Source organism: Aulonocara stuartgranti (assembly GCF_965226115.1).
Source record: "Aulonocara stuartgranti genome assembly, chromosome: 5".
NCBI lineage: Eukaryota > Metazoa > Chordata > Actinopteri > Cichliformes > Cichlidae > Aulonocara > Aulonocara stuartgranti.
The window spans coordinates 29,960,274-30,011,212 of record NC_138943.1 but is presented as its reverse complement, the minus strand read 5'-3'; the positions used below and the strand labels follow the sequence as shown (position 1 = coordinate 30,011,212).

General features: G+C 40.6%; 4 protein-coding genes across 10 annotated transcripts; 1 reads left to right on the top strand and 3 right to left on the bottom strand.

Annotated features, from left to right (window-relative positions):
- Positions 1 to 2,415: 2,415 nt before the first annotated feature.
- taf4a (TAF4A RNA polymerase II, TATA box binding protein (TBP)-associated factor) lies at positions 2,416 to 15,949 on the bottom strand. Of its 3 annotated transcripts, none has more exons than XM_082533086.1 (16): positions 15,223 to 15,949; positions 13,978 to 14,892; positions 13,572 to 13,705; positions 13,204 to 13,323; positions 11,984 to 12,073; positions 10,261 to 10,383; positions 9,843 to 9,932; positions 9,502 to 9,714; positions 8,429 to 8,570; positions 8,201 to 8,303; positions 7,769 to 7,938; positions 6,835 to 6,965; positions 6,585 to 6,710; positions 6,339 to 6,395; positions 6,125 to 6,247; positions 2,416 to 3,820 (listed from the first exon to the last, which is right to left on the bottom strand). In XM_082533086.1, the coding sequence occupies exons 2-16, from the start codon at positions 14,753 to 14,755 to the stop codon at positions 3,656 to 3,658; spliced, it is 2,565 nt and encodes an 854-aa protein (XP_082389212.1). In that variant the 5' UTR covers positions 14,756 to 14,892; positions 15,223 to 15,949; the 3' UTR covers positions 2,416 to 3,655. The 3 variants fall into 3 exon arrangements, with proteins under 3 accessions (XP_082389212.1, XP_082389210.1, XP_082389211.1); XM_082533084.1 differs by lacking the exon at positions 15,223 to 15,949 and adding an exon at positions 15,038 to 15,216; XM_082533085.1 differs by lacking the exon at positions 15,223 to 15,949 and adding an exon at positions 15,135 to 15,215.
- Positions 15,950 to 17,394: 1,445 nt separating this feature from the next.
- LOC309706500 (protein LSM14 homolog B-B-like) lies at positions 17,395 to 20,288 on the top strand. Of its 3 annotated transcripts, none has more exons than XM_082533087.1 (8): positions 17,395 to 17,926; positions 18,051 to 18,214; positions 18,325 to 18,454; positions 18,577 to 18,759; positions 18,866 to 18,943; positions 19,209 to 19,346; positions 19,428 to 19,551; positions 19,639 to 20,288. In XM_082533087.1, the coding sequence occupies exons 1-8, from the start codon at positions 17,803 to 17,805 to the stop codon at positions 19,793 to 19,795; spliced, it is 1,098 nt and encodes a 365-aa protein (XP_082389213.1). In that variant the 5' UTR covers positions 17,395 to 17,802; the 3' UTR covers positions 19,796 to 20,288. The 3 variants fall into 3 exon arrangements, with proteins under 3 accessions (XP_082389213.1, XP_082389215.1, XP_082389214.1); XM_082533089.1 differs by having other exon boundaries at positions 19,209 to 19,342; positions 19,639 to 19,791; XM_082533088.1 differs by having other exon boundaries at positions 19,209 to 19,342; positions 19,428 to 19,756.
- Positions 20,213 to 28,114, bottom strand: LOC309706497 (cadherin-like protein 26). 2 transcript variants are annotated; one of them, XM_082533080.1, is made up of 21 exons: positions 28,012 to 28,114; positions 27,475 to 27,597; positions 26,969 to 27,118; positions 26,412 to 26,565; positions 25,509 to 25,672; positions 25,018 to 25,149; positions 23,813 to 23,995; positions 23,344 to 23,660; positions 23,117 to 23,259; positions 22,801 to 23,025; positions 22,478 to 22,699; positions 22,259 to 22,380; positions 22,014 to 22,178; positions 21,835 to 21,921; positions 21,702 to 21,749; positions 21,540 to 21,623; positions 21,188 to 21,391; positions 21,010 to 21,081; positions 20,882 to 20,929; positions 20,715 to 20,801; positions 20,213 to 20,628 (listed from the first exon to the last, which is right to left on the bottom strand). In XM_082533080.1, exons 1-21 carry the CDS (start codon positions 28,030 to 28,032, stop codon positions 20,407 to 20,409), a joined length of 2,973 nt encoding a protein of 990 aa, XP_082389206.1. In that variant the 5' UTR covers positions 28,033 to 28,114; the 3' UTR covers positions 20,213 to 20,406. The 2 variants fall into 2 exon arrangements, with proteins under 2 accessions (XP_082389206.1, XP_082389207.1); XM_082533081.1 differs by having other exon boundaries at positions 22,074 to 22,178.
- Positions 28,115 to 34,110: 5,996 nt separating this feature from the next.
- Positions 34,111 to 41,698, bottom strand: cdh27 (cadherin 27). 2 transcript variants are annotated; one of them, XM_082533082.1, is made up of 17 exons: positions 41,580 to 41,698; positions 41,038 to 41,160; positions 40,500 to 40,649; positions 40,003 to 40,144; positions 39,735 to 39,898; positions 39,269 to 39,400; positions 38,572 to 38,754; positions 38,047 to 38,363; positions 37,820 to 37,962; positions 37,504 to 37,728; positions 37,181 to 37,402; positions 36,962 to 37,083; positions 36,717 to 36,881; positions 36,538 to 36,624; positions 36,405 to 36,452; positions 36,222 to 36,326; positions 34,111 to 36,132 (listed from the first exon to the last, which is right to left on the bottom strand). In XM_082533082.1, the coding sequence occupies exons 1-17, from the start codon at positions 41,598 to 41,600 to the stop codon at positions 35,908 to 35,910; spliced, it is 2,574 nt and encodes an 857-aa protein (XP_082389208.1). In that variant the 5' UTR covers positions 41,601 to 41,698; the 3' UTR covers positions 34,111 to 35,907. The 2 variants fall into 2 exon arrangements, with proteins under 2 accessions (XP_082389208.1, XP_082389209.1); XM_082533083.1 differs by having other exon boundaries at positions 36,777 to 36,881.
- Positions 41,699 to 50,939: the final 9,241 nt, after the last annotated feature.

Sequence of the window (50,939 nt, the reverse complement as noted above, 5' to 3'; positions counted from 1 at the left end):
ATCAGTGTATACAGCAAAGCACTGTAAACTGTCCTGCAAACAGTCTGGCAAGGCACATAAGTGCGTCTTTAGATGCAAGTCACCAACGTATGTACACCCCTTGGTGACTATTCCTCTTCAAATTAGAGATGACTTTGTAAACAGAGAGGCTCTTCCTCTGTGGGCTGACAGTACCTGCTGCCTGGCCTGATCCAGCTCCATTAAAGAGGCCAACAGGCTATTAACCCCTGCGTCAATACCGCACAGGTTCAGCCTCGCCTACAAACCCATTTCAGCAGCGCTCATAAACACTGGCCTTATTATAGTATCTCCGGGCCAAAGCAGGCTGCCCTGCATGACCCCCATAACAAAAGAGTCTTAAAGTCAGCATTAGCTTGGGTGGGCCAAGGGCACAAACACACATGAACTGGTGATGTGAGGAAATGTAAACTAATGAACTGTTGCTGCATGTTACATTGGAAAGTTTCTTTCCTCAAGGGAGGGCAAAAAAAAAAAAATCTCTTTCATTTGAGAATAAAAGTAGTTATGGGCTAGTGGGTTTGTGCATCCTAATGGATGATAAAGTGCGGCGACTGAATCACACTGTGCCACATCAGTTCATTCAAATCACATTTTTATGTCCCTCCTGGGAGGGAGTTTTATTCATAAGCTCAAAGCTTAATCAACATTATGCAAGGAGGCGTTGAAAAGGAAAAAATTGATTAACTGACTTTTACTATTGCATTTGTCTCACAGCATGAATACAGTCGGATTATGAATGGGACTTTGAATTCATTTGGCTGCAAAGTAACGTCAAAGTTAGAAATTTCACATCCCTCTTATTCATGTGGCTATAGGGGTCTTACCTTAAAAAAGAATTTCATAGGCTTCAAATTCTTGTAAGTAATGGGGGCTAGGGGACCTTTTATCAGCCTCTAACCATCATTAAAACTGAGCCCCTCTACAAGCGTAAACAAGCGCAGACTTTTTAGACAGGAGGCTTATCATAAAAGTGCAAGAGGAACACCCTGCTGAGAGGCACTATGAGATCAGTCAAATCCCATCTTGGAATCTGACAAAACTACCCACAGCTACATAACAGTGAAGCATTCAAGAGCATGCGTGCACGCGCGCAAAACTTGTTTTCAATTTATTATGTAATCTCACCCTGGGGTGAAAGAAGGATGACAAGAGTCGGTGTAAGAAATTAATAACAGCCCTCTTTAATAAATGTCATGGAAGGAAACAGTGATGTCACTTCTCTGCTCTTCCCTCAGGCAGGCTCAGGGTGTTTACCCAACACCCTCAGGTGCAGCGACTGAGACGTCGCTAGGCAACCGCGCCATCACTGTTGTTGCTCTGCCTCTGACACTCAAGTGGGAGCTTATGTGGACTTAACTCTGAAAGAGCAGCAGTGTTGAGGAGTGGAAGGGGGATTACATGGAAAAATATTGGATTGGGCTGAGGCACAAGGGGCAAGGCCTTACCTGAATCACCACCGCCACCAGACAGAGGGACTGTCACGCCACACTGGTTCTGTACTCGTGGCCAAAAGCTTGCTTTTTTTTTTTCTTCACGTCTGTGCTTTCTCGCAGCAGCGCCATGCTTTTATATTATTAACAGCAGACTGCATCTCCTTCTGATGCCAAATGTTATGCAAAACACCAAGTGAACGGCAGTCTTAACTGGAGGTCTGTATTGCGGGTGTAAACATATGAACACATGAACTCTAAACTCACCCAAATGTAACCAGGATTTTAAGTATTAAGAGGAACACAGCCTAGCAATGAGAAGAAATGAGCTATTGCCATCTAGTGGCTTCCAGATCAACTTTCATTAGAAAAAAAAAGAAACTATGGTTCATAACCACTGATGGATCCAAATATTATTGTTCCCGTTTGGTCGGCACAGATACGAAAGCTGCTCCTAATCAATGTAACATCAGGCTACTGTCCCAGTGGCAGAATGGCCTAATTACTTCCAGCCTATGGTTTATAGTGAATGTAGCAGCTGATGTGGCAGCTGTTGCCAGTGCACTGTGTGGGCTGATAATGGAGACTGACTCGAACAAGACAGCTCCACAAAGAAGCGGACAGACTGGTAGCAGACTGCGTGCATGATTTCATTTTTGGGTTAAGAGCTGAGTGTTTTGCTCCTGGGAGTTTTGCTTAATAGATGGTTGTATAGCCCCGTGGGGACACGCAGAGTGTGGTACATGTGGCTTTACAGATGTTAGAGGATTAAGTAGAATTATCTGTGAACAGGTAGAGTAAGAAGGAATTAAAGGCATTTAGCTCAGAAATATCACTACCAAACCCTGTGTATAGCCAGTTCCAATAATGCAATGCTGCCCCCTAGTGCCCTACAAAAAAAAGTACATAAGAAAATTATGATTTATGACTCTCAGAAATCACTTTAAAGACGCAACCACATCGATTACTGTAAAATCATTATTTATTCAAACTTTTTAATAGAGAAAATGTGATTTTCTTACTGCTGTATGCATAAATTCTCAATTCTATACAAAACCATGTGTAAAACTAGGTGTACCATTTACAAATATACAGGAAGAAACTCCAGTTTTTGAAGTCATTGATACCAAAATCCTAAGGGGCTGTCCAGTAGCACACCAAAATAAAAGCAGGTAAAGAAATGATTGGAGAACACTGTCAGTCACCATTAGAAGAGTAAAAATGTGTTGGTGGGCAACTACAAAAATAGAGTTTCAGGTAGATGTATGTTTGGTATAGCAATACAGGTTAAAAGCCTTCAGAAATCTACGTTTTAGAAATCAATACATATAGAACTCATTTTAAAAGTAACATTTGCAGATTCAAAACAAGAAAAAGAAAACAAAGAGCACCCCTGGCCTTCACACACTGAAAGCTATACACTAATTTTTAACATGTCCTAAATGCACATTTTGTTTGGAATTTAAGCTACATGAAGCAAATGAGGTGTGACATGAAATTAAATAAATAACTAGACATTAATTTAACCATGAGTTTAGTAAATAAATACAGTGGAGGGAAAAAAAATCAAGTAAAGTTGACAGATATTGAGTGAGCTACGGCTTCATTAGTAACACCGGGGCTTGATTGCTTAGGGATGGCTGTATGGCTTATACATAGGAAGGCAACTCAGTAGGTTACACAGTTTGGAGTTCAAACTAATTCTGCAGAAACCAACACATAAAAATCAATCATCAATAAAATTTCTTGGTGGGTCTAATAAAACAAATGATTTCATTGCTTTCAAGCCTAATATGCATACAAACGTTTAGAAAATAAACTGTACTATGTTACAGTGCATAATTGTACAATATTTCATTTACTCATACAAAAAAAACTTCTTCTTAAAACATATTCTTTTTTTTGCACCATCATGACAAAAGATTAAATAAAAAGGGTCTCGGTCAGTGACTGCTCTGAAAGGAAATAGGCATTATATGAGGAGGGAGGTAGAGAGGCCATCCAATATGGCTACTATTGTATTTCAGGTAATCAGGTGTATCTGATAAACCTTATAATGTGCCAGGTCGCCTTTTCTCCTCCTCTTCACATACAAGAGTCTCTTATGCTCCCTCTCTGTGGTGGGAGCTGTTGGTCTCTCCATACACTTCATTGTCTCCTGCCCGCCCCCTCCTCCTCCTCACCTCTTCTCTTTGACATCAAGCCTATTTGAGAAAGCCCTTGTAGAGGAAATGGGAGCGACTGGTAAATCTCTCATTCTCCAAACAGAAGAGCAGGTCCCTGAGATTGACGCGCGTGATGCGCTGCCGTGTGGGTCTGGAGCCTGATGAAGCAGGCCCACCAGACAGAGAGGGACCTGTTCCCGATCCCTGCAAGATTAAGGGAGAGGGGCATAAGAAAGGGAGCGTGTGACATCTGTTACTGGCGGCAGCAGAGTTTAATGACTGAATGGGTTTGCACGTGTTCACATTTATCTGGATATTTTTTAAGCTTTTCTCAGTTAAATAATAATGTTAACCAATATAATATAAGCAGATTAAACAAAGGAGAGAAGTTTATTGCAAGATTCTGAAATTAACCAGAAGAAATAGACTTTTTTTTAACTTTTTGACTGAAGAAAAAAAAAAAGGTGTAATCGTGTACTGTAAGGCACTGACAATATAAGAGAGATCAAAGTAAACAGACACAAAGTAAAGAAATGATGATAGGATAAACCACTTTCTCAAGGACTGAGATGTTGGCGCTTAGTTACAATTTTAGAACTTTTTCCCTCAATTAGATCAGGCTGGAAGGTTTTAGAGAAAAACCCTGTGTGCAGGAAGCATAAGGAAGCACTAGTCACAGTGTGAGAAACAACAGTGGCTGTTCCATTGTCTTAAATGAATTTATCTAGTGACCTGTTTACATGTGATCTATCAGTTGACATTGTGCATGAGTGTAATGCTCTGGCTGATTTAATGACAGGTCTTATTCTGTTACTTTCTCAGCAGTGCTCAGATAACTGCTAGCAGGTTTTTGTCAGGCTAGAGTGGACTCTCAGTGACAGCCTGTCACCAAATTAACTTTGTCTGGCTCTAGCGATCTCCGGGGAGAAAAATGGACAGTTATTGCCAATGTTAGCCATTTCTTTATGACAAATATATTATGCAGAAAAAAAAAATCAGGAGAAGCAAATCTTCTTAATGCACCCAGTGGAATCTGAACACAAGGTAATACGCTATCCATCTGGCACCAGCTATGACATATCCAACCTTTCTACATAACGTCTGTGCCATTGAGTCGTGCGGTCCTCTGTTCTCTTTTTGTTCAAGCACCGTAGCAAATACTGCCCTCCACAAGGAAGTAAACCAAAGTTCTACATAAACTCAAGATGACACGGTCTGTTATTAAGGAGGCTGTCAGATAAACATCCACGACGACTTTCTGACAGGTATTTATACACACATTAATAAATTTATGCACACATTTATACACACATAGTTTAATTTATAACTATTCATCACATTTACAAGTCTGCCCACTGGCCACTTCATTAAGTACACCTGTTCAACTACTTGCTAACACAACTATTAAATCAGCCAATCATGTGGCAGTAACGCAGTGCGTTAGGAAAGTGGACGTGGTCAAAATGACCTGCTCAGATTCAAACTGAGAATCCGAGTGGGGATGAAATGCGACTGAATTGACTTTGAACTCTGACAGACAGGCTGCTGCTCTGAGTATTTCAGAAACTGATCTTCTGGAATTTTCCAAAACAACCATCTCTGGGGTTTCTACCAGGCAGTCCTCTGGACAAAAATTGTTGCTGCCAGAGAAGAATAGCCACACTGCTTTGAGCTTATAGGAAGGCAACAGTAACTTAAATAAGTACAAGTTACAATCAAGGTATGTAGACAATCATCTCTGAAAGCACAATATACTGAACCTCGATCTAGATGGGCTGCAGCAGCGGAAGCGCACACGGGTGCCACGCCTGTTAGTTAAGAACAGGAAACTGAGGCTACAGTTCACCCAGCCTCACCAAAACTGGACAACAAAAAATTGAAAAGATATCATTCAAATAGTAGGGTCGGAATTTGGTACGAACAACAGGAAAGCATGGATCCATCCAGCTTTCTAGCAACAATTCAGATTGCTGGTGGTGAAATGGAGTGGGGATATTTTCTTGGAACACTTAGGGCCCCAACTGACCATCATTTAAACACCACGTCCTCCCCTTTACAATCACTGTATACTAGGGTCGTGACTGGTGATGGCTCTCTAATCAATCAATGATCTAATTTCCCAACTCATGCAATAAATTAATGTCATTTTTAATATCATTATTCTGAGATTGATAATAAATTAAATCTACCAAGCCACAGTTTGATCTTGCACCCCCAGATATAACCAACGCATGTGCACAGATGCACGCACACACGTCTGGACTTCTGCACAGACACTGGTCTCTTTCCCCCCACACCGGGCATGTTGTCAGGTTGAACGGGAAGATACAGTAGAACTGTACATGTGATTGAACGTGAACTTCACATCCCGGATGTGCTCACAAACCTGCACTAACTATGTGATGCTATCCTGTCATTATGGCCCAAAACCTTTGAGAAATGTTTTCAACACCTTGCTAAATCTGTGCAAATGAAAAAGACAAAAGAGATTTTCTTGTTTTATGTCACCTCGGCTGAAGCAGAAGAGGACGGTGATTCCAGATTCCTCTTCTTCTTCCTGGGGCCAATGGCTGCCAGAGCTGTCAGGTTGGCCTCCCTTTGCCTCATTTGAGCCAACTCCTGCTGTTGCATCTATACAACACAAACACACACATGTAAATTCATCATACACTACATAAATATAGGGAAACAAACTTTGTGGACAGTCGTCTTTTTATTGTACCTCTTTTGCCTTCTGCTTGAGACGCAGCTGTTCTGGATCCTCTTGCCGAGCTCGAGACTGCAGAAACACAAGAAAGATGCAACAAATTAAACAAAGAAAAAAAAAACTAAGAACGCATTGCACGCAGGGAAAAACAACAACAACAAAAAAAACACCTAAGACCACGTGGTGCAAGCACTGAGATCCATTCAACATCAATGTAAGCCTGTAGACAAAATATACTGATATCTGTCAGCGATGCTGTACCTTAGCTGCCTTCAGGAGGATCTCTCTCTCCTGCTCCTCTTTTCGTTGTTTCTCTAACTGGTCCAACTGCTCGAAGAATTTCAGCTGAGTACGAACATCGCTGCTCTGCTCATGGTTGTTATCCTCCTGCCAAGTGAAAGAGGTGTTAAGATTTTATATTAAATAGGCTGTGTTCCAACTCATTTACTGCAAGACATACCTATCATTTGGACATTAAAACCAAATGGAAAAACATTTTGCGGCTACAAACCTTGAAAGTGATGTTTTTCTGCTGGGCTACTTGGGAGACTTTTTCAAGTAGGTTCTGAAGATGCTGTTGAGCAGCGTGCGAGACGTAGTTCACCACCTCAGGACCGAGTTCTGTTACACCATACCTCCTACCTGGAGCAGAAAAACCACAACAGTGTTATGAGGCTCATAAAACAACAAACGTCGTATTGGATTTTGCAGGCATCTGAGTGCTAAACCACGTGACTTTATCTTGTCTTCCATTTTGGATGTTGATAGTTACAGTGTAGGATAAAGTGAATAAGGCCGCAGTAACACCCACAGTGGTGGGTGACCATCTGGTAGCCATCCATTGTGAGGGAAAAAGACGGGATGAAAGTTGTTGCTCGAGGTTGATTGTACCTGGGAAATCTAGTGCTAAAGCCCCTAGAGACCATTCAATGACTCCTGACAATGATTCGCTCAACAGAAAGCGCTTTGAGTGTTCTGGTAGAATAGAAAAGCTCTATATAAGAACCGGACCATTCACCATTTTCCTCACAAGATGGCAAAAACCTTGCAGTTACTTTGGTCACTAGCAGACTTCCACGCAACACTTTCCAGCTACTTTCCGAGCTACAGTATAACTGTGGAAAGTAACTGGAAATGTTGGCTCCAACACAAAGGCAAACCTTTTACTTTGAAGGAGAACATTGTCTAGTCTGCTTGACTAGTACTTAGAAAGTATTTGCAGACAAGTCGGCAAACTTCAGGCATTTTTGGCGTTCTAGTAGCTTATCATAAGAAAGATTTTAGTGCAGCACCCTGCTTGTGACCATTGTCAACCTTCCAGGAAATACTTGCAAACCACTCAGGGAATGCACATTTTTCGTTTGCAAATGGCACTTGTATTACATCCAATGTGGTGGACAGCTCAAAGAATGTCAGCATCACTTGAGAAACCTGTAGTGTCTCACCGATCTCAAGCATTTTCCTCTGCAGTACGGCACAGGAGAGAAACGCTTCGTCCTTACAGGAATGCGTCACCGCTCCCACTGTAATGGAATTGGTGGCGAGGATATTGGCGCTCTCTTCTGACAGGTTCACTCCGGCCATGGAGGCTACGTCATTGATGTCATCATCATCTCTGTCAATAGACAGCAAGTAAAAAAATTCATCATGAAATTCATTCATGAAATATGGCGCACAATACTAAGACTTCAAAACTATCAATTCAATTTTTAATCCCGTTTAGAGCCAGCTAGAGTTTTTGAAGCAATGAAAAGATGCATTGACATTTACTTAAGCCTTTAATTATTACTTAACTATAGTTGCTGGTTTTCATCTTTCATGTAAACCTTTTGTTGATAACAAACAAAACTAGAAGGACTCATTTAAATGTCACTTACTTGAAAGTACCACCCGCCTCTTTGAGCTTGTTTTTTTGAGCTGGGGTCAAGGCTGCAACAAGGACTTGTTTAGAACCAGGCGGCCCCTCTGGCCTCAGGGGAACTAGCAGGGACAAAACAGATTAAGTACATTGACTCACAAAAAAACAAATACTGCGAATCGCCCAATAAAAGGTGCACATGCACAAATACACACATTCAGAAGTGTTGTTAGACTGACATCCTCACCTGGTTGTAGCTCCTTAAGGTGGACCTGCTGCTGTCCCAGCACGATGTGACTAGGGGCCTGATTCCTGAGAGTCATCACGGGGGTTGTCGGAAAGGTTACCTGAGGTCTCAGAAGTGCTCTTTGCTGCTGAGGCTGGAGAACCTGAAAGGGTAAAAGTTGAAAAGTATTATATTGTACGCTGTATTATTGTTATTAAGTAAATAGTGAAACTCCTTCAGAACTTCTTGCCATCTCATTTTTACTTCACACATCTGTTAGATAAAGCCTAATGTAGCAGTGGTGACTGACTGGACTTTTTTAAGACATTTCTTGAAGACGTTTAACCTCTCATCTGAGAAGTTTCTTTAGTTTCATGAGAGGAAAAACGTCTTCAAGAAATGTCTTAAAGAAGTCCAGTCGCTTTTCTTTCCAAGCTTCTTAGGTTACCATGACCTGGATGACTGAGAACCTTCACAGACATATTGAATATTTTGTAGTGTAGAATTTCTGAAACCGTTCTAGATGAGACTTCTACATTACTCTGCTGCTAGTCTGAGTAAACTATGCAGAATTCTCTCAGATTTACTGGGTGGCTTCTCCCACCTTTCTGCCCAGTTCATTCATTGGTGCACTACAACATCAATAACCAAATAGCCATTAAATATGATGTGTGCAAGTCAGCAGTGATCAGATGCTTGGAGACTTTTTTAGCCTTTATCTTCACCATGCTTGGCAATGCTTTGGTCCTTTATTCCTTAAACAACTCTTTTCTTTTGGTGAACACAGTGATACTAAACAGCTAAATGAGGTCTTCTCCCGATTTAAATAGGTGGAATGCCAGATTTTAAGATCGTCTGCTAATTAGCACCTCATCTAATAAGTATCAATATTACTTCAAAGACTTTTTGGAGCAGAATAAGCAAGAATTCAGAAGTCAAGAAAACATCATTTCTGTGTGTAGAGGTTTCAGTTTCAATGCTCTACAGAAAGAACGCAGCATTTATTCAGTGAGGTGTAACGTCAATTAAACATCTTGTAACATCTAACTGGAACAAGAGCTACCTGAGTCAACATCTAAATGAATTTTACTTACCAGTGAGGGCATTTGTCCTGGTTTGTTAATGCCTGGCTGGAGCAGGGGCCTACTGACTGGTGTAGGAAGGCGAGGGGCTGGGCTACCGAGGACCACTGTAGTAGGAGTGGTAGAGGTGGAGGAGACTGAACCTGAGGCTGGCTGGGCGAGCTGACTCTGCTGGATGAAAGCTGCTGAGTCTGGGGTGAGCTGCCTCAAAGCTGGGAGGCTTCTCTAAAAAATGAAGACAGTTGGACAAATATTACCCTTACAATACCCTTATGTACAAACTTAAAGGAAATGCACACACAAAGCCTCGCATTTTAATGGTCACTGTAAAAAGATGCAATAATTATACTTACCTTGAGGAAAGGCACAAGATAAGGTTGGGGTGAGGAGTTGAGCTCTTTGTACAATCTGCTGGTGAACTCTTCAGCTTCCAGTTTGCCCTCCTAATAAAACACAATAACATAATGACAGCTGAATGTGGGTGACTGTACCGTCTGTGCGTCCAATCTAAAACACAATCCAGGAGTTTTTACACAAAAAATACATTCAGAATCACTTCCAAAAGGTCTCTCTTTCTCTTTTTTGAGTTGTATACATAGGTGGTATGTATGTGTTTGATGTGCACCCACATCAAACCCATCCTATCCCCTCCTGCCTGCCTGCTTCTCTTAGAAAATGAATCTCATACTAGTGGGTGTTTCTCTCTATTTAAAAAGCTTATGATGCATTTTGTAATGATATCAGTGTGGAGAGAGCCTCAGGTTTACTCACTAGCAGATCCTTGACCAGCTCCCTAACAGTGGCTGCAGTTTCTGTGGATTGCTTTCCACTGGATGCCAGCTTGATCAGTGTGGAGAGGAAGTTCTTGCATTTTTTCACATTCTCAATTGTCTCCTGCCAAAAAGGAAACAGAAAAACCCAATTAAACCCAATTTAAAAAAAAACAACAACATTCTGTTATACACCACAGTAACTTTAAAAAAAAATTAAAAAATACACTACAATAATGTGCAAGTCGTCTTTTCTTTAGTCCTCATTTCTTTACATTTTGCCAGGAAAATGTGTGCTGTGATTTATTAAAATGTGGAAATTCAATATTTGGAATGACCGCCTTTTATTCTTCAACACAGCCTGAGCTCTAAGGTAAGCTTTCTTGTCAACTCTTAAGTAGTCTTCAGGAATAGTTCTCCGCTTCTTTGAATGTTGGCTTTTTGTTCTGTTCTGTAGAGATGATCCCACACTGCTTTAATAATGTAAACCTCCAAGCTCTGGAGAGGCCATGACTGATGGTTCCAAGTGTTCCTCTATCCAGGTATACTCTGGGATTATTATCACGCCGAGTATATATTGATGACAAATTAAACCTAAAATTTTGATTCATGACTCCATAAAACCTCACAAATTTGACATACACTAAATTGCCAAAGGTCTTCACATGCATATGAACCAGAATGATATCCCATTCCTAATCTATAGAGTTTAATATGCAGCTATAGCAGCTTTAACTCTTCAGAGAAGACTTTCCACAAAGTTTAGGAGAATTATGGACATTTTTGACTTTTTTCCAAAAGTGGATTTGTGAGGTCATTAATGTTGGACAAGAAGTCCTGGCTCAGTCTCTGTTCTAATTCATCCCAAAGGTGTTCTGTTAGGTTGAGGTCAGGACTCTGTGCAGGGCAGTCAAGTTTGTCCACACCAAACTCATTCATCCATGTCTTTATGGACCTTGCTTTGTACACTGATGCGCAGTCATTTTGAAACTGTTCCCACAAAGTTGAGAGCATGGCTTAGTGCTGCCACTCTTTTGTCCTCCACTTGTCCAGTTTCCAGACGTTTTTTTAGGGCACACTACACCGTATGTCTGGTTTTTAAGTTCAGGTAAGCTGTAAGCTACCGTTCTGGGAATCACCTTGTTGCTGTTAAAGTACTATTTTATGCCTGTCAAACTTTTCTGATCTTTGACATTTTTTCTAGAGTCAACTAAAAGAACTGGGAAAAAATGATGTATTTCCGTGGCAAGCTGCTAGTAAAAAAATGCCCAAATATACAATTTAAAATCAGTTCTTTGTCAGGTTGTGTGTTATGTATAGACAAAACACTGGTTCATCCATTGAGTTAGGTGCTTTTTAAAAATCCTTGAATGGTTTATAAATCAGTGTTAAGTGGCTTAAAAAAAGAAGAAGAAAACATTTCCCTCTTAAAATGATTAAGTCCAAGGACTGGAATGAGTGAAAAGCAGACAATGTCCAAAGAAAAACTTTGAAAGACCCTCAGAAAGCCTCAAGAACTATTGCTGAAGACCACTTGAAAAATGACAAGAAAATCTGGCGCCTTGTAAGCAAAAGATAAAGAAATGAGGGATGACTCAAGACCTTTGCAGTAATTATATGTCTAATAGAGTAAATGCATCACATGAAGTATTATAAACTCTACAATACACAGCAAAGCACAGTCATCCAACTCCATTCGATCTATTGCAATTGACACAACTCACTTTACTGAATGCTACTGAGGTAACTGTGGTCCCAGCTGTTTGGCTCACTGTCCTAGAGGTCATTCCGGGTACTGCTGCCCCAACTGAGCTCTGAAAAAGGATAAAGTTATGTCATTTGGATTGCTGAACTGTTTCAAAGACAGCTATTTGCATCATTAGAGAACAGTATGAGATTTAAAGCCATTTCACAGTTGCTCAAGTAAATCATTCAATCTTCAGGTTTATATAAGGAAACAGGTGCACTTCTCTTGCAGCGTCTCAGCTGGGCGCTCTTCCTTAAAAGAATAATTTCAGTTTGCTGCTTCACTAAGATATTACTGAAAGTCTGGACACCAATAACCATTGTTCTTTTTTTGTCGTTCATTACTAGTTTAGAATTTGCAGAGATATTTCTGCGTGTGTTAACACATAACTTCCCAGGTCGAACAAGGTCCACAAGTGCCAGATTTCCCAATGCCATGCATGACTAACTCAGTGTGATAACTGGTTATAACTGGTGAGCAACCTCACTGTACATCATCCCACGTAGATGGAAGCGAAACGACAAAGCTGAAGGTAAAATGACAGTAATCCTAGTACAGAAGTCATTTCTCTTAAACTTAATAGAGTAATAAGCAAATGTCACATTTGTAGATTCGTGTTTGTCAGTGAAACAGCTGTAATCATTAAAATAAGAAAAAAAGACTTCACACTCTGACTCAAATGCACTTAAGAGAAATGACTTGATATTTTTCCCTCTCTTTTCTCTATTAAAGCTCAACGTGACCACTGAAAAACAGTCCTGCAGTAGCATTTGTATAACAGTCCATGAAAGTAAACATTAAGCCAAACTACTAGAATTGTGCTTTCTAACTGCTTTTACACCCAATATAATATTGACTTAATAGCAGTCATTCTGGCATAAAGTAGCAATTAAGTAAACTAAATCTTGCATATAGACATCTAAAAGTAAAATCCATAACATAAATTGTTCGCATTTTGTATAAACACAATAACTTCTAATTAAAAAGCAATTGGGGGGTTTAAAAGCATTCCCTATACACAACAAACAGACGATTCTCAAAACACTGTAACTTAAGTAGGTTTCCATTGTATGGCCTATGTGCCTGAAAATATCATGCTCTGAATATTATTTCGTGTCTCTAGCTCACACGCTATTACAAAGAAAATACTGCAAAGCAGTCACATCAGAAATCAAATATGTTTCGCTGCCAACCGACCTGAAGGATAGGTGGTCTGTGAAGAGTAGTGGTTGCAGTCAGTGATGCAGGAGCTGGACCGCCTGGTCGGATGATGGTGCTGGGAGTCACTTGTCTGCTGATGACAGTGTTTCCAGGAGCCTAAGTGGCAAAAAGCAAAAGTTGACGAGCAACATCCAAGTCTATAAAAAGTTAAAATGCATGAATCTTGCAGCTTTACAAGGCTTAAGACCAATAATAAGATCCACAATGCTGCTCCCCATGTACTGCAAGTTATGCAATCCAATAGTCTGCTCAACAGGTGTTTTCATCAACTGTGTGCAGGCTGAACGTGGCCTGAGTCACTAATATGAAGTGAAAGATAATTGTTGTGAAAATGATGTTCTTACCTGGCCTGGAGGCACATTCGTTGGTGTAGTGGCCCGAGGTGCCAGGTCTCCCTGCGCCTGGGCTTGCATCTGGGCCAAAGCCTGCTGAGGAATCATCAGCAGCTGCCCACTGTCACTCCGTACAAGCACCATTCCTGACACCCGTCAAAAAAAGAGAAAAAAGAAAACAGAAAATAACATACTATAAACATCAACATAATAACAGTAACCAGCAAATAACAAATGAGCAAATTAGTGTGACTTAAAGACTTCAGTGTGCTTCTCGTAGTAAGTCTGAGGGCACGCAAGTACTATATATACTGTCCTGGGATAACATTTTTGCAATCGTTCAGAAAGACAAAAAAGGAACTAAACTGGTGACTCAGTTAAGTGTGAAACAAATGCCTTATCAACTAACTCCACTCACCCGGTGGAAGCTGGATGTTATGGATACTGGGTTGCCCCGGTGTAGCCTGGGGTAGCCTTGGGGCCAGCATCTGAGGTGCCAGAGCTCGGATTCCGCCAGTAGCGGCAGCTGCCGCCGCAGAAGTCCGGGGAACGGTGACGGCGCCGGGAGTGACAGTAGGCTGCGGTGCCGACTCTGTTATTGTTGTGGGTGGCTCTGCCTTGATGATGTGCGTCCCCGCGCTGATGGCCACAGAGCTGGAAGGCTGGCCGTTGTTTAAAAGTGGAGTTTGCATGCCGATACCTGTCTGACTCGATGCACTGGCCGCCACAGAAGGGCTCGCGCTATTGTTTCCATTCAAAACTGCACCCGACCCAACGGTTTGCATAGGCGTCCTGACGAGTGTCACAGTGGGTCCCGTTGCTTGGCTCACAGGCTGAGCTGAAGCCACAACGCTCTGAGAGTTCATGAGCGGGGTCTGAATTACACTGTTTGAAGAGGGGGGCATGGTGACACCGGCCAGCCCTTTTGACAACACTGGTCCACTGTTGACAGCTGTGACAGATATCGCAGCGCTGCTGCTGCTACCAGTGCCACTTGTCACTATCGTCCCCCTGAGAGTGGCAGCGTTTCCTGAATTGTGAGAGTTCATAGTTTGGCTCCCATTGAAAGTCTGCGCCGAGTATGAGCCCACTTTCCCCTGATGATTAGGGAGAAAAGTTACGCCGCTACTAACGACAGGTGTTTTGCCAGGGTCGTGTCCCGTGTTGGAGTCCGTGCTGGCCGTCGATGCGTCCATAGCTGAACCATGGGGAGCTCGTTATGTAGAGACCCCCCGCACTTCAACTTGTTTAACAAGGCGCACAAACAATCTTGAATGCAATGGGGCAAGACTATGTCACAGTTGCTGCTTTTCTCTGTCAGCTCCGGCGATCGCTTTCCGTTTACAGTAGGAGAGACAAAGAGAAAAACAACATTAGTAGTTTACAGCGTACCTGCTTTAGCAATCGTCTTGACCAAGTCCCAGCTGGGCATTAGCTCGAGCTACCCCCTTGTCCCGGAACTATAGCCATGTAATTACCGGCAGCCTCGTCCCTAACCCAGTGGTTGTTGTGACACAAGAACGACAGTTGTGAGTCTACAGAACGTGCAGAATGACAAACTACCGCTTTATTCACCCCTGTGAGTAACAAGAGCTCTTCCAGCGGGCCAGGGCCAACCGCCATCTTCACACTCTTGCGAGCTTGTGAAAAGTGAGGTACTTACCGACTGACGTGCGCTTGCGCACAACAGCTAAAAGTCTCCGAGCAGGGACTTCTGAGAGCTGTGATTGGCTGCTCCACGTGTAAAAGGCGGTACCAATGGCTTCAGCTGTCATTCCAGGGGCTGCTCGAGACGGAACAACATCGTATCGGAGATAATCTGTTTTCGTCAAATGTTACACTGTCAGCGATGTGTTTACACTAACACGATAACTATTCGGCTGAAGAATTTCAATATGTGTCGTTTGGTAGAAGAATAATTGGGTTTGCGACAAGCTAACAAACCGAATTTAACAGGTTATTCGCGCTCGGTGCGCTGTGCAAGATGGCTGCAGTGTTATAGCCGAGTGAAGTTGCTGTTGTGATGAGGCGTTTGAGGGCGCCCCACCCTGCTTTAGAGAGGAAATGTACAGTGCAGTCAGCCAGTCATGGGATTTAGAACTTCTTTTTTTTGTTTTTTTTAAGCGTACCGACTGCTATGAATGCCAGCGAAAGAGCAAAGTTTGTTTTGCTTTCATTTTTGTGTTGAAATAAAGATCCAGACGTGCAGCCGTTTTCCTTTCCAAAAATTATTCAGCAACTTTGGCAGCAAACTCACAATGACTCAAACATGATAATTATTTCCACGTTTCGTGGGGTTTTTTGTTTGTTTTGTTGTTGTTGTTTTTAAGGATTTAAGTTGCTCCAAAATTTAAAAGGGAGAATAATTTATAAAAAATAATATTTTTCCTTTTAATATTTTAATACAGTCTAAATGTTTTATTTTAAATTTTGTTCTGACCTCCAAAAGAAAAAAAAATATATTTTTTAATTATTTGTAAGCAGCTGGAGTAATGTTATATAGTTTTATTTATATATTTTTCAGTTTGATAAATTACATGTCATATACAATCACCATTATTAGGAACACCTTGCTTGTTCTGGGTTCGACCCTGTTTTTACCTTCAGAGTTGTCAAATTCTTTGTGGCACAGATTGAACATGGTGCTGGAAACATTCTTCAGGCTTTGGGCCCATATTGATGTAGCATCACAAAGTCACTGCAGATTTGCAGACTGCACATCCACACTGTGAAGCTCCCACTCCAGCACATCCCAGATGTCATGTATTGGGTTGGGATCTGGTGACTGTGGAGGCAATCTGAGACCAATGAACCCATTGTAATGTTTAAGAAACTAGTTTGAGATTATTTGAGCTTTAAGCAGTTTCTTATCCTGCTGGAACCATTAGAAGACTATACCTTCAGTATGTGATCATAAGGGAATGGACATGGTAAATAATGATATTCAGGTAGTCTGTAAAAAACATGCTCAACTGGTACTAAGAGACCCAAAGTGTGCCAAAAAATATCCCCCACACCAGTACACCAGCAGAAACAACTACAAGGCTAGATGGATTCATGGTGCAGCAGAAACTGAGCCTCATGCAATGTTTTTTTTCGCAGTTTTTCATTGTCCACTTGTAGTGTGTGTATTCTAGCCTCAGTTTTTTGTTCTTAGTTTACAGGAGTGGCATCCGGTGTGGTCATCTGCTGCTGTAGCCCATCCCCTTCGAGGTTTGAGGTGTGTTGTACATGCACTCTTCTGCATACTCTAATTGCAATGAGTGGTTATTTGAGTTACTGTTGCCATCCCATCAGCTCAAAGCAGTCTGGCCATTCACCTCTGACCGCTAGGATCACCAAGGCGTTTTTTGGTTTCTTCCTTTTTGTTTTTTCTCAGAGGACTGCCACCAACTGGCTATTTTCTCTTTGCAGACCATTCCCTGTAAATCCTGGAGATAGTTGTGAGGGAAAATCCCAGATCAGGCCACACTCCAGCACCACCAACCATGCTACGTTCAAAGCCACTTGAACATCAGTAGGTCATTTTGACCATGTTTACATGCCTAAATTCATTAGGGTGCAGCCATGAAATTAGTTGAACAGATGTACCTATCAAAGTGGCCAGTAAGCTGGTATATATTAGTATGTATATCAGGGGTTGGGAACTCCAGGCCTCAAGGGCCGGTGTCCTGCAGGTTTTAGATGTGTCCTTGATTCAACACAGCTGATTTAAATGGCTAAATTACCTTATCAGCATGTCTTGGAAGTTCTCCAGAGGCCTGGTAATGAACTAATCATTTGATTCAGGTTTGTTGACCCAGGGTGATAGCTAAAACCTGCAGGACACTGGCCCTCAAGGCCTGGAGTTCCCCTACCCCTGATGTGTATGTTTATTGAAGTTAAACGATCCTGTCCTATACCATAACGACAGCAAAACAAATTTTTAACCACTAGCTGCTGGTGAGTTTGTTAGTGGACACCTCAGATCTGTTTGGGCTTAGCGTTTAACACCAGCAAGCCCGCTTCCAGTTTTACTTAGTTTAACTCCACGCTCTTGCTTTTGTAACTAGCGGTGTATGCCGACTGAGTAAAGAAACTACCCCCGTTTTACACACAGCCGCAAAGAGGTGCAGCCCTGCCAATCTTATAAAGTGCACAGGTGCTTTCCATCATGCACACTGTGGATTAGTTAAGGTGTGTGTGGCGTGGCTTCTCACTCCGTAGGTGAAGTTTGAGCTGAAAGCATATTTTTACTGCAAGCATGAGTGCCGGAGGAACTCCTTACATTGGCAGTAAAATAAGTTTAATATCCAAGGCACAGATTCGTTATGAGGGCATTTTGTCTTCTGTGGACACAGACAGGTCCACAGTTGCTTTAGCAAAAGGTAGGTTGATGCTTTACAAGATGTGGCTCGAGGCTGTGTTTCTCAGTTAAGTCTTAAACAAAATTTGCTGCAGTTTAAAAAACAGCTGACTTGCTTTATGTCACTTCAACATATATTTTCCCAGTTAAATCTTACGGCACTGAAGACCGGCACACAGTTAGACCAGTGCCACCCAAAGATGAAGTTTATGAATTCATAATCTTCAGGGGCAGTGACATAAAAGATATTACTGTGTCTGAGCCACCAAAACCACACCATGGACTTCCTCGGGACCCGGCTATTGTTCAGGTGAGTAGGTGAAGGAGATTCAACTTAATTTTTTCCTCACTGTAGATTTATTTGAAATTGATAGAAAGTTTTGCAAAAGTTCATTTTTGTCTTTATTGTTGTGGGATCAGTCATCAATTGGCAGCTCCTCTGCAATGTATCACCCACGCTGGAGTCCTTACAGAGACATGATGCCCACCTACAATCAGCTGGCTGCTAGCTCTCTACTCAACCAGCAGTACAGTGCAGCACTGGGACTAGGTACAGAGTTCTTCTCAATATAACAGAGGATTTGTTATATATTTATGTTTGTGTAAATCTGGGTTTCCAGCATGGAAAATGGTCTTGCACCACTAGGCTTCTTTGTGCCCTCTCAATTCTAGGACTTTCAGGCCAAGCCAGAAGAGCCCCTATGGTTGAACAGGCTGTCCAGACCATGCCTTTGGTCAGTGCTGCACAGAAAAAGGGAAAGACTACAACCCAGCCACAGAACAAACCGCTGGTGCGTCCAGTTCAGCGGTCTGGACAGGCTGGTGCCCAGGTTCAAAAAGAGAATATACCCACCAGTAAGTGGACTTTAACAGTGAACATTTACTTTAACATCAGTTGACTTCATTGCACTGCTTTTAAGTCCACCACGATAAAAAGAAAGATTATCATATATCATTTTAGGACAGGCACCATCTCAGCCAAGTGCTGCCTCAGCTGAAGGCCAAAATACAGGAAACCAGAAACTAAGGCAGAGACAAGGTATCCACATTTAAAATGTGCATTGTGAGCTGCTAATTCCTGAATGGCAGTAGGTTTGCTTGACTCTTTCTGCATGAAAATTAACTGCAATTATATTTATAAAACCAAATTTTGCCCATCTGCCTGGAAGCATTAAATTACAAAATGAAATGTCTCATACTAGATGAACTGGTTTGAGAACCAGTTTTAACGGGTGTGTGTTTGTTTGTTTTGTTTGTTTTGTTTTTTTTAAATTTCCCCTTCCCCTCTAAATGCTTATTTGCAGGCAGCCGTAGGTCCAGGAACAGAAGCAGAGGCCAACTAATAGTGAAAAACACAAAGGCTTCAACTTTGGCATTTGAGTCAGATTTTGATTTTGAAAGTGCAAATGCTCAGTTTAAAGATCTTACGAAGCAAAATGTTGGTATGTTTTAAAGATCACCAATCAATTCAGTTTTATTTGAGGTGACAGAAACTGAGCTGAGTATATACATGTATTTTGCAGTTGATAAGGAGTCTTGGGAGACCCAGGATAGCCCTCCTGAACAGGAGGAGGAGCCTCTCAGAGATAAGTACTATGACAAAGCCAAGTGTTTCTTTGATAACGTCTCATCAGACCTCAAGCCCAGGTGACCTAAACAGTTTATTTGTAATATTTGTTTTGTGAAGCTCTGTAATATACTTACTCCCACCCTACAAAAAACTGTGCGTTTTAGGAGGACCACCTGGGCTGAGGAGAAAAAGTTGAACATAGAAACATTTGGAGTTCCTGGTCGCTTCCTGAGAGGCAGAGGATTCAGGGGGCGTGGACGCAGAGGGCTGAACGCCACTGAGCAGCGAGCGCTTCCAAAAGTTGGTAGTGGCAGAGTGTGAAGGATTTCCTTTTGTTAAACTGTTGTACATACTGTAGTTTTTGACTTGTTTAAGAGGAACCTCCTTGAGTTCAAACCTCTGCAACAGCACTCGGTGAAGATTTTTGTTTTGTTTTTTGTTTATCCCAAATGCAAATTTGTATTTTGGATCCTTACATGAAATGGGAGAGCAGTTTCTTTTAATCCAGCAACTGTGCACTTAAAAAAAAAAAAAAAAAAAGCAATATTGTTACTTAGTTTGAAACATGCAATGTGGAATTTGTGTTTTTTTTTTTTTTTTTTTTTTTTTTTTTTTGTGTTTGTATAAAGTTACACATACTTGGCTGTTCAAATGTAATCCAAATGGGTTCTGAAGACAGGTTTGTCAAAATGGACAACTGTACTTTTGTGGTTTGTTTTGGCTTTTGCTTGTTTTGGGTTTGGTTTCTTTTTTCCCCAGTTTGATATAAAAACTGAAGACGCATGTGGCACAGTAATAAATATGTGATTAACAATATGGCTCTCTTGTAGCATTTCTCCTGCAGAAGTTGTCGCCACAAACCCTTTAGTCTCTCCTCCTAATAGAATATAGGAATTGAATGTTCTTCCTCACACTTGGAGCAGAAATGTTTACTACATGTCGTAATATCTTGAGTCCTGTCGTTGTGTTGGGCTGCAAATAGAAGTGAGTTGGTGGCACTTTGGGCCCAGATCTTCCAGTGTGTCCTGATATGAACCACCTTCAGAAATACTGATCCTATTCAGCTCTGAGATGGCATCGGAGTCCCCCTCCTGTGCGTCGATGTGAAGGTCTCTGTCGAAGTCCCCTTTTTTCTCTGGGAGTGAGGTTGTCTTCTGTAAAAGGTGGCACATGCAAATGTGCCAGCAGTGATTATTTTTATTTTTAAATAATGCAGCATAATGGACTAAAGACTACCAACCTGACGAACTGGCATGAGTTCAATGGACTCCGTAGCACAGCTCATGTTTTGTGATTGGAGGACGTTCATGTTGCCCATATCATCAAACTGCATAAAGAAAGTTCACACATTTCTTCATCTCTGATTTCAAAGTAAAAGATTACAAACACAAATCTCTGGTGTTCTACCTGATGGCTGCTGTCATAGCCAGTGGTTATTGGAGAATTCCCGTCTGACTGAAATTTGAAAAAGAAACCATTTAATATTTTAAGATCCATTTGTAAGACATCCTTGATCTTCTATGGGTGTGTACAACCTGGTTCTGAGGGTAGCTGTGTTGGTAGGACAGGCTTTCTCTTCTTAAATTCTCACATGGTGAGTGGATTTCCTGTTGGGAAAGGGTGACAAGACCAGGAGGTGATCTATAGAGGAATCTGTTCACACTTTGAGGGATGCATTTACAAAAGTGCATGCTCCATGGAAGAATGACCTACCTTAGGTTGTGAGTCCTTGGCTGTCATGCATATAGAAGCCAGTTGGTGAAACTTTGGACCCAGATCTTCCAGTGTGTCCTGAAATGAGCCCTCTTCAGAAATACTGATTGCCTCCAGCTCTGGGATGGTGTCTGAGTCTAGCTCTGAATAGATGTGAAGCTCATCGTCTAGCAAGTCCCCTTCTTTCTCCCGCAGAGAGGTTAGCTTTTGTAAAAAGCGGAACATGTCAAAAGTAAATACAAATATGCCTGAAGTGATTTGTTTTTTAATGGTACATGCTCATACATTTTTATTAATTTTTTTTTTAAATAATGCAGCATAGGAGATGTGACATACTTAAGAGACTACCAACCTGATGAACCTGCATGTCATTAGACTCCGTAGCACAGCTCACGGTTTGTGTTTGGAGGACGTTCATATTGCTCATGTCTTCAAACTGCACACAAAAGGTTCACATTTCTTTATCTCTGATTTCAAAGTGAAAGATTACAAACACAAATCTCTGGTGTTCTACCTGATGGCTGCTGTCAAAGCCAGTGGTTATTGGAGAATTCCAGTTTGACTGAGATTTAAAGAACAAAAATATATAGTTATTATTTTAAGATCCATTTGTAAGTCATCCTCAATCTTCTGTGGGTGTGTACAACCTGGTTCCCAGTGTAGCTGTATTGGCTGTATTGGCTTTCTCTTCTGAAATCCCCAAAGCGTGGGTGGATGGACCTCTGTGTAAAATCCTGTTCAAAAGGATGACAAGAGCAGGAGGTGATCTATAGAGGATTCTGAGATGCTTTTACAAAAGTACATGCTCCATGGAAGAATGACCTACCCTAGCTTGTGAGCGTAAACTCCGAAAACTGCCAAAAGTCTGAACTTCATTCATACCCACCCTTGCTGAATATCTCCCATTTCTCATCCCATTCAGTGGAATATGGAAATTAGATTGATTATATTGCTCCATACAAACTGGTTCTTCCATAATAGTGACAGGAATCTAAAGAAAGAGAAATGGTTTAATGATATTTCCCTTAAAATGGGTCATTGGCATGGATGCAAATGTTTCTAAACAGTGACCTCGCAGTTGTCTCCTGGTGCCTCAGTGTTTGATTGGAGGAGGATTCCTCCTGAACAATCTTCAGGCTCCATAGTGATAAACTCTCTTTTGGACGAGATGCTGAGAGCCAGCAGCAGCAGAACTGTCAAAGAGTAAAATAAAACTTATACTGGGTTCTTAGAGATGTTACCACACATATCACAGTTCTCCTACACTAAAGTAAACGGTGTGTTTCTTACACAGAAGTAGTAAGAGTGAACAAATTATTATGCATAAAGCATAAGGGCCAATGTTTATTTCAGATTTCTGGCGAATTCGACAGTTTGGTGTCAAAGTGCAGCCACATGCAGTCACACTGAGGTTGTAAACTTTAAATGCTCCCTGCATGTCGGAGATCTTTAGATGAATTGTGTGTTGACCATAGGACACACCGGGCTCCTTCACCAGACCAGCTGTGTAACCTTGAAGAAAAGATCAGGAAATGATAGGATACTTTAGGAGTTCTGGCTTTTGTGCTTGTTTTTCTGTAATATGTCACTAAATACATGAAGGATGTTTCTACCATAACCAGGATTCAGTCTCCATTTTCCTTCAACATTTCCCAACAGTTCAAAAGTGAAAGGCCCTCCATAAGGGGCTTCATCTGGGTCAAAGGCCTCGATGTTGGTGGTTGTGGGGGCATCAGACACACACACATCCAGGCTGTCCACTGTTAGCTGTGGCACATTGTCATTCTGGTCCCACACATGGATATGTAGTGTAGCTGTTCCTGTCATTGGTGGTATACCTGTCCAAGATGCAAGAAATGTAGTACAAAAAAAAAAGCTGTTATTTAGATTTGTTTTGTTTGTTTTTTAAAAGTCAGAGTGTGTGTTTACCTTTGTCAACTGCATACACTAAGATGGTGTAGGTGCCGTTAACAACGTGTGGAGATTCTCTGTCGGGCGTCTTTATCATTGTGATGTTTCCTGTGAGGGGATCCACAGTCACCCAGCCAGCAGGATCATTTCCTACCTTGTACCTGTGGACAGATTCAGTGCACTTAGACAGAACTGAACAGCTTCAGATCAACGTTCAGAAATGTTTAATCAAATAAATCGCTTACACAAACTCTTTGGAATAACTGGAGTCAGGATCCACAGCTGTCACTTTATCCACCCAGGTTCCAGCGGGTACGTTCTCCATCACCACGACCTCTTTCACCGTCATGCTGAATTTAGGAGGGTCATTGGCATCCTCCACATCAATGGTGACTTTCACAGACTGAGGTTCAGCTGCACCAGAGGGATCATGGCCTTTAATGGTGTCAACTTTCCAGAGGCCTGAGGGCGTCCTCTCTTTTACTTCACAGGAGTAATACGGTGCCTCGTTTTCCACTGAGATCAGCAGCTCCCTCTGCGCCCCATTCTCAAAGTCTAAAGGCTGAAATTATACAACAGAGTTGCAAAATCAGTAAAAAAAAATTTGTGAAATTCAAAAAATATTGTCAGCATCATTATATAAGAGGATAATAAATTTTTTAAAAAGCTGTGGGTGTCATTGTAATGTATAGCATGCAGTCAAACACCACTTACTTCAACTACTGTCAGGATCCCATCATTAGTCTCTAAGTCTGTTAGTATCTTGAAGTTCTCTCTCTCGTCACCATGTATGGTGTACCTGGCTCTCCATGCAGAGGTTTGGTGGGTGTCTTTGTCTGTCACGTGCAGCCTCAGAGGAGAGACCCCAGTCTCAAGCTCCTTCACTTTACCAGCGCCCTGTAGTTTGAATACAGAGTGTATAAACCTGTAGAAGAATTTCCCATTGCTAATACACAATTTTAAGTATACATTTTTTCTTATGTGTCTGTTATAATTTATGCAATTATAGAGTCAGTGTGGTCTATTCACAAGCAGATATGATTTTATAAAATAATGATTTGGTGGTTATGTAAAGTCTGGAGCAAGCCAACTACACAATTTTATTAAAGTAATACTGTGTAAAACTGTGATTGCTTGATGTTAGTAGATTGCAGTCACTTAAGTTCTGTTTTATTATCCTTCCCAATTCAAGTCCATAATCATTAAATTTAGTCCAGCAACTTTCTCCTTCCCTTTGGAGCAGATCTGAATACACCCCAGAGTTTTTCCATATCTGTGGAAGGCTGTGAGTTCACAGTTTAGCTTAGATGTCGATGTTGGGTAAGAGTTCCATATGAGTTAGTGAGAAGAGAAGCTCTCTTCTGTCCAATGACAGCCAGGCTGAGGTGAAATGTTCAGATACGCTGGTGTTTTCTGTCGCTAAGTGATGCTATTAGCATTCATTAGCTACTGTTAGCAGCGTTAGTGAAACTTTCTTTAAAGTGAATGTAACTTGTACTCTGACACTTAATGAATAAAGTCTCATATGATGTGAAAATGCACTCAAACTGTTTATTAGAGGGAAACTGAGTGAGCTTTCACAGCTTTCACAATAAGCAAATCTGCTTCTATGCATTTTAATGGATTAAATATGAGTTTATGAGAAAGTATTAATTTGGCATAAATAGACAATAATCTATATATTAATGAGAATAATATCATTTTTTTCTATTATAAAACATAAAAAATTACTGACTGCACCTTTAAAACGTAAACTCATTGTGAATGCAGTATAAATATGAGTTTATATTTATGTTTGACGAACCACCAGGGTGTCTTGCCTTCTATTCTGTATACACTACACATAGGTATCAGGTTACAGGTGTGAAACTCCTGAAACTGGTGCTGTTTGGAGTTTGCAACACCAACTGACTGCCTACCGTTTGACCGCTGATGACTGGAAGGTGGTTGTTGCCATCCCGTACATGAATTACAACAGTGGTTGAACTGGACAGGCTGACTACTTCACCGTGGTCTTTGGCCTCCACCGTTAATGTAAACTTCTCAGCCACCTTAACAAAAGCAAATGGAGAGTTTTACATTAATAGGCTAATAGCATAACAATGTATTCATAGGATACATAGATCATAGTGTATCCTAGACAGTGGCTCCTACAGTAGTTAGACCATTATGCACAAAGCTTACGGGTGTTTTTTTGTATTACACGAATGGGTTTTTTTTATAATAAGGAAACATTTGTAACCTTTGTGATATTTGCAAAGAATCTGTTGCTGCTCAAAGTGAGCATGCGCATCTGCATAAATAGCTCCGTAAGTTTTACTTACTCAAGTAAAGAACTAGCCAAATCGTTCTCCTTACTCATCTTTAAAATGTTTCGTGCTCCTGACATATCAACAAAAGAGTCTCTTACCTCATGATTTAAACATCCTTTGAATGAAATGTATCCAGACTCATCAACGAAGACTTCAGTGTCTCTAACAATTGGAGACACAGATTTGATTTCATAGTGGAAGGTTGAGTTTAGTGTTCCGCTCTCGTCTATGTCAGTAGCGTGCACTTTCAAAAGATTGGAGCCTGTCGGGAAATAAACAGTTAAGGAGCATATGTAATACTCAGTGTTTAATTCAATTCAAAGGAAGAAGCACACACACACAGACACACACACACACACACAGGGCTAGATAGATAAACACACAGACATGACTCACACAGACACAGTGGGGGAAATAATTATTTGATCCCCTGCTGCTAATTTAACTTTGCTCACTACATTAGAAATGAAGAGCCTCTTTTCATTTCTAATGTAGTTTTATTTTAGTGGAAAGAGACAGAATATCTACCAAAAATCCAGAAAAAACACATCACATTAAAAGTTGTAGGCACACAGATTCCAATCAATCAATCAATTACAGATCCTCCTAATCTCAGCCTGCTATGTATATGAAGTACACCTATCCTCAGAGTCATTTTCTTTCATTCCAACCTCTCCACCACCACAGGCAAGACCAAAGAGCTGTCAAAGGATATCGAGACAAGAATGGGCTTGTAGTCCACTCTTGCCCCATGGAGGTGGGCTGGAATGGACTACAAGCCCATTCATGTCCCCGACACCTTGTTGAGATGGTAACAAGTGGTGATGCAATTGTTCAGCAATGGAAGCAGTAAAAAAAACGACGTGCCATTCTGTCTCTCACCATTAAAATGAAACTATGATAAAAAAAATGTATTCATTTGTAAGTGAGCCAACTTACAGAACTAGCGGGGATCAAATAATTATATGTACATATATATTATTATTATTATTTTTTTTTACCTTGTGTGTTTTCCTGATCAACAGTAGTCTCATACAGAGTATTCTCAAAGCGTGGTGGGTTGTCATTGATGTCCTTTATGAAAATCTCAAGTCGTAACCTGGTAACCTGTCTGGTGTCAGTTGACACGTCCATCTTTCTGGCCTCACATATTAGCTAGACATCAAATGATACCATGAAGACTTAGTTACAATAGAAAATAAATAGTAAATATTGTGATCTATGACATGGAAAGATTATCATTAAGTGGTAAAGTTCTGTGACAAGAAGTTAAAATAATTTTTAAAGATTTTTTTTCAGCCTTTTTTATGCAACCAAAGTAACAAAATTTGACATTTCTAGTATGAAATCAGGTAAAGCTTCTGACAATATGCTGACAGAAACGTAAAGTGTAAAAACTGTTGGTTGACAATAAGCATGAGCATGCTTAATATGCACTCTCATTAATAGTAACTACTCCACAATAACAGGTGTTCACTGTCACTATGAATAATTTGTACATGAACAGAAAGACTGTGGGATCACTACATGTTGGCGTTTAGCGAGTGTTGATTCTAACCTCAAGTTTTTGCCACTCCTCATAGTCCACAGCCTTGTGGACGTACAACATGCCAGACTCTTTGTCAATGGAGATGACTCCCATCGGCACCTCATCCACCCCTTCTCCATAGAGTTGGAAGGTTAGTCGATTTTGCCTATCAATATTCACCTACAACACAACAGCAAATGTTTGCATACGTAAACGTCCGTTTTGTGATTTTAAATGATTTTATTGCTATGAACCTGGGCATGGTTAAATAAAGAAACGTGCAAGTATCAAAGGAATGCAGGTGTTAAATCAGCTTTAATCAATTAACTGATTATTTTTGCATTATTAGTATTAGTTTTTTGGTAGCTACATTAAAAAAGTTCACCTTAAAATTAAATTCACTGTGCATTTATATTCCACAAAAAGTACATTTGAAACGTAAAAACCTATACATAAAAGTTTGTTTTTTTCTGTCATTTTAAAGTCTTTCAGTTTATGAAATTTGGAAATGGACACTTTCCGGTTAAATTTCTCACCTTGCCCAACTCATATGGGAATGGCCCTGGATAACCCTCCTCAAGCTCAAACGAGTCAGTAGTCCATTCCCTCCTGTGACGGCTCAGCAGCTCTGAGCTTCTAGCACCTGATAAACAATAAACCTGGAGGGCAAACAGTCAGTCAAAGCAGGAATGTTAGGGGATGGGCTTACGGTGAAGTTATAATTTATGCGTCTGGGGTAATGAACTTCTTAAAAGCTCACTGATGCATAGTTGGTAAACCAGTTTTGATAAGGTGCGCACACACGCATTTCTGCAGATATGCAAAGGCTTTCCGAGTATAGCGTGATAAGAGAAATGAACCTGTTCAAAAGGAAGTCCCAGATTTGTATCGCTGAAAACAAAACATTAACTCCATTTTAGGCAATTTCAGAAAACGTTTTCAAGAATTTTGCCTTTCGTAGCCATGTGATACGACAGATGAAGAGATCCATTAGGGCACGCAGTATTTGCGCACATAATTAGCATGTCTGACAAAGGAAAAGTCAAAGGAATACAAAAGTAATTGCTACGTACCAATAAAAAGAAGTAGCGCATGACCTTTGTTCACTGCAGTCAGCTCAGAGTGAGTAAGGACTGACTTCAGTCAGCAAGCCCAGCCTTCTTTCCACACCCACATATGCAACCGTAAAATCCTGTTTTTGTACGCGCGTGTGTGCGCGCACGCGTGTTTCTATGTTTGCGTGTGTGTCTGTTTACCTGCCTTTCCATGGAACCAGCTGTGACTGACAGCTGGAAATCAAAATAGGACAAACTCAGTCTAACGAATAGAAGCCGTGTTTTGTGCCTTTAGTTCCTTGACTGCTTTAGTTTGACGATAGGTTTGTTATGTGTGCTTTGTATTTAGTTCTACCTTCCTACTCTCATGGTCTGTGTTTAGCCGTCCTCCCACCTGTGTCCTCTTCCCTTGTTATATGGTGTGTTTTTGTCTCATTTTCCACTTGTCCGTTGTCCCATGCTCCCTCATGTCTGTGCTTCTCCTTGTTCTGTGTGTTTTGTAGAAGTTTCATTGTGTTGGATTCTTTGTTTGTAACCTGCAGTTATTTTGTAAGAGCTCATCATTAAAGCTGCTTTTTGAGATTAAGTCTTGTTTATACTGTGCATGCATTTTGGGTCCATCTCCTTCCTGCCAATTAGCGATCCTCGACAAAAAGCAAAAACAAAAGAGTTTGTACAATGCTAAACAGCTTGAAAGTCAATATTTGTTATGACCACTTTTATTTTTCAACAGAGTCTAGTTAAGATTTCTTGTAATTTTTTTTTTTTTTTACTAGTCCTCAGGAATAGTTCTCCAGGCTTCTTGAAGATTATTCAAAGCTCTTCTTTCAATGTTGTTTTTCTCTCTGTCAAGATGATGCCGCACTCCTTCAATAATGCTGGGCTGTAGGGAGGCCAATCCATGACTAACAGTGGAAATTTTTATTAAACCTGACAACTGGTAGTCATGTGGGTTCCGGAGCTCTACAGACTTCTAGCCTTCCACAGTTACTCCTGTGGAGAAATGTGTAGTGAACTCCACCACCACAGGCCAATACTTAGGGTGTGGACTTGAACTTGTGCCAAGCTGCTTTGCCTGGGTGGATTTCTGGCTGCCGGGCTGAGGTCCCGATACATCAATGTATTTTAATTTGTTTTAGACTGATGTACTTTGACAGGGAAGAGCTGAAGCTTATTTTGACGGCTGTCGATATTGTTGTTTTGTTTATGTGTTTTATTTTACTGTCTCAGTAGGCACCTCATGTATTTATTGTATTTTAGAGTGGTTTACCCTTTTTATATATATATTGTTGCAGACAGTGAAGGCGCTGCATGGAAAACTAATCGTTTTTTTCTTTCCGATTTTTGCATGCACCGTGGTGAGCTTGAGTGGAGACGGCACTGAATATTTTATTTTTTATAGTGTTTTGTCCGGTTGGGGTTCAGGGTGAGTTGCCGTCCCTTTTAAACGTGTGTCATATGTTGATTTGTGTTTAACAGGTTCCCCACAGCGCTTATCCTGTCCCCCACGTACAATCATACAATTTTAAAGTTTTAACCGTATTTAATGAAGTAAAGCTTTTAATTGTTTTATACGGAAGAGGATTAGGGCCACTGGAAAAAAAAAAAACAATTCTGACTTTTTTCTCAGAATTCTGACTTTAATCTCAGAATTCTGAGATTAAAGTCAGAATTCTTTCCTTTTTTTCCCCAGTGGCCCTAATCCTCTTCCGTAGTTTTAGGTGCTACTATTACATGTTTACTTTTATTTTGTGTTAACATTAAACCCATTTTAACTGGCTGTATGGCTACAGCTCTGTCCTATTGAAGTAGGTACCTACCATGGGTCACACTGTGGTTATTAAGACAAATGTGATAAGCATTTTGGCATGTGTGATGAGATGCTGCATATATTTTATCACACTGTGGTGGGCAGTGCTCTCTATTATACTGTGGTGTTTTGGTGGTGCAGCCCGACAGACAAACACTTCTACAACACCACTAGAGACACATGAATGAAATGCAGTGTCATTAAAAACACTTGATTTTTTTCCATATTCTTCAATGATCTTTATTTAAAAATGTAATATATTTACATGTGAATAAACTTTTAAGGATTACACTGACTGATGGATGAGTGGGCAATGAATGCTTTCTCATCCTTCTGTCATGCTCCATAGAGTGTCTGAGGGGGTTTTCCACTTGGTATCGGGATTCTGTGTCCACCTTCAGAGGTGGAGTTTCCAGCGTCTCACCTGGGCCTCATCTGCAAACAATCAGCAGGAGGGCTTTTTAAACCAGCGCTGTCTGCTACTCCTCGCCAGTATGTTCTGCTATCTACAGTGGTAACTAGGCTCCACCTCTGCTCCAATTCTGGCTTCCCCATGTTTAACCTTGTTTTCCCTGTGTTTAGATCTCCTCTGACAACATATTCGTCCAGCAACTTCTTCTCCTCTGTTGCAGAATTCCCTTTGGATTGTTCCCATCACGACCCAGGTGATCAGTCTCTCCATAGCTTTTCCTCTGGTACCTGCTCTCTGCTGACACTCCATCTCTAGCCACATTCTCTATTCCTTCTCCTTAAATAAAGTCTTATAAATAGTTTAACCATGTGCTTTGAATTTGCATTTGGGTCTAAGCCTTCTATGGAGGGAATATCTCTTCACAGTAACATCTATTCAATTTTCTGTTCAATTCAATTTTATTTATACAGCGCCAAATCACAACAAAAGTCACCTCAAGGCGTTATATTCTAAGGTAGAGCCTACAATAATATTTACAAAGAAAGACCCAACAATCAAATGACCCCCTATGAGCAAGCACTTTGGCGACAGTGGGAAGGAAAAACTCATTTTTAACAGGAAGAAACCTCCAGCAGTACCACGGTCAGGGAGGGGCGGGCATCTGCTGCAACCGTTTGGGGTGAGAGAAGGAAGACAGGGTAAAAGACATGCTGTGGAAGAGAGACAGAGATTAATCACAAGTATTATTCAATACAGGGAGGTCTGTTAACACATTTCGAGTGAGAAAGGTGGATGAAAACGAAAAACGTGATGCATCACGGGAATCCCTCAGGAGTCTACGCCTTGCAGCATAACTAAGGGAGGATTCGGGTTCACATGAGTTGGCCATCAGCCTACTAAAAGGATACTGAAAAAACGTGTCGAAATAGTGTTAGTTGTCAGCACTTGTGCTGGTGGACTCAGAAATTTGCAAACGCAAGTATTCCTCTTCTGCCTCAAAATCCTCTCGGGACCACTTCCTCGAGCCTCCAGTTTCATGGTTGTCAAGCTCTTCAAGTTCATCCCCAAAAATGTTCATCACGACTGGTCTCAGAGTGAGCATGCACAGTTGAGCTTGTCCCTGAATCAGAGTTTGCAAGCCTGAGTGTTTTGCTGTTCTCTTCTTCATCTACACTCTCTGGGCTTTTTCGTGGATCCACCAGGCAGTGGTTCTTCTTTTATTACCTGCTGATTGATGTCCTCATCAGCAATATTACCAACATGAGAACAACCCTCGCTATCAGTGTCACAGTCAGAAATGAAGTCAGAGTCATCATCAGAAAACTCCTCGCACCATCTGATTCTTTTGTTCTTCATCCATCTCTCTAAACCTCCTCCTGGATACACCTGGCCGAGGGTCCTCTTCTGGGATGTACTGGTGAACATCCACACAGTCTTCAAATGCCTCATCAGAATCATCATTTTCAATGACAACAACAACAACAGCATTTTGGCTGGTGTAGACTCACAACTTTGGAATGGACAAAATGCATACAGCATAAATAAAACTAATTAAAACAATTCTTTTTATTCAAAACCGACGTCAGGATTTGGGTTGTGAGAGCGTCTGTGTTGAATGGAGAAGCTACATCCCATGTTCACTCTGATGCCTCTGTCTTTCTAAATGGAGGGACATAAACTGTGTGTGTATATGTAAGCGTGTAAAAACTGCAGATACTAAGAATAACAGCAACCGTATTTTGTCTATATCCGCCATTGTAGAAATTTATCTCATGTAAACAATAACGTGACCACAGCGTGATGTCAAAAACGGCACACACATACTCAGACGTTGCCTGAGTAAATCTCGTCCACACCTAAACGCAAAAATGTAGTTTTCAAAAATCTCCACCCTGGCAAGAGTTTTTAAAAATGTCACCTTTCAGTGACCCAAAATGCAGTTTACGTGTGGACGAAAGGCCCAAATGCATAGAAAAAGCTGCATTTTGAAAAATACCCATGTACATGTGGACGTACTCAGTTTCTCAAAAAATCTCTCAGAAATTCTAATAGTTTGTTTGAGAAAAAACTGAAATTTCAGCTTACTTTAGTTCTTGGATGGTAATAATATAAATTACACAGCAGTTAATCCTCAGGAGTAGAAATTTCACTAAATAGTCGTCTTCTTTCATATGGTTGCAGTGTCTCTTCAGATTTGTGTTGACATGCTGATGTTTTCATTCAAAAGATGTTTAAATGATGCAGTGATGTCCCTTAAGCATCATAGACTGCAGAATACATATAGATTCTTTTTACTTTTAAGTTGTATGCTCAGATTTTGATATCTTTTATATGGAGACAAAAAAAATACTTAAAACAATTAAAGAAAAATAAAGCAGTCAATGTGTTATTTAAATTTTTCATTTATTCTAATAGTTACTGTAAAATTCTCCACTAAGAGATTCATCTTGGACTTCTTGCGGGATTAAAGCTAAAAAATTAGTACACACACAACATATAATTCATTTCTTTATGCTTGTAAGGCAAAAATGAAGAGACTGCGCTGACAGTCAAAAGAGACGAAGAGGAACTCAGATACCAGCTATGCTGAAGTTTTCACAACATCACTTGAGTTTTGGAGGTAAAAGGCAAGCAAGGACCACGTCAGGGTGGAGTTTACAGATTATTTTTTCCACTATGAAGGTGCAGGTTGTGGGTAGTGAGATCATCTAATGTCATATAATCTTTAGCTTGAGATCCAGTATTCAAGGCAAGGCTGGATGGTCCATTTGGTAAAGTAAATCCGTTGGGCATCTTTCTTCGCCTTTAGACAATAATTCTGATGGCAAAAGAACCAAACGGGACAGGCAAAAAAAAAAGAACAAGGAAAAAGAAATAAAAAAGAGAGAGATCCATTATTCAGGTGCCCAGTGATCAAAAGTTGATAGCCAGAAGGGGGAGACATTGAGCTACAAAGTGAGCTGTGTAGGGTGTAGGTGAGGTTTTCTGTTCTGTTGTTGGGTTACCACTTCTTAGTTTCACTGCACTTCAGCATGTGACAGTTCACTATTAGCGATGTCTGATTGTCAAAGTATTGATTAATTTTGCTGGAATCCTTCACTTGCCCCTATTCCTTATTGTATCCCTCCATGTATTTTTTGACCACATTAATCTCACCTTCCTCTGTCTTTTTCTCACACTGCTGCTGGGACTACGGTCCCTCCTGCTGCATTTCACCATGCTTGAGCCCATGAGACCTGGTTACCACCACTTCTTCCACACTAAACTCTGTTCTAAAAGCTATGTAGGCAAACAGTCAAGGTAGGGCCTGATTGTTTTAATTGATTTCATTAAGCAATCCTTTGACTGTAATGAAAATGAACCACTTGCAAAAAATAAGCATCAAAATATTGATGAGCATATTTTCCTTTTAGCAAATTCCATTAACAAAACCCCCCAAATAATTTCTCTGAACACTCTTCCAACAACCACACCAACCCATCCCACTGTACCACTGCATTACATGTACTAAATCAGTACTCATCCAAAGATTGATATGCAAAGGAAAGCTGTCAGTCCTCTTATTAAAATGATTTTGTTTGAGATATCACATGACCCTATTTTCCTTCTTACTTTGCATCATTATAATAAAGCTGAAAGCTGAATCCATTTTAATTGTGAGCAAGTACAGAGCAGTAAAAATAAAATAAAAATAAAAACAACAGAAAAGATGCAGAAGCAGAAAACAAACAAAAACAAAAAACACCACGTGTAGAAAAAATAAGCCAAGAAACCAGAGCTGGTTAAAGGCACTCAGATGTTTGCATGTTAAATTTGTAACTCCTGGTATGTTATATGTCAGGGTGTGTGGCTGGTGGGAGGTGGACCCAATTTGGAAGACTCAGAAGAGAAAGAGTGAACTCAAAACCAAGTTTTATTTCTGGTAAATCACAGAAAAAAACCTACAACATACAACAACAATCACCAAAGTAAAACAGGAAGACAGACACAAATGAATGGGGACGTCATGGTTCTGGGTTGTTGACCCAGTGTTTTTGTTTTGGACGTATGAATCTTGTTTGTTTATTGTTTTGATCTTGAACAGTGGGTTATAGTTCTTAGATTAGTTTTCTTGTGCTTATGAGTTTTCTGATTATGTTGTTTATGCCTTGTGATTCAGGTTGATTGTAGGTTATCAGACTTCCTTTAGTGTTCCCTTTTCTGTCTTGTCTTCATGTTTATTTATCTCTGTGTCCCTCGATCTCCCTCTCTCTGTCTCCAAGTTCTTAGTGTTTCCAGATTTTCCAAGTGTTTTTCCAGCTTAGTTTTTCACGATTTGTTCCTTTTTCAGTTTGGTTTTCTTGGGCGACCGTGGTTCAGGGGGTTGGGACGCTCATCTGTAACTGGAAGGTTGCCGGTTCAATCCCCCAGCTCTCTCTGTCCTGGTCATTGTGTCCTTGGTCAAGACACTTTACCCTACCGCCTACTGGTGATGGCCAGAGGGGCTGATGGCAGCCTCGCTTCTGTCAGTCTGCCCCAGGGCAGCTGTGGCTACAACTGTGGTTTGCCTGCACCAGTGAGTGAATGTGAGAGTGAATGAATAGTGGAATTGTAAAGCACTTTGGGTGCCTAGAAAAACGCTATATAAATACAATCCATTTTTATTATTTTTGTAATGTTTGACAACCAGCCTTCTTTTCTCTGTGTGTCTGCATTTGGATTGTCCCCTCAGCTCCACATACTGCCCGCAGATTGCGACAGGGGAGAGAAGACTAACTTCGCACATGAGACACAGGAGGACAAAACACAGACCTGAACAGAATACACTGAACACTATTTATACAAGAAGCACTGAGGCGGCTGGGAGATAAAGCAAAAATATAAACAATACAAATTATAATACCTCAAACACAAATGATCCTCAAAACCAAAACAGAAACCCTGAGTCCAAAACCCCATAACACCTTTAAAACTACCGGTAAAAACACATCTATCGTGGCCACAGATGCTCGAGATTCAACACAAAAGCAAGATCTCTTTTTTAAAAAAAAGACATGCTTTACCTATCATGACTAACTCCCAGTATGTATGTGGTGTAGGGAGTTTTAGGAGCTCTTCAAACCTGATTACTGTGGACACCACATAATCAATTCATTTTTATTTTGGCATTAGGCACAGCTCTGTGACAAAGACCCCACAACCTCCTTAATCTCCAGCCTCACCCCAAAAAATGCCTTTTTACGAGGACCACCTGGGCCAAATGCCACTGAGCAGAGAGCGCTCCCAAAAGTTGGTAGAGGTAGACTCTGAAGGGTTTCAATTTTCTTAAAACTGTTGTAAATACTGTAGTTTTCTACTTGTTTAAGGGGGACCACCTTGAGTTCCACCCTTTGCATGAGCACTCAGTGAAGATGATTTTTGGTTTTTTTTTGTTTATCCCAAATGCAAATTAGCATTTTGGATTCTAACATGAAAGTGACGAACAATTATAATCCAGCAACTGTGCACTTTTGTTTTTCTTTCCTCATTTTGATATGAAAAATGAAGATGCATGTGGCACAGTTATTAAACACATGTGATTAACAATAAAGCTCTCTGGTAGTATATCTCATGCAGAAGTGGTTGCCACAAACCCTTTTTAATTAACCCCAAATCTGAATGGAATAAAGGGATTAAATGCCTTCTTCCTCACACTTGAAACAAAAAATGTTTGCTACGTAACAGGATATCCTGAGTACTGTATTTGTGTCGGGCTGCATATAGAAGCCAGTTGGTGAAACTTTGGACCCAGATCTTTCAGTGTGTCCTGAAATGAATCCTCTTCCAAAATGTTGATTGTCTCCAACGCTGAGTTGGTTTCTAAATTCCCCTCCACTGCATAGATGTGAAGCTCATCGTCTCCTAAGTCCACTTCTTTCTTCCAGAGTGAGTACACTTTCTGAAAATTTTGCAACACGTAAATTATTATTTTTTGAATCATACATGCTCATATGTTTTGAATAATGCAGCACAGGAGATGTAACTTACTGAAGAGATTAGGCACTGAAGCAGTTTAACCTGCATGTCATTAGACTCCGTAGCACAGCTCACGGTTTGTGTTTGGAGGACGTTCATATTGCTCATGTCTTCAAACTGCACACAAAAGGTTCACATTTCTTTATCTCTGATTTCAAAGTGAAAGATTACAAACACAAATCTCTGGTGTTCTACCTGATGGCTGCTGTCAAAGCCAGTGGTTATTGGAGAATTCCAGTTTGACTGAGATTTAAAGAACAAAAATATATAGTTATTATTTTAAGATCCATTTGTAAGTCATCCTCAATCTTCTGTGGGTGTGTACAACCTGGTTCCCAGTGTAGCTGTATTGGCTGTATTGGCTTTCTCTTCTGAAATCCCCAAAGCGTGGGTGGATGGACCTCTGTGTAAAATCCTGTTCAAAAGGATGACAAGAGCAGGAGGTGATCTATAGAGGATTCTGAGATGCTTTTACAAAAGTACATGCTCCATGGAAGAATGACCTACCCTAGCTTGTGAGCGTAAACTCCGAAAACTGCCAAAAGTCTGAACTTCATTCATACCCACCCTTGCTGAATATCTCCCATTTCTCATCCCATTCAGTGGAATATGGAAATTAGATTGATTATATTGCTCCATACAAACTGGTTCTTCCATAATAGTGTAAAGAATCTAAAGAAAGAGAAATGGTTTATTGATATTTCCCTTTAAATGGGTCATTGGCATGGATGCAAATGTTTCTAAACAGTGACCTCGCAGTTGTCTCCTGGTGCCTCAGTGTTTGATTGGAGGAGGATTCCTCCTGAACAATCTTCAGGCTCCATAGTGATAAACTCTCTTTTGGACGAGATGCTGAGTCCCAGCAGCAGCAGAACTGTCAAAGAGTAAAATAAAACTTATGCTGGGTTCTTAGAGATGTTAGCACACATATCACAGTTCTCCTACACTAAAGTAAACGGTGTGTTTCTTACACAGAAGTAGTAAGAGTGAACAAATTATTATGCATAAAGCATAAGGGCCAATGTGTATTTCAGATTTCTGGCGAGTTCGACAGTTTGGTGTCAAAGTGCAGCCACATGCAGTCACACTGAGGTTGTAAACTTTAAATGCTCCCTGCATGTCGGAGATCTTTAGATGAATTGTGTGTTGACCATAGGACACACCGGGCTCCTTCACCAGACCAGCTGTGTAACCTTGAAGAAAAGATCAGGAAATGATAGGATACTTTAGGAGTTCTGGCTTTTGTGCTTGTTTTTCTGTAATATGTCACTAAATACATGAAGGATGTTTCTACCATAACCAGGATTCAGTCTCCATTTTCCTTCAACATTTCCCAACAGTTCAAAAGTGAAAGGCCCTCCATAAGGTTCTTCATCTGGGTCAAAGGCCTTGATGTTGGTGGTTGTGGGGGCATCAGACACACACACATCCAGGCTGTCCACTGTTAGCTGTGGCACATTGTCATTCTGGTCAGACACATGGATATGTAGTGTAGCTGTTCCTGTCATTGGTGGTATACCTGTCCAAGATGCAAGAAATGTAGTACAAAAAAAAAAGCTGTTATTTAGATTTGTTTTGTTTGTTTTTTAAAAGTCAGAGTGTGTGTTTACCTTTGTCAACTGCATACACTAAGATGGTGTAGGTGCCGTTAACAACGTGTGGAGATTCTCTGTCGGGCGTCTTTATCATTGTGATGTTTCCTGTGAGGGGATCCACCGTCACCCAGCCAGCAGGATCATTTCCTACCTTGTACCTGTGGACAGATTCAGTGCACTTAGACAGAACTGAACAGCTTCAGATCAACGTTCAGAGATGTTTAATCAAATAAATCGCTTACACAAACTCTTTGGAATAACTGGAGTCAGGATCCACAGCTGTCACTTTATCAAACCAGGTTCCAGCGGGTACGTTCTCCATCACCACGACCTCTTTCACCGTCATGCTGAAATTAGGAGGGTCATTGGTATCCTCCACATCAATGGTGACTTTTACAGACTGAGGTTCAGCTGCACCAGAGGGATCATGGCCTTTAATGGTGTCAACTTTCCAGAGGCCTGAGGACGTCCTCTCTTTTACTTCACAGGAGTAATACGGTGCCTCGTTTTCCACTGAGATCAGCAGCTCCCTCTGCGCCCCATTCTCAAAGTCTAAAGGCTGAAATTATACAACAGAGTTGCAAAATCAGTAAATTTTTCTTTGTGAAATTCAGAAGCTATTTTCAGCATCATTATATAAGAGTATAATCTTTGTTAGCCCAAAAAGCAGGTTTGACAAATATATATTACAGAGACGTTGAGAAAGTAGTTACAGAGAAACTGTGGGTGTCAATGTAATGCATGACATGTAGCCAACCTCCACTTACTTCAACTACTGTCAGGATCCCATCATTAGTCTCTAAGTCTGTTAGTATCTTGAAGTTCTCTCCCTCATCACCATGTATGGTGTACCTGGCTCTCCATCCCGAGGTGTTTGGGGTGTCTTTGTCTGTCACATGCAGCCTCACAGGAGAGACCCCAGTCTCAAGCTCTTTCACTTTACCAGTGCCCTGTGGTTTGAATACAGGGTGTATAAACCTGTAGAAGTACTCCCTGGTACTAGTACAAAACATGAAATGTATACAATTTCCTCATCTATGTTTATTGATATTACAATTTATGCAATCATGGATTCAGTGTGGTTGATTAAGTGTTTATATTCCTTGTAATTAGTTTGTGGCTTAGGCAGATATCATTCTATAAAATTATGATTTGGCAATTATATGAAATATGGACAAGTAATAACAACAACAATGTAACTGCATCCATGTTTTAGGCCTTAAACGCAGTATAAATGCAACTGAAATATGATATTATTTGCATATTTTATTCTTTCCACCTTTCACAATTTTTCAATTTACCTCAGTTTTCTTTTCTTATGTTTATATTTTGACTAATCAATGCCACATCACCATTGGGTCTTACCTTGTGTTCTGTATATACTACACATCAGTATCAGGTTACAGGTGTGAAACTGCTGAAACTGGTGCTGTTTGGAGTTTGCAACACCAACTGACTGCCTACCGTTTGACCACTGATGACTGGAAGGTGGTTGTTGCCATTCCCTACGTGAATTACAACAATGGTTGAACTGGACAGTTTGACTACTTCACCGTGGTCTTTGGCCTCCACCACTATTGTAAACTTTTCAGCCACCTTAATACAAGCAAATGGAGAGTTTCACATTAACAGACTAAAAGAAGAATAAAGAATTAATACTATTCTCTATATTTCCTCCCAAAGGAGTTGGACCACTTGTCACCAAATGTAGCTTACTGGTAATTTTATGTAGTACAGGAAGATAATTTGCTCATTGGAACAAAAGCACACATGAGAAAGCACTCAAAGCAAATATTCATATCTGCATAAATGCTTAGTTTTACTTTGTCTTATCAGTTACAGATCTAGCCAAACAGGAAATACCTCCGTTCTTCTTACTCATCTTTAAAGTGTTTTGTACTCCTGACATATCAACAAAAGAGTCTCTTACCTCATAATTTAAACATCCTTTGAATGAGATGTATCCAGACTCATCAATGACGAGTTCAGTGTCTCTAACATTTGGAGACACAGATTTGATTTCATAGTGGAAGGTTGAGTTTAGTGTTTCTCTCTCGTCTATGTCAGTAGCGTGCACTTTCAAAAGATTGGAGCCTGTTGGGAAATAATAACTCAAGCTAACGAGCATATTTAATAATCACTGTGTAATTAAGTTCAAATCAAGGAGCATTTTTTGTTTGCTTGTTTGTTACTTTTACCTTGTGTTGATTCCTGAGGAAGGTTAATCTCATACAGATCCCTCTCAAAGCGTGGTGGATTGTCATTGATGTCCTTTATAGAAATCTGAATTCCTAACCTGGTGTCCATTGATATGTCCATTTTTCTGGCCTCAAATCTTAGCTAGACATCAAAAGATATCATGCAGAGTTAGTTACAGTATAAAGACAAACATGATAAATTGTTGGACATTGGGAATGTAGTGTGAAAAATCATAATACAAATATTTTTCAGTTCTCTCACAAGAAAATGTGCTTTAAAGATGTTTTAGTGTCAATATTTTACATATCGTGTATGAAATCAGGGAAAACCTCATATTTACAGAGGATAATACATAATCTGATTAGAACTCAAATTTTTTGTCCTGCAAACCTATTAACAGTGACGACTCCACAATAACAGATTTTTTCATGGTCACTGTGAACAGAAATTCTGCGGCATCGCTACATGTTGGAGTTTAACATGTGTCGATTCTAACCTCAAGTGTGTGCCACTTCTCATAGTCCACGGCCTTGTGGACGTTCAACATGCCAGAGTATTCGTCTATGGAGATGACTCCCATCGGCTCCTCGTCCACCCCTTGTCCATGCAGTTCAAAGTATATTTGATATTCCCTATCAACACTCACCTACAACACAACAGCAAATCTTCGTGAGGTCAGTTATGGTGGATACTACGGATATTTTCTGGCAATTACATTAAAATGAAAGTTCCTCCCAAAATTTAATTGATTATTTTTGTATACTAAAAAAAGAAAGAGAGGACAAAATACACATTTGAAACACAAAACTGCTTGTACACTGTTAGTGGATTTTTCTTTTTTAAGCAACTGATCATAACTGGACAATGCTGTATGCTTATTTCCATTACATTCAAGCGATGTTCTACATTTCTACAGCTAATGTCATACAAAATGGGCAGCCAACACCAAGTCCAAAGTAAAAATATGTCATTCGAATTTGTCATTATTTATTTATTAAATTTGGAAATGGACATTTTCTGCTTGAATTTCTCACCTTGCCCAACTCATATGGGAATGGCCCTGGATGGCCCTCCTCAATCTCAAAGGAATCAATAATCCACGCCCTTCTGTGACGGCTCAACAGCTCTGAGTTTGCTGCACTTGACAAACAATAAACCTGAAAGACAAAGCAGGAATGTTAAGGTATGGCAAAAGGTTGTAGCTTTAATTTATGTACCTGCTTTGTTGGTAAACAGGTTTTGATAAGGTGAGCGCACACACATATTTCTATTGACATGCAAAGGCATTTAGCATGATAAGAAAAATGAAACCATTTCAAAGGAAGTCCCTGACTTTTATGGCTCATAACAAACCCTTAACTCCATTTTAAGCAATCTAAAAACTAAAAGAAAAATATATTTTGGAGGATTTTTTGTTGTTGTCTATAAGAAGATTTCAGATAACATCTGTCACGTGGCATCTCTCATCTGTCATTATGTGGCCATATGATAGATGACGAGATCGGCACACAAGATTTGCTCACATAATCAGCACATAGTTTTATAAGAAATAAAATGTAACAGAAATGTTACATACCAACAGGATGAAGCGGAGCATGGTTCTTGTTCAGTATATCCAGCTCAGAGTGAGTGAGGACAGATTTTTTCAGAGTAAAGAGACCCGGTCCTCTGCTTTCCACACCCACATACACAAGTGCAAAATACAGTCTGTGTGTGTGTGTGGTTTCATACCTGCCTTTCCATGGAAGAAGCCTCATAACCTTTAATACGTCACGAACGTTTTATAGTAACTGAACAATGCCAGCTTTGATCTTGCCTTTCAAATGCTTTATAGTTACTGACCCTCAGTGTGTATTCACTCAAAAATCATCACTCATGTGTGAAGAAGATATTATCTTCCCGCTTTTTCGGCATTTGATCCTGGGAATCGAACCAAAATTATAAAGTCTCTGCAAACTGTGATTGCTTCAGAATCCTTTAGTGATACACACCCCCGTCTGGTGATCGAGGATTCCCTGAAGTAGAGTTTTTAAAAAAACTTGAAATATGTGAGACATTTAACCTCATGGCTTTGTGCCAAAGAGTCAAACACATACTTGGTGTTATTAAAACAGAACGTGACAACAATGATCACAAAAACTGGAAATAAAATGTGAATTAAATCTAGAACAAACTAGTCCTAGTCATGCCCTTGTGTTTCATCTCTGCTTTCCTGTTCCCATGTCCCCCTCCTTGTGTTTCATTCCATGTCTCCCCTGTCTGTCATGTGTGTTCTCGCCTGCCCGTCATGTCTCTCACCCTCTGTATCTCTTCTGTCTGTCTCATCCCCATGCCTGCTTCTTTCCTCCGGCCCCGTGTCAAACCGTGTGTCTTAGCATGTGTTTCAGTGTGAGTCCTGTTTTATTTTGACAGTTCAGTGTGTTTAGTTTTGCTTCCTCTGTGTCATTATGTCTATTCATCCAAGCTGTGTTCCACATGTGTTTCCACTTCGCTTGTATATATTCTGTGTTTTAGCCTTTGTTCATCGTCAGGTCATCTGCTTATCATGATTATCAATAGTTCATGTTTCAGGTTTTCTTTCCCAAGTCCAGGTTTTCATGTTCCATGTTCTTAGTGTTCCCGTTTGCCCTTTGTTTTGCATGTTTTTCTCAGCCTCAATAAACGGCTCGTTTTTTTGTTCATTTCCTCCCTCGAGCGTCTTCCTTTTGGTCCACAGTATTAACACAAGGGCTGCCGCCACAGCCCTCTGACATGCTGAGGTTGGATCCAACTTTGAAACTAATCACATTGCACACTATTAACCTCTTAATCATGAAGAGGTCACATAAAATCAACGGTGCTGTACTGAATAAAGTGACAATTCACCACTCAGTGACAAAATATTTCTCCTACTGGAAACATCCAGATGTACAGAATCATCTTTTGGGGATTTTCCTACCTGGATGATTGAGCATTCACCAAGATATCTCACAGACGTATCATAAGGTACAGGTCAAAACCATTGGTATTCACTCTTTTTTGCTGGTAGATCCTACTGAGTTAACATCAGAGCTCATCATAGTACAGAAACAGCATTAGAGATGGTTATAAATGATCTTATTATCACCTCTGACAATGGATTCATCTCTGTTCTTGTTCTGCTGTTTGATACTATTGACTATAGACATTAGACATTAGAGCATGTCGTAGGAATTAAACGTACTACGCTGCAATGGTTTGAATCATATCTATCTAATATACTCCAATTTGTTCATGTAAATGGAGAGTCCTCTTCACACACAAAGGCTCCGTGCTAGAACCAATTCTGTTTACATCATACATGAGTTCTGCTCTCTACCTGAAACTCCTGAAGGAGAATGTACGGCCATCAGTTTATGTCCTGAAGGTCACGTGCACATAACTTCAGTTATGCAGCAGGACAATGATTCAAAACACAACAGCAAGTTCATATCCTAATGGCACAAAGAATGAAACAAAATCAAGGTTATGGTGTGGTCTGGTCAAAGTCCAGACTGAAAGCAGATTTAGAGGCTTTAGCATGACCTTAAAAAGCATTGTTCATGTTCAAAAAGCATGTAGTGTGGCTGAAGGAAGGGGCCAAATTCCTTCACAGTAATGTACAAGACTCATTGAAAGTTATCACAAATGCTTGATTGGAGTTGCAGTTTCTGCCAACAGTGACTCAACCAGTTATATTTAGGGGGCAGTTACTTTTCCCACACAGGACTGACACATTTAAGTGTGGAAAAATATGCAAAACAAATTTCAACTTACTGCAGAAAGCAAATGCACACGCTTGCTTTGAGCACTGTCTCATGCATGCAGGTTCTAACAGTGCATGCATTAAAATAGTGCATCTGGGTTTTAAGACTTGTTTGTGTGAATGACAGCAGATTTCTTGCAAGAATCACATAAGTTACAGAAGTTTTCCTATAATACGCAAAGACTATACCTGTAATACAATAATCTAATAGTAAATTTTGTGTACAATGATCTAATTAACTACTCTGGGAGGAAATGATAATAATGCAGTGTAGCAGACATACTAAAGAGACTACCAACCTTATGAGGCAGCATGAGGACAAATTAACAAATTCCCCGCGTGTGGGACTAATAAAGTTTATCTTACCTGTTATCTTATCTGAAATGAACTAGTTCATAATGCCAAAATCCTCAAACTGCACACAAAAAAATCAAGTTTATTCAGCTCTGGTCTTAAAGTTACAAAGGAAAAAAAATACAGAAGAAGAAGAAATAAAAACAACTCTCTGGTGTTCTGCCTCGTGGGTGCCGTCATTGTCAGTGGATATTAGATTTCAGGTTATCTGATATATGAAGAAAGACGTAGAGTAAAGAAACCAACACTGCTGCCCCAGTGACTTGGATCAGATAAGTGGAAGATGGATGGATGGATGGATGGATGGATGGATGGACAAAAGTATTTCTCTCCTTGTGTAGAATGGTGCATTTCAGAATCCACATGCATGGTTCCCACCGTGGGCTCCTGCAGCGACATGGCATCCGGTTTAGTTTAGTTGGATCATCATTTTGTTTCAATTGGATAATGACCCCAAACACACCTCCAGGTTGTGTAAAGGCTATTTGACCAAGAAGGAGAGTGATGGAGTGCTGTGCCAAATGGCCTGGCCTCCACAGTCACCTGACCTAAACTCAATCAGATGGTTTGGGATGAGGGTGGTTATTTCAAAGAATCTAAAATCTTTAAAATATGTTTTGAGTTATTTCAAACTTTTTTGTTTTCTACACAATTGTGTATGTGTTCATTCATAGTTTTGATGCCTTCAGTGAGAATCTACAAAGCAAATAGTCATTAAATAAAGAAAAACCATTAAGTGAGAAGGTGTGTCCAAACTTTTGAGTGGTAGTGTTTATCACAATGCTCCTATGGGGAAGCAAATGCCATTTTCCTTCCATATAAGTAGTAAGAGTGAAGAAACTGTCATGCATTAAAAAGCATAGTGGCCAATGTTTATTTCAGAGTTTTGGCGAATTCAACAGTTTGGTGTCAAAGTGCAGCCACACGGAGTCACACTGTGGTTGCAAACATCAAATGCTGCATGTATGTCAGAGATCTTTAGATGAATTGCATGCTGACCAGGGAGCACTCTGGGCTCCTTCACCAGACCAGCTGTGTAACCTTGAAGAAATGATCATAAAGTGGTGTGCTTGGCTGTCATGCATGTAGAAGCCAGTTGGTGAAACTTTGGACCCAGATCTTCCAGTGCGTCCTGAAATGAACCCTCTTCAGAAATACTGATTGCTTCCAGCTCTGAGGTGGTGTCTGAGTTCCCCTCCACTGCATAGATGTGAAGCTCATCATCCAGTGAGTCCCCTTTTTTCTCCTGGAACAATGTTAGCTTCTGTAAAAGGTGGAACATGTCAAAGGCAAATATGCCTACAGTGATTTTTTTCAATAGTACAAGCTCATACATCTTTAAAAACGCAACATAGGAGATGTGACATACTTAAGACTACCAACCTGATGAAGCTGCATGTCATTAGACTCCGTAGCACAGCTCAAGTTTTGTGATTGGAGGATGCTCATATTGCCCATGTCTTCAAACTGCACACAAAAAGTTCACACATTTCTTCATCTCTGACTTCAAAGTAAAAATTACAAACACAAATGTCTGCTGTTCTACCTGATTGCTGCTGTCACAGCCAGAGGTCCAGTTTGACTGAAATTTGAAGAACACAAAGATATAGTTATTATTTTAAGATCCATTTGTAAGACATCCTCAATTCTCAGTGCGTGTTTACAACCTGGTTCCCAGTGTAGCTGGAACGGTGGGACAGGCTTTCTCTTCTTAAATTCTGATGTGGTGAGTGGATGAAGCTCTGCTTCATTTCATGTTGAAAAGGATGACAACAGTTGAACTATAGAGGATTCTGTTTATCACACTCTCAAGGGATGCTTCACAAAAGTACATGTTCCATGGAAGGATGACCTACCCTAGGTTGTGAGTTTAAGCTGTGAAAACTGCCAAAAGTCACCCTTGCTGAATGTCGTCTATTTCTCCGCCCATTCAGTGGAATATGGAAATTAGATTGATTATATTGCTCCATACAAACTGGTTTTTCGATAATAGTGGCAGGAATCTAAAGAAAAAGAAATGGTTTATTGATATTTCCCTTTAAATGGGTCATTGGCATGGTTGCAAATGTTTCTAAACAGTGACCTCGCAGTTGTCTCCTGGTGCCTCAGTGTTTGATTGGAGGAGGATTCCTCCTGAACAATCTTCAGGCTCCATAGTAAAAAACTCTCTTTTGGACGAGATGCTGAGTCCCAGCAGCAGCAGAACTGTCAAAGAGTAAAATAAAACTTATACTGGGTTCTTAGAGATGTTAGCACACATATCACAGTTCTCCTACACTAAAGTAAACGGTGTGTTTCTTACACAGAAGTAGTAAGAGTGAACAAATTATTATGCATAAAGCATAAGGGCCAATGTGTATTTCAGATTTCTGGCGAGTTCGACAGTTTGGTGTCAAAGTGCAGCCACATGCAGTCACACTGAGGTTGTAAACTTTAAATGCGCCCTGCATGTCGGAGATCTTTAGATGAATTGTGTGTTGACCAGGGTACACACCGGGCTCCTTCACCAGACCAGCTGTGTAACCTTGAAGAAAAGATCACAAAATGATAGGATACTTTAGGAGTTCTGGATTTTGTGCTTGTTTTTCTGTAATATGTCACTAAATACACGAAGGATGTTTCTACCATAACCAGGATTCAGTCTCCATTTTCCTTCAACATTTCCCAACAGTTCAAAAGTGAAAGGCCCTCCATAAGGTTCTTCATCTGGGTCAAAGGCCTCGATGTTGGTGGTTGTGGGGTCATCAGACACACACACATCCAGGCTGTCCACTGTTAGCTGTGGCACGTTGTCATTCTGGTCCCACACATGGATATGTAGTGTAGCTGTTCCTGTCATTGGTGGTATACCTGTCCAAGATGCAAGAAATGTAGTACAAAAAAAGCTGTTTGTGTTTTAAAAGTCAGAGTGTGTGTTTACCTTTGTCAACTGCATACACTAAGATGGTGTAGGTGCCGTTAACAACGTGTGGAGATTCTCTGTCGGGCGTCTTTATCATTGTGATGTTTCCTGTGAGGGGATCCACCGTCACCCAGCCAGCAGGATCATTTCCTACCTTGTACCTGTGGACAGATTCAGTGCACTTAGACAGAACTGAACAGCTTCAGATCAACGTTCAGTTCATGTTAATTACAATTTTTCTCAGTCAATTTGGTGCAATTATTAAAGCAGAACAGTAACTTTCACTTCTCTTATTTTTCCAGGTATTTGCAGCAACACAAGGACCATGTCAGTCCTGCAGCCCAAGACAGAAAATAAACTTTTTGTCAAAGCAGAAAAGTGACTTTAAAAAGCCCGACTCCCTCTCACACTAGTTTGTGCTAGAGACCAGCAGAGCACAGCACGTCAATGTCTGCGACAATTCTGCCTCCCTCTTGCGTAGTAGTGGGAATGTTGACTTGGGAAATAATGGACCAGGTAAAGTGAGCCCATCTTAGCGAGCCTGATCCTGGCACAGATCTGCCCAATCGCACCTTTGTTCCACCAGCTTGTAGGTCCCAGGTTTTACAAGAGTTTTATATTGAGGCAGACCTTTTGGTGGCCCACCTTAAATAAGGATGCTCGCAAATTCCTCTTATCCTGCTCGGTTTAACCCATGGTAAATCCCACTCTTAGCCTCCTGCCTCCCCACCTGCTCCCATTGCCCTTGACTGGCCACCCCTGGCCTCATATCGTGGTAGATATCATTAATGGTTTATCCCCCTCTGAGGGCAACACCAGCATTCTAACCATGATTGGTAGTCTAAAGCAGCCCACTTCATAGAACGTCTGAAACTTCCCTACACCTCTGAGACTGCACAGGTAATGGTTAACCACGTTTTCCGTCTTTATGGTTTTCCAGCTCACATTTTTTTTTGACAATGTGCCAACTTTTTTAAAGCGCTAGGGGCAAAATTCAGATAAACCTTAAGACTGCCCTCCTGTGTGTCACATCTCAAAATCCTGCGTCCTGGAGCTCTCAGGTCATTTGGGTCAAGTACGCACACAGCACGCTCACTTCCTCTGCCATGAGGCTGTTGCCATTTGAAGTGTCTTTAGGTTATCAGCTGCCTTTTTCCCCCAACACTTGGGAAGGAGATGGTGGTCCCATTCCTGATTTTTTGAGAGTTTAGATAATGACGTTTCTCATGTGAGAATTGCACCAAATTAATTGAGAAACTGTAAAACCATCCCTTACAGAAAGTCTTTTGCACGACTGGAGTCAGGATCCACAGCCGTCACTTTATCAACCCAGGTTCCAGCTGGTACGTTCTCCATCACCGCGACCTCGTTCAGGGTCACGCTGAATTTAGGAGGGTCGTTGGCATCCTCCACATCAATGGTGACTTTTACAGACTGAGGTTCAGCTGCACCAGAGGGATCATGGCCTTTAATGGTGTCAACTTTCCAGAGGCCTGAGGACGTCCTCTCTTTTACTTTACAGGGGTAATATGGTGCCTCGTTTTCCACTGAGATCAGCAGCTCCCTCTGCGCCCCATTCTCAAAGTCTAAAGGCTGAAATTAACAGTTGTTAAATAAAATCAGTAAATTATCATTTATGAAATTCAAAAAATATTGTCAGCATCATTATATAAGAGTATAATCTTTGTTAGCCCAAAAAGCAGGTTTGACAACTATGTATTAATTACAGAGACGTTGAGAAAGTAATTACAGAGAAACTGGGTGTCACTGTAATGTATAGCATGCAGTCAAACACCACTTACTACAACTACTGTCAGGATCCCATCATTAGTCTCTAAGTCTGTTAGTATCTTGAAGTTCTCTCCCTCATCACCATGTATGGTGTACCTGGCTCTCCATGCAGAGGTGTGGGGGGTGTCTTTGTCTGTCACATGCAGCCTCAGAGGAGAGACCCCAGTCTCAAGCTCCTTCACTTTACCAGTGCCCTGTGGTTTGAATACAGAGTGTATAAACCTGTAGAAGAACTTTCCAGTGATAGTTCACAATTTTGAAATATATACATTTGCCCTTCTTTATCTTTGCTGATGTTATTATTTATGCAGTCATAGAGTCAGTGTGGTCTTTTAACAATGGTTATAGCCCTGGTAACAAATTATCATTATATAAAATAATTACTTGGTGGTTACATGAAGTTGGGTTAAGACGAAGAAGCTCTCTGAGCATTTTTTATTTTTAAGAGAATAGTATTATGTCTTATATATATTCATTTTGTTTTCTTTGTTCTTATTAAATGTACTAATAGAAATTTGTACTGCAGCAAAATGAGCCATGGCTGCTTTTATCTGCAGAGTGATCGCAAGAATACTAAAAAGTTCATGTCTTAAGAATCTCACGGTTAGTTAGCAACAATGAAGAAAAACTCTCGCCTTATACATATGGAGTCACTTGTTATCAACATTTAAATGAAATAAATACTGCTAATGATGTCAGACTTTTGACACCATCTGGTGAGATCAATAGATAGGCAGCGTACTGGCTGGCTGCGTCAATACCTGAGCGCCTTAAACACTACAGGTAATATGTGACAAACGACTGCTTAGGCAGCACTCGAGCGCCTCTAACTATAATAATAACGTCTAATTGTCACATAAGCGAAGACAGTCAGATAAGGTTAGCAAGACAGATGTTTACTTTGATTACACCAAAATTATGTAGGAGTAGGTAGAAACAGATCCCAACCCTCCCCTGTGCATTGGTAGGACTAATGTTGAAGCAGTCACATCCTGCAAGTATCTGGGAGTTTAACTGGATCACAAGCTGGAGTGGTCTGCCAACAGATTCTTCAATGTATGCAGCAGGCTGCTCTATATGTTTAATCAGTCTGCTGTTGCGAGCACCATTTTCTTTGCTGTGGCGCGCTGGGGTGCAGGTACCAAAGCAAAGAAAAAACTCAGGAAGGTAGAGTCTGTTGTTGGAATGAAGCTCGCCACCCTGGAGGAGGAGATCAGTGACAGAATGCTGGTAAGTCTGCTGGCAATCACGGACAATGACTCCCACCCCCTCCATAACACACTGGACAATCTAAAGAGCAGTTTCAACAATAGGTTCCTTCAACCTCGCTGTCTGAGGGAACGTTACAGCAGCTCGTTCCTTCCCACTGCTATCAGCTTGTTTAATTCATCCACTTAGGTCAGATTCACACATGTGGAACAGAATTCATCACACCTCAATGCACCCCTGTCACATTTGTACACCATGACGTATTTGTACACATACTTTTATATTTATATGTATATTTATACCTATATCCCTGTATTTATCTTAATATGTATCAGTCACAACTCTTTTTCTACACTCATTTTATATGAGTGCTTGTTTCTTATTGTATATTTGCTGCTATGACAACTCAGTTTCCCTCTGGGATTAATAAAGTTTCTCTGATTCTAATGGATAATAGGGACTGATTTGTAAATTATTGGAGATGAATAACTCGAGCTTATTATATAATATTACAATACAGTATATTTCTGACTAACTAGGCAGCTCATTCGCTTTCTCTGGACAATACTTTGTTTAAAGATAGAACACAGTTCAGGGTTAACGTGAATGAAAACCACATGTGAATGTTATTGTCCCTTCTGTTCTCCCCAGCTCTTTGCTGAGGTTTGTTTTCTTTCTCTTTCGCTCTCCCTCCTCTTGCTTTCTGTTTGTTTTTTTGTTTTTTTCATATTACAGTGTGGTACTCATTGTGGCTTCCCACCTTAGGCTACATGCACCTGCCTGAAATGAGCTTACCTGTGACTCATGTGCTCACCTGGCAGTCTTCACTGGATCGTTGCACTCTCTAGTTAGTGAAGCCCTGACTTTTGCTCCTGTTGTTTTCACCTCTCAATGCACTTTTCACTGTGCAGACCTTC

Excerpts from the sequence above, each read along its gene's own strand:
- cdh27 (XM_082533082.1), bottom strand. The coding sequence starts at position 41,600 with ATGCTCCGCTTCATCCTGTTG. Across the intron at positions 38,755-39,268 it reads CAGTCATCAGTGGTCAAACG|GGCACTGGTAAAGTGAAAGA; the intron begins GTAGGCAGTCAG and ends TTCAAACCACAG. Across the intron at positions 37,963-38,046 it reads AGTTATTCCAAAGAGTTTGT|GTACAAGGTAGGAAATGATC; the intron begins GTAAGCGATTTA and ends ATCTGTCCACAG.
- taf4a (XM_082533086.1), bottom strand. The coding sequence starts at position 14,755 with ATGGACGCATCGACGGCCAGCACGGACTCCAACACGGGACACGACCCT. Across the intron at positions 8,571-9,501 it reads CAGGACAAATGCCCTCACTG|GTTCTCCAGCCTCAGCAGCA; the intron begins GTAAGTAAAATT and ends TTACCCTTTCAG. Across the intron at positions 6,966-7,768 it reads GAGGAAAATGCTTGAGATCG|GTAGGAGGTATGGTGTAACA; the intron begins GTGAGACACTAC and ends TTTCTGCTCCAG.
- LOC309706497 (XM_082533080.1), bottom strand. The coding sequence starts at position 28,032 with ATGCGCTACTTCTTTTTATTG. Across the intron at positions 27,598-28,011 it reads TGCGCTACTTCTTTTTATTG|GTTTATTGTTTATCAGGTGC; the intron begins GTACGTAGCAAT and ends TTTGCCCTCCAG. Across the intron at positions 25,673-26,411 it reads TGATCAGGAAAACACACAAG|GCTCCAATCTTTTGAAAGTG; the intron begins GTAAAAAAAAAT and ends ATTTCCCGACAG.
- LOC309706500 (XM_082533087.1), top strand. The coding sequence starts at position 17,803 with ATGAGTGCCGGAGGAACTCCTTACATTGGCAGTAAAATAAGTTTAATA. Across the intron at positions 18,944-19,208 it reads GAAACTAAGGCAGAGACAAG|GCAGCCGTAGGTCCAGGAAC; the intron begins GTATCCACATTT and ends GCTTATTTGCAG. Across the intron at positions 19,552-19,638 it reads TCATCAGACCTCAAGCCCAG|GAGGACCACCTGGGCTGAGG; the intron begins GTGACCTAAACA and ends TGTGCGTTTTAG.